General features: G+C 31.9%; 2 protein-coding genes and 1 long non-coding RNA gene across 6 annotated transcripts; 2 read left to right on the top strand and 1 right to left on the bottom strand.

The window, feature by feature from the left end:
- Positions 1-10,886: 10,886 nt before the first annotated feature.
- On the top strand, positions 10,887-18,102 carry LOC143047529 (uncharacterized). Of its 3 annotated transcripts, none has more exons than XM_076220584.1 (7): positions 10,887-10,998; positions 13,075-13,507; positions 14,258-14,562; positions 15,470-15,659; positions 16,105-16,299; positions 16,793-17,065; positions 17,505-18,102. In XM_076220584.1, exons 2-7 carry the CDS (start codon positions 13,090-13,092, stop codon positions 17,783-17,785), a joined length of 1,662 nt encoding a protein of 553 aa, XP_076076699.1. In that variant the 5' UTR covers positions 10,887-10,998; positions 13,075-13,089; the 3' UTR covers positions 17,786-18,102. The 3 variants fall into 3 exon arrangements, with proteins under 3 accessions (XP_076076699.1, XP_076076701.1, XP_076076700.1); XM_076220585.1 differs by lacking the exon at positions 10,887-10,998 and adding an exon at positions 12,466-12,504; XM_076220586.1 differs by lacking the exon at positions 16,793-17,065.
- A 5,942-nt stretch (positions 18,103-24,044) lies between these two features.
- On the bottom strand, positions 24,045-29,984 carry LOC143047528 (uncharacterized). The gene is made up of 2 exons (XR_012969593.1): positions 29,850-29,984; positions 24,045-24,569 (listed from the first exon to the last, which is right to left on the bottom strand). It is a non-coding gene; the product is annotated as an uncharacterized LOC143047528 (long non-coding RNA).
- Positions 29,985-46,038: 16,054 nt separating this feature from the next.
- LOC143047527 (peptidyl-prolyl cis-trans isomerase slr1251-like) lies at positions 46,039-57,045 on the top strand. 2 transcript variants are annotated; one of them, XM_076220582.1, is made up of 9 exons: positions 46,039-46,165; positions 48,711-48,806; positions 49,966-50,154; positions 52,259-52,321; positions 52,742-52,892; positions 53,850-53,876; positions 55,006-55,062; positions 55,595-55,730; positions 56,472-57,045. In XM_076220582.1, the coding sequence occupies exons 1-9, from the start codon at positions 46,082-46,084 to the stop codon at positions 56,587-56,589; spliced, it is 921 nt and encodes a 306-aa protein (XP_076076697.1). In that variant the 5' UTR covers positions 46,039-46,081; the 3' UTR covers positions 56,590-57,045. The 2 variants fall into 2 exon arrangements, with proteins under 2 accessions (XP_076076697.1, XP_076076698.1); XM_076220583.1 differs by lacking the exon at positions 53,850-53,876.
- Positions 57,046-60,999: the final 3,954 nt, after the last annotated feature.

The following is a 60,999-nucleotide window of genomic DNA, read 5'->3' as shown; positions in this document are numbered from 1 at the left end:
TTTCGAAATCTCTTAATTTGTTGATTGATATTTTATATTTTATTTGCAAATTTGTATTCAGTCAATTATAAGAGGTTATTTTTTTATATTTTTTTATGATATGCAATATTGCAATTTTGTCTTGTTTGTGCTTCTAGTAATCGTCGTTTATTTTATTTATAGCTATTATACTAGAATAAACTCCGCCTTTCAAATCATTAATAATAAGTATACAAATAATTTACTATGGTACTTGAATTGGGACTTAATAATTCTGCCGCAAATGTTCCTCAAACCTCTTTGCAACAAATAAATATATGTGATATATATATGCTTTCAATGCAATGCTTTATAGAAAATGAAATAACCTAGGATTATATGTAAGCTCAAGGAGGTTCTATTGGAATGAAACATATACCTATATATATTGGTTAGTTTGCCAAAATAAATGTTTTCTTTTCTTAGGTACTAGTATATACATTTTATATTGTTTCGAACATTATTCATGTTACGCTTCTTTGGTTTTTTTTCTTTACTTTAATATTATGAAAAGAATAAGATTTAACCATATGACTAAGAGAGATTTCTGATTTTACTTTTCGTGCTGTCAAAACGTGCCAATAAAAACAAATCTGCTCTCAATTAGTAGGACTTGATCACCTAAATATATTGCAATAATTAATGATCTATCAATATGATGGTTATTATTTACACTTTAGTACATGTGGTATTAATAATATGTATTTCAGAACCCGAGTAGTTGCTAAAAAAGGCATGCTGAACAATATTATCCAATTCTTGATGATTGAAATATACATGTATACATATTCGTTGCCGGATAAAAGATTAGTCTTTTAGGGGGAGAAAAAAATCCTGAGAATTATGAGGACCATATTTTGATAAAAAAAAATCTTTAATTTTCGATCTTTTAATTACATATTTTTTTATGGGATTGGTCGCGCGACGAATGCCGCTCTTTAGCATGCACAGATATCAAATAAAGTCAAAAATTATTGAAGGTTTTTGTCCATTTAGATCAGACTCACCAACGAAAACGTCGAACAACAAGTATTAGAAGGCATTTTTCACCCCCTCTTTATAAATTTGTGCAGATGTAGAGAAGATCACGTTTAAATCTAGACATATCTTTACCATCTAGACTTTGGAATTGCATTCAATTGCAGGATATTCATGTTTTCAAGTTCTAAAATCAGACGTAAGCTCAGTAGCTTATTTCGCATCGGCAATAACAAATGCAGCATAATAGCTTGTTTGAGCCAAGGCTCGTGGGAAAGACCATACTCTGACCTATAATGGTTACTTTTCCAAACTGTGACTTGGATGAAGAGTGTCTCACTGGCAAGCATACAACATCTTCTTATATCTATGAAAAGATGTGGTATATATTACTTTCCATAACTTACATAAAATTTAATAATTTTAAATATTTACATTGGCTGCCTGGAAATGTAAGTTTGTATCAACTGTTGTATGTTTGGAAATGTTCGAGACTACCATATATTGCATACCTTAATTACTTTTTATATGCTTTACAGCAGCAGTCACAATTTCCCCGACCTTCATTCCGAACGGATATTATTACAAGACCTAACTATTGTATTCATTGTTAATTTGTTCTCCGGTCATGAACATGTTTGAAATGTTTGCCACTAGACATTATGCAAATAATATGCAAGCAATCAAAGAAATGTATGTAAGAATTGCCAGTGGTGTGGATAGATTTGATAGACCATGGTTTTTGAACAATATACAACCACAGTAAATGCGGATTATTAAATCATGTTTCAGTTGAAAATATTTAAAACTTTCAGGCAGATGTTGCATCTTATTACAAATACTAAAATTGAGAATGAAAATGGGGAATGTGCCAGAGACAACAACCCGACCATAGAGCAGACAACAACCGAAGACCACCAATAGGTCTGCAATGCAGCGAGAAACTCCCGCATTAGAGTCAAATTTCGAATTTAAGATACCTCGGTTTATATGAATGGTTGATTTGGTGTTGGTTGCTTGACGTCCAGTGGCACATGTTTCAGGAATGCATTTTCAGGACGATCTATAAAAAATTTACTAAATAAATAGTGTCATGTGTGTTAGGAAATATGCATTGTATTTAACAATGCTTTCTTGCATAAATTGTTTATTTTGAACTTTTAAAAATGTTTTGATATTTTGCAACATTCAATATAAATGTATGTATAGAGTTATAAAAGTCGTTAAATGTGTGTGTTATATTAACAAACAATCGTCTATAATGTCATTATTATATGAAAATTTCTGCATTTTATATCCGAATACAGTGATATACATAAGCTTTATTTCGAAACATTGATATGTGCGAACATTTTTCCACCGTTTGGTATAGTTTCGTGATGTTTTTATACACTGTACAAGATCATACACATGTCGAGAGTTTCTACTTGGGAAAACGAACATCATTCAGTTATACTGTTATTTTTTTATGACAGATGTCGTAATGATCACATTTTTCATAGAGTTTTTTTTTCTCACTTTGTTGAAGGCTGTTTGTTGACATTTAATAGATGTCTTTTAAAAGTAGTATATGTACAAAAATTAAATGAACACTTTTAAGGGGGATAACTCAAAATATAGAAGCAGTGTCCACTGTCCAGTTCGTAAACTGGTCCGCTAATTCATCTAAATATCTCCACCGTTAGTGTTCAGCGATAAACCAACACAACAGGGGTCAAGTTTGTCCAGTTAACAGGACAAGACATCTCAGTTTGATACTAATTGTCTATGGATGTCGCGATGGTCTAAATGTGTTAATTGATTAATCAGTGGGAATCTTAACGGCAGGACCATATGGCAAGATTTGCGTAAAGCTTTAAAAACAAAGTCCGAATTATAAAAACAAGTTTTGAAAAAAAATTATAAAATTAAATAAAAGAAAATTCAAAATTGTCATATCATTTATTTCACCTTTTTTTCTTTTTTTTTACGGAGTTTTCTTTAAGATTGCTATGTTTTCTGTTAAAAACTTGAAAAGAACATACGATTGACACGATTTATTGTAATAAAAAGGAATATCACACACCGTATCAACCCTCAACCAGAGCTCTTGGGATTATAGTGGTGTCTCGGGTTGATACGGATGCGATATTGAAAAGCTATATGATATTCTCTATATATTTCTTGGCACTATAAAGCCAGTCAACTTACAACCCGCTTTCATCACATAAGACAGCAATCCGACATCGATAAAAAAATTAATGGTTAATTTACGGCTTTCAACCTCTACATTAAACAAAACCAATACTATATATATATATATATATATATATATAAAGTTTGATACAATATTCAAAAATTCAAAAGAGAAACGAACAACCTGGTATATTTTCAAACTTAGTTCAAATGTTTGTCTTTAAATGAAAGCTGATTAAATTCTTTTATTTCAAAGGAGTAGGTCCAGTAATACCCCTTTTTTGCCCCAAAATATAGCAGTTTTACAAAATTGTTAGATTTTTTAAGCTATTCATTGGAAAGTAGAATACGTCTGTTACATAAATGTGAGCTGTTTTTTGACAATACAATGCACATATATCGGGTACTAACATCATCATGTCATGCTAAATTACTGAACTCTTCGCAATTTTACCATTTGAGTTCAATGTTAGTCGATTCTGTCTTAAATGGAAGTGGCCGCATTTGTGTTCATTCTTAATAATCAAATGTAGGTTGTATTTGATTATGATATATAACATATATAAAGTTTGACAGTAAACACAAATGCTGCCACTTTCATTCTTGACAAAAAATATCGGAAAAGTGACTTATCATGTCATATTTGATATATTTGTCATTTTTGTCGAGCCTGCAACTTTGTTGCAGAAAGCTCGACATAGGGATAGTGATCCGGCGGCGGCTGCTACGGCGGCGGCGTTAGCTAACTTCTTAAGAGGTTTATATTTTAGAAGGTGAAAGACCTGGATGCTTCATACTTTGTATATAGATGCCTCATGTTACGAAGTTTCCGTCAGTCACATGTTCAATGTCCTTGACCTCATTTTCATGGTTCAGTGACCACTTGAAAAAAAAGTTCAGAATTTTTGTAATGTTGAATTCTCTCTTATTATAATTTATAAGTAATAGGATAACTATATTTGGTATGTGCGTACCTTACAAGGTCCTCATGCCCGTCAGACAGTTTTCACTTGACCTCGACCTCATTTCTTGGATCAGTGAACAAGGTTAAGTTTTGGTGGTCAAGTCCATATCTCAGATACTATAAGCAATAGGGCTAGTATATTTGGTGTATGGAAGGACTGGAAGGTGTACATGTCCAACTGGAGGTGTCATCTGACCTTGACCTCATTTTCATGGTTCAGTGGTTATAGTTAAGTTTTTGTGTTTTGGTCTGTTTTTCTCATACTTTATGCAATAGGTCTACTATATTTGTTGTATGAAATGATTGTAAGGTGTACATGTCAAGCGGGCAGATTTCATCTGACCTTGACCTCATTTTCATGGTTCAGTGGTCAAAGTTAAGTTTTTAAGTTTTGGTCTTTTTATCTAATATTATATGCCAAAGGTCAGCTATATTTGGTGTATGGAAATATATTATGATCTTTATGTCAGTCCCGCAGATTTATTTGACCATGACCTCAATTGCACGGTTCATTGCACAGTGTTAAGTTTTTGTGTTTTGGTCTATTTTTCTTAAACTATAAGTAATAGGTCAACTATATTTGTTGTATGGAAGCTTTGTTAGCTGGACATGTCTGCCTGGCATGGTTCATCTGACCTTGACCTCAATTTCATGGTTCATTGGTCTTTGTTTAGCTATCTTGGTTAATGTTAAGTTTATGCGACAGTTGTAATAAAGCTTTATATTTAGGACTATCAACATAATATCGATGATTAGTAAAGAAGGCGAGACATTTCAGTGTGTGCACTTTTGTTAAGCTTGAATTTAAGCGTCTTTAATGACAAAATCAGTACGAATCTTTCACATAATCTAAGTGAATTGACTGAAGACATTTAAGTGTTTAAAAAGTATCAAACATCTTTCATCAGATGAACATGAAATTTGAGGACATAATCGGCCCTTACCGGACGTACTTCTTTAAAAAATAGCTGTTTTCGGAAGGTCGAAATAATAGTTTTTGAAATTTGTTGACTAGTGTGTAATATTGTAAGCAATATTCTTCTATTTTTCGTACTATGCATTTACGTCATGCATGTCTTATGTTCATTACAACTTTTGGGATTTATTCATTGACAAAAGTGTATTCTTAACAATATCCCGTATAACATAGAAATGATGTGAGTTTTATGCCAAAAAATACAGCAATCCGTATTTTACTTCATTAATTGATCCATATTATGAAGGAGGTTATAGGATCCTATGTAACCTCCTCGATAATATGTTTATGCATTGGCATTTAATCTATCACATGTGCACTATCATTATTAGTATATTTATCGCAGAGGGTTCATTTGCTATATTATTGTTAACAAAATAATATAATATAGAACTCTACATGAAATTCATAGGTTTGTAAAACATACATGATATAGGTTACAATAAACTACATCTTTTTCTTCTTCTGACTATCATCGCTTGTGGTGTTTCTCCATCAATTTAAAAAAAAACAATTTATATTGATGAAGAGAACACATATACATGTGGGTATACTCGTATACATGAAGATTAACCGCAAAATCGGTAATTACTACAAAATTTCAATGAGATAGGCTTTTACCAATGACAATTTCCAATTTCAAGCCAAACGTATCATAAGCAAAATCATTTTTCAAAAATGTTTTAAACACTATTTTTTTTTAATGGGGGGGAGTGGGGGCAGGGTACTGTTTGTTCTTTTATGGACGTTATTTTAATCTACTGATCGTAATAAAAAAAAATGGTTGGGATCTCAAAGAGCTATAGTTTAATTTAGCCATATTTTCAAGTAGCTGTCCAAAGTCAGAAATCACTTAAGTTCTATAGTATGTCATATCTTATCCCCCCTTGTTTACGGAATATTTGTGTTTACGTCAAACCTTTGAATATTTCTAGACTGTTATTTACTCACAATGTATTGACTGTTGATGATTTGAAAATTGATATTGTTTTGCCTATTTTCTCCTTTTTGTATATTGGGTTTCTCTTTATTTTGCACGTTTTGTCCAGACCCTCTTGTATACTAGTATAGTATACAAATAAGGAGATATGGTAATACTATGTTTGCCAATGAGACAAATATATCCACCAAAAATTAAATAAAGTGGATGTAGGACTGTCTCAGTACTGAAGATTACATGTTGTGCTTCAGATGTATTTGTAGTTGGGGTGTTGTGTCATACCGTTAATCCAACATTTCCACCTTTGTAAATACATTTTATGTTTGGTATCATAGAAATGATTTCACTGCTGTTCAAAGGCAAAAGAATAATACCAAATCAAAACATATATGTCAAATAATGTGTCCAAATGATTGTGAACTTGTTATTAAAATAATTTTAACTTACTAATATTTTTAAACTGGGGTACGTGGGTATTTTTTTGTTTAAAAAAGTGTGTTTTTTATCATCTGCCTGCTGAATTTTTGAGATTCACAATTAACAACAATATCTAATATTAAGATTCAACATTGTGGGTTAATCTCTAGAGCAAACTAGATTGGACTACAGGGGACCCGCGAATAGTGTACATTAAGCATTACATACGGTTAAATAATATTTAGAATCAGCAGGAATTTTCCTCTTTCATTAATTAAATAGCTGGGTGATAGCACAGCTGGTGGTAACTGTTTCAATATTCACACGATTATATAATTAAAATCAGAACAGTCCTTTTTAATTTATTCAGATACAATATAATGATTATATATAATCTTTTCTGAAGTGTTATTGAGTGAAAAAAGTAAACACTAATTTTCCGGAATGCCCCATTTTATCATAAATGTTTTTTTCTTTTTGAGTTAATAGTCCCATTTTAAGGATTTCAAATTCAATCATATTGCAGATTTTGTCATTAGATGTGTACTGCAAATATGCTCATTATATTTTGTTGACAAATTACAGCTGTTTATAAATATTGCTATCTGAAGTTATAATCATTTGAAATGCGAATAAACTCGGAAATGAAAAAGACCCTAGAATTATAACAAAGACACTGCTTTCCTCAAAGCCCGATCATAATCCAACTACTATCTCGGGACGGGAAGATGCAATATCTAACAGAAAAAAAGTTTCATATTCATTTGTAACCCTTCTTCGCAGTTATTTTTCTATTTTGTTTTATAAATTGAACAGAATAATACATAATTTGGATTGATTTGTCCAAAGAATTTTACGTGGATGTCTATGGTGTGTTTTTGAGCACATTACTTAAACATTCCTGACCATGCGCATGCATTTACTTTTTTTCAGATTATGCTGTTTCAAGTCAAAGAATGTAATTTATTGATGATCTCGACTATGAACTGGCCCAACTTAAACATGTTAAAACATGCTTTCAAAAATGGGAAATATGTAGTCCTAGTACTTACTTGTTCTTATCTCGCTATGCCTAATAGATTTATTTATCCTACGATGTGAAGATATTACAAAAAAACATGTGCCAGGCAACAAAAGTGAGACCATTATTGATAATAAAATAACATAATTTCATAAAGTACATATACTTTAGTCGTTGATAGTTTTGTGTGAGATCTAAATTTTGGGTCATATGTAGTCACGGTAGTGTCCATTTCGCTGAACTAGACGTTCACACATTATTGTTTAGCCAATTGGAGTCCGTCTCCGGGTGCGGGCATTTCTCGACGAAGACCCATTGGTGTTTTGGGGCTCTTTTCTGCTCTTTTGTCAGGTTGTTGTCTCACACATTCTCCGTTTAAAATATTTCATTCTTTACTATAAAAAATGTGTATGAAAATTTTCAGGGAAAAATCTTGCAGTGACCTTGACAGAATGACACTTTATAAATTATGTGCTTTTCTGGATCCACATTCATTAACTCTCAAAATCAATTAAAAGTGAATTTACACATATAGTCGTGGATGCACATTATGTTTTAGTAAAAATCACCACAAAATTTAGATTTTCTGACTCTAAAGCGGTGGTGCTTTTTTTCTTAAATCTGTAACACTGGATGGTGAATACCATTTCATTTTTGAAAATAAAACTAATAAGACTTCATTAAGCTGGTTACCCGCTGACACAAACAAAAAAAAAACACCATTATAAACAAACCAAACATTAAAATGCTTAAATATTAATGGTTCATTTGTACAATAATTGAATTGATTATACATGTATTTGTACTGAGGACATGACCAACTAGATTTGAACAAAGAGAGATAACTCCACCTCTTTTTTACATTTCAGATCCGGGTGGTTTGATTTAGTAATATTAACTCTCAATGTGCTGTTAGATCTGATATCAAATTTAATATAAGTTTTTTTAACCCTTCTATCTTTGTTAACTTAGTCCTTCGCCATATAAAAAATATTCTCTAAAAAAAACTTGGTGAAATTGTTACAGATTTATAATTCATATCATTGGTGAATGACTTTATACAATTTTCATAATAAATATAGGAAGATGTGGTATGAGTGCCAATGAGACAACTCTACATCCAAGTTACAATTTATAAAAGCAAATCATTATAGGTCCAGTCACTGCCTTCAACACGGAACCTTGGCTCACACCGGACAGTAAGCTATAAAGGATCACAAAAAATTACTAGTGTAAAACCATCCAAACGGGAACCCCAACGGTCTAATCTATATAAAACACGAGAAGCTAGAAACACTTATGAACCACATCAACAAACGACAACTACTAAACATCAGATTCCTGACTTAGGATAGATGAAAACAATCGCAGCGAAATTTAACGTTTTAAATGTACCAAACCTTCACCCTTATCTGAAATAATAGTATAACATCATAATATAAGCTCATATACATAAATCACTTGATTTGCTGTATGTTCTTAACTTATTTCCAACTTTAGCTATGGTTTCATTATCATTATTTCTTTCTTTACACCAAATACATATAAATTAGATATAAAATGTAGACTTGAAATAGTTTACAGTTAACATTTTGTATATACACTTGTCTAGAGTGTTGTAAACAGTATGTTGACCTTTAGAGGCCCTTCTCGGATTTATTGTATCGTTGGATTGCTGTCTCATTGACGTATACTCATCATCCTTTTTCATATTGTTTTTTTTTTCTAAAGGTTCTTTATTCAAGCGTCAGGTCTATCAATTAAATACCCAATTCAAAAATAAACAAAAGCGGGCACGCTAAAATGTCTCGCCTGCCATACCGAACATTTTTTATGTTGATATTTCTAAATTTAAAGTTTTACTACAAGAAGTATCACATTAACATAAACATATAGCTGATTATGCCGTATGGGCTTTGCCAATTGTTGAAGTCCGTCCGGTGACCTATACTTTTTAATTTCTGTGTCATTTTGAAGAGTCAGTGTCTCATTATCATACCTCATTTTTTATATATGATCCAAGAAAATGAGAAGAAGATCAATTTAAATAGCCGGAAATGCATGCACATTTTACAATCACACCATACGACGAATATAACTTACCTATTGCTTAAAGTATAAAGGGCCAAACCAGGTAAGCTAAACATTGAGAAATGAACCGTGGAAATGAGGTCAAGGTCAAATAAAACTGCCAGACTGACATGATGCATGTCATAAAATATTTTCATACACCGAACAATAAAAAATAAGGTCTTTTTAAAAGAGGGCGAAAGATACAAGAGGGACAGTCAAACTCATAAATCGAAAAATAAACTGACAACGCCATGGCTAAAAATGAAAAAGACAAACAGACAAACAATTATAGTACATATGACACAACATAGAAAACTAAAGAATAAGCAACACGAACCCCACAAAAAACTAGGGGTGATCTCAGGTGCTCCGGAAGGGTAAGCAGATCCTGCTCCACATGTGGCAATCTGTCGTGTTGCTCATGTTGTAACAAATCCGGTAAATAGTCTAATTCGGTAGTTCACATTCATGCAAGGGAAGGGGATTGTAGTTACGATGTAAGGAACATATCCAATATCATCTGTCAAACGGTTATTCCATAACGGTCAACCAACTCGTGATGGCGTCCGTAAAATTTACGAAGGGATGATTTCAACTTCAACATTCGGAACTCTTGGTTTAATAGCTTCCTTGTGACGGCAGCAACCCTCTATCAAGAAAATCATGATAGGAAATACAAGCACGGGAATATCGTATCAATTGGGTGATATTTAAAAGTACTAGAAGTTTGTAGACGCAGTCGGATCACTATCCTAATGTTTCGCTTTCTGTTACAGATGTACAGACTTTACAAAAACCGTATCCTATTTAAAAAAGAAAAAACATGATTTACTATATATATATAATACAGATTCTTTTTTTTCTCTGGTAAACATTAATCGGGAAATGTAGGTATTGTTTCGCTATGGTAAGTCTATAAATAAGCGAAAAAATAAACCGATATATTGACATGTTGAGTAATAGAAAATTAAAAAAAATCGCCCCCCATAAAAACAGAGTATCAGCGATATCAATAAACTTTTCTTTCAGAAAATAAAATGAAATATTAAGTAAATAATTAAACTAACACAATAAAAAACATGAAGCTATGTCCCATTTATGTTATTGTATACCACTTATCAAAAGATGAAAACATACGAATAGGAAATAAGATAAGAAATGGAAGAAAGTGATTACAAATAAGTATTATTAGTTGCACAGTGTCCAAGTGAATTTAAAATACGATTTATTTGGGTCAGTAAATTCCATATGGGTGAGAGCAAACTATACTTATACAGTGACTCAACCAATCAATAAAGACATTTAAATTACTTTTTAGATATACAAAAAATCGGGTATTTCCACAGTCACCTAACCATAAACAAGCTTCCTGTTTATACCAGGCAGATGTAGAGCGTACACAAGTTTGATGTTGTTTAAAACGTAACCGGTATATGGTAAGTATAAAACTCACATGTATGTATAATTAAAAGTTTATATGTGGAGCAGGATAGGCATTCTGTCTACCCTTCCGGAGCACCTGAGATCATCCCCATTAGTTGGTGGGGTTCGTGTTGCTTAGTCTATAGTTTTCTATATTGAGTCTTGTGTATTATAATTTGTATGTTCGTCAGTATTGTCAGTTTATTTTTTATCTATCAGTTTGGATGTCCCTCTGGTATTTTTTAAAAGAACATGTAGAGTGTAGCTTTGAAAAGCAATATGATGGCTTCTGATATATCGATTGAAGATTAGAATCTTTCATATTACTATCATGGATTGATCCCTTAGACCCTGCTTGGCTCAGTGTATCAAAACTATAAACTAAAACAGATGCTGGTCTTTCCCTTCCCCTATATTATCACACTGTTAATATACAGAAAAAAGATGAGGTCATGGTGGTGTGATTCTCAAAGATACAACTCTTCACAAGTAACCAAATGACACAGATATTAACAACCATAGTTCACCGAAATCCCATACCGCATAGTCAGCTATAAACAGTTCGAAATGCCAATTATAAAACAATTCAAACGAGAAAAGTAAATGATTTATGTACAAAATAAATGAAGGAAAAACAAATATGCAACACAGCATAAAACGACAACCACTGGGTAACAGGCCAATAAACTTCCTGTGTCAAAACAATCAACACAAAAAATTCAACACCATTATATTCAAAGATGTCCTGTTTTTTTAACTTGTGGACAAAAGATGTATACAGAAGAAGATATAAAAGCCTTAAGGAAGTGATTACAAGAACCTATACTTATACATTGACCTACACCCGAATCAATTTAGACATTTAAATACTTTTATAGATATATAAAAATCAGGGTTTCCCAGTGTCATGTAAACATAAATACATACAAAAACTTCCTGTTTACATGGAGGTTGGAGATAAAATTGAGAAAGGAAATGGTTAATATGTCAAAGCGACAACCACCCGACCATAGAGCAAACAACAGCCGAAGGCAACCAATGGGTCTTCAATGTAGCGAGAATTCCCGCACCCGTAGGTGTCCTTCAGCTGGCCCCTAAAATATGCATAATAGTACAGTGATAATGGACGTCATACTAAACTCCGAATTATACACAAGAAACTAAAATTTAAAATCATACAAGACTAACAAAGGCCAGAGGCTCCTGACTTGGGACAGGCGCAAAATTGCGGCGGGGTTAAACATGTTTATGAGATCTCAACCCTCCCCCTATACCTCTAGCCAATGTAGAAAAGTAAAAGAATAACAATACGCACATTAAAATTCAGTTCAAGAGAAGTCCGAGTCTGATGTCAAAAGATGTAACAAAAGAAAATAAATAAAATGACAATAATACATAAATAACAACAGACTACTAGCAGTTAACTGACATGCCAGCTCCAGACCTCAATTAAACTGATTGAAAGATTATGGAGAGCCATTAATTTAATGAGATGCTGCTTAAAAGGTTATCGTCATAGGGTAAGCAGGAAAATCACAGAACAACTTTTTTTTCAATTTAAGATTGTGTAGTCTTGATACAAAATAAAACACACTGAAAGCTGTCAATATTCGATCGGAGCTTAAAAATTCGAAACGGTTCACAATAAATATAACTTCGAAAGGAAAATCTAGATTCGTACAGGTTTACGACACAAAACTTAGATAAAATACAATCCTACTTAACTTTTGTAACTCTTATATTAACTTTCAAAATTGCATCTTGTAAATGACCGTGTAATGTATGTGAACAAAATGTTTGTTTGTTTGTGTTTAAGCGTTATGTCATATATATTTACGGACTTTATAATTTGAGGAAGCCAGAGTACCTGATGGTAAAAAAGTGCGGCAAATAATTTGAGGAAGCCAGAGTACCTGATGGTAAAAAAGGGCGGCAAATTGCCAATGTTTTTCATTCAAGATAGAACTTCCAACCATAGAGTTGACAGTCTAATAAACCACCAAGACTAGTCAATATGTCGCTAAGGGTCGAAGAACAATTGCGCTTTGCTTATACATTAATTTAAAAGATATGTTCCCATTTCCTTTTAGATTAAATGACATTAAATGGTAATGGACGTAAGGGGTAACTTTACCATTTATTTGTCTGACGGTGGAGATGAAGATGATTTTGATAAATCGAAACGAATTATCGAACGCTTGGAAGATTCTAATATTGGAATTATATACGGAGACAGAGATTTTATACCCGGATGTATGATACTGGACAACAAACGAAATGCGGTTCTAAAGTCAGACTTAGTGGTGGTACTTTTGTCCGATAGCTATATCATAGACTCGACTCAATGTTTTTATGATGTTGCTTTGGCAATTTGTCTGGAAAGACACATTATCATAATAGACAACAGAAAAACAAGGAAGATGCCACCGTTATTAAATGAACTACCAAAGATAAATGGGCGTACAAACTTTGTCAAAGTGTTACAGAAGCTGAAACGAATGGTTGATGGGTATTGTGCAGAAGGTTAGTTCTGTTTTAGACTTGTACCTTCTCTTTTACAAAGACTGTTTCAATTCCGAAATGTTTTGTTTGGAAATTAAGCAGTTCTCGTCAAAAATATGTTGATGCTATTTTTTACGGAAAAAATTACACTTTTAGATTTTTATCTTTCCATAGTTTTGTGTATCCTTTTTATTGATTTTTAATCATTATATGCTACGATTTTGCTTGGACTTGTCTTGTTAAAAATAAAAAAAACTTTTTTTTTAATGGGTATAGAATACACCTAATCGCTATTTAGTACCATCCGAAAAAAGAAAAGAAAAAACAGTAGTTATACTATATGTAGTATAACGAAATCAGAGACCAATATTTTAATTAGATTGACAGTAACACTTCCTGTTTTGGTGAAACATTGCAGCTACATCAGCAATGAGCTGAGGGAGGAAAAGTTGAGAAAGTGGACATTTAAAAACTTTGATAGATTATGATCCACTTTAAATAAAATATAAAATAATATCAAAATCATAAAACATTTTTTTATAAATAAAAAAGTTTATGCGTAATACATTGTTTAAACTTGGCCCCAGATAGATGTCAACTGGATGTAAAAGTTGTGTAATTTCAGATCGTATTCGTATTGAAGTAAAAAGCGATATGATGTATTAGTTTAAATTATTCGTATATTTTAAATCGGATGAAATATTTGCCACTGAACGTTAAGTACTATAGTAACCAACAATCAATCATGTATTTTGTTCAAATTTTTAGCAGAAAAAAATCAATCAAGGAATAGGAAAGACGATGCACAGGTATATATCAGGGAAGTGGAACGAACAGCTACTTTAGAAAATGAGCAAGGATTTCAAAAACAGATTCTCAGACTCCAAGCTCAACTAATGCAAACCCAAAGAGACAAGAAAATAGCTAAACACATAGCAATTGTAGATGGAGATAAAGCCTTTGACAACTATCACCATGAACAAACAATAAGATACCAGTTGGAGAAAAGAATCAGAGAAATGGAGAAAATTATACAGACACTCAGAAGAGAAAACGTTCTGCTGAAGGAGACAGTGGTAAGTTCACAACAAAAGCATTGTCACAGAAAAAAATCTTGTATTTTATAATAATTTCTGAGACAAGTGCCTGATTCGCAAGTCTTCTCGTTCGTAATTTCTTATGTTAGACATGGAAATATGTCATAACTTTGTTTGCCTTCTTTTACATCAATTGCATGTAATATTCTCTGGGGCAGTATGGCGATAAAAAGAATGACAAATAAAAACAGCGTGTTCATTTGTGATCATTTGTATTCCATATGAAAAAGGATACAAAATAAAATATGGGGTTTACATAAATAAACTCATCATAGATACCAGGACTAAATTTAGTATATACGCCAGACGCGCGTTTCGTCTACAAAAGACTCATCAGTGACGCTCGAATCCAAAAAAGTTAAAAAGGCAAAATAAAGTATGAAGTTGAAGAGCATTAAGAACCAAAATTCCTAAAAGTTTTGCCAAATACAGCTAAGGTGATCTATGCCTGAGGTAGAAAAGCCTTAGTATTTCAAAAAAATACTATTAAATCATATCAGACTGATATTAAAGGGAAGTAACTCAACGAACGTACAAATCAAATCAAATCAAATATATTTTATTGTCAATTAAAGACGCCCATTACAGACAGAATAATCTCAAGTTAAATTTGGTACAAATGATTACAAAATGATTACAATTATTTGAATACAATTAAATCAATGATTACAATTATTTGAATACAATTAAATAAATGATTACAATTATTTGAATACAATTAAATCAATGATTACAACAACGAAGAGAAAGAAAGACACACTAATGTATATTTATAAAATGTGTCGTACATTTTGTAAATCAAAGTACGTAAAGTACTATACATATAAGAATACTGTTTAATACAAAAAGAAGACACTAGTTTAAAAGAATTTTATTTTACGTCAAGGTTTCTGTTAGTCCAATGGATGATAGAACTTCACATCAAACTCCATTTCAAGAAATTCAAAAACAGATAAACCAGGTTTTGATTGAAATATCAAATCTCAGTCATAAGAATGAAAACACCCTGGAAACTACAGGCTACAGAATGCCGTCTGAATTGAGATCATTTTGTCAAAAATATGAGGAAATGATTGGTAGGTATATAAATTTGATAACCGTTGATGGCCTGAGGGGACGACCATTTAATTTTCTTGGGAGGAAGGTAAGGGAGGCAGGATGATTTTGTAAATAAATATCTGGCCTGGTAAGAACTGAAATAGATTAAAATAGATCACCAATGGAAGATTTGGAAAAAAAGTCCAAATCACTTTCTTTTAGAAGTTTTATTTGAGATGTCATAGTGATGGTGTTTAAAACATGTTAAAAAATGTGAAATATGACTGTTTGAAATCTTTTAAAACAGGTGAAAATTTGTATAGAAAGCACGTAAAATCCTCGAAAAGAGTTCTTTGTTTTGTCTTTCAATCTGATTGAAAATGATCTGACACCAAATCTTCAATTTTAGATTCAATGATTTTTCTTAAAAAAAACTATAAATATCTTATAATAAATTTGATTTGAATGAACTTTGTCACCCAGGTCCAAATATTTGCCGACTTGGACGATTACTACATTTATCGAACCATCAGATCGAGAAAGTAGAAGAATGCAGGGAGTATGGTTATGTTGAAATGTTTTGGCAGACGATAAAGTTTTGGCAGTCAAATGAAAACTCAGACGAAAGCTTTGTGACGTTACTGAATGCATTAGAAGACATTGGTGTAGATATCGGAGGTAAACTTTAATACTCATATGAATTATTGAAGATGTACAAGAACGCAAAAAAGACTGCAACTACTTTTGCAGAAAAAGTCCAACAACAAACAATAAAGTTTATAGTGCTTTTAAATCAATCAACGATGAAAGAAAACTAAAAGAAATATAGTAAACTCTACAAAGTTAGAGATGAGTATCACAATTTCAAACACGTTTAATAATTTCTGATCATTACATGACATTTTTCATATCGCATGTATTATCAGCCCTATGTTCCGCATGGCTCCAGGGCTGATAATACATGCGATATGAAAAATGACATGTTATGATCTTTTTATCATATGCTTCAGCAATGGAGAAAAATAACAGATTCATATATTGATCCTTTTACGTCGTTCCAAAATAGAAGTTCAAAGATTGAAAAGTTCTCGGACGTCGGAACCTAGATTTAAAAGCTTAACAACTTTTTCAGAAACTAAATAATATACACGACTGTTTGATATATATTTAGGAAAGCCAATGTCAAAGACAGAAGTGAGAATACTCCATGAGAAGATTCCTTTTATCTTGAGCAATATTTACCAAGTAAATGATTTGATACCATACCTGATATCTCAGCACGTGTTGACGCACGTGACTGAGATGTTTATCAGAGAACCAAGGAATAAGGAGGAAAGACTATTGCGTTTAATCAATGTTCTCACAACAAAACACTATGGAATTAAGGCCCTCTGTAATGCCCTTACCCATACAAATCAGGAATTTATAGCAGACGAGATATCACGTGAGTATATATTGACACATGACAAAGTAGACAAAAACGTAGGTCTGCTTTTACTACCTCAGTTATACTTCGGAGTAAGCTGGTCCCCCGTTCCAATTAAACTCCGCACCGAAGCGTAGCAATAAGTGAATACAACAGGGGACCAGTATGCTTATGTGCTCTTACATTTAGGGATGGATCTAGGATTTTTCATAAGGGGGCGTAATTCCATTAAATCGGGACGAAGAAAAAAAAAACGACAAGCGTAGCGAGTTTAAATTTGTTTTGAAGATTTTATGCTGAAAAACATTGCGACCTCTTCCCCTTTGAATCATCTCTTAAACTGAGAATGTTTTCGATAAGATAATTTATAAGCTATTACCGTGATGAAATATTGATAACATTAATAATAATATTGCATGTGAGCTTAAAAGATCTTAAAGTTATCATTTTATTGTAGGTTCTATGCCAAATATACCGACAAGCCGTTTCCCTGTTGAATTAACTGATGAAAGCTGCGATTCTCAATGGAGTTCAGATGAATCTAGACTACAAGTAGCACGTGTTGCACCAATTACCGCTACAGTGAATTCAGTAAAAGCATATGCACACCTTGAAGAAAAACATCAGTGTCAGAATGAAGACTTAAATAACACATGTGTCGATGGAATTGAGCAATTAATTAAAAAGGACTCTAAGGAAAAAACTATAAAATCCCGTAGGGGTTGTAGTATTCAATAGTACAAGTACCAGCCACAAATATTGTACATAGTAGTCAGAGAGCTCATTGAGGTCTTGCATTTTAAAGGACAAATTTCAAACAGTTGAGAAATTGTTTAGCCTGCCAAAGCCAAAGATAACACAGAAAAAGTGAGAAAAAAAACTTTAGAAAACTTTTATGTTTTTCTTTTGCATAAATATGGAATAAGTTGACTTTAGGAGTGAAAGATTGCAAATTAATACAGTTAAATAATAAATACTTTTATATGAGTAGTCTTGAATACATGAAGCATTTGTTGTAAATGATATGTTTTTGTATAAATTATTATGTGCTCTTATTGTGATATTTACTTGAGTTTTTGCGGGTTACCGTGAATTAAGCCATGATAAAGTTATTGTATAAAAAAATAAAGTTTATTTATATTTTTATTGCAAGTATGAGTGTTTATGAATATTTTGGGATGCGGGATATATATAAAAAGTTGGATGTCGGTTATTAGAGTAAATAGAAAGAGGGATCTGGGAAAGAAAGGGAGAACGTGTGTAGTATACTGTTGTTTTTACTTTTTAACTGTTTTCTTTCATTTGCGTTGTAAGTTTAATTTATTTTCGACTTGAGTCACTGCCTAGCTTGTCTGGCAAAACAGTTGTTAGACGTCAGAACAAACGCGGACTACTTCGACTTGTGAGTTTGAAATAGTTATCAAAAGTACCAGGATGAAAGCCCGTTTATCTTCTTTCGGCTCCCCATGTAAGTTAGTCTACAGCGAAGAACTATTTTCGCCGGGTTGCTAATATTTATAAACATTTTTTTTCTGAAGAAAAATGTCACAATCACTATTTGTTTACTGACTATTTCAAGAAGTGTAATTTTTTACTGGCGTCTTATAGGTATTCAACAATTGACCCCAAATCTTAAAAAGATAACCTTGAAGAAGTGACAGTTGTGGGTACGATCGTAAACTTCATACACGATTCTATGGATTTATGATTATTGCCAATTTCACATAAGAAAATTACACTTTAAAAGAAATCATTGATCACTAAAACTGATATTACACCCTTGACTCGATTTCACTTCCCTTTTTAAAAAAAGTTCAAGTATTAAAAGTGAATCGAGTGTAAGTAAATATAGAATAACTCTGTCCTACCGTTTAAATTTTTATGATGTTGTATAATTTATAAAGTTGGTATACCTACTTTGATTTATATTTACGCTTCATGTGGGTGTCATAGAACAAATATTGGTATCTCCTGTTCGTTAATATAATAATAATAATTCACAAGGAAACTGAACGTATACTCCATGTCTATCGATACACACTAAATAATATTTGGTCCGTTTTAAATCATATTCCCAACTTATGGATCTTCCCTGAAATATTTGCCAATGGACGTTAGGCAACAAACAATCAGTCAATCATATTATATTTCTTATCCATATCGCGGCGTGTCATAACAAATTATGTTTTATTATATTGGTTTGTCTGTCTTTAAATGAAAGTTTCTATATTTAATACCAGCAATGAAAACCCCTCCTCTAAGTTAATGTGAAACTTCTTCACTCTAAGGACGGTGGGGATTAGATATAGGTACTAAGACTCGTTAGAGCTACATACAACATGTAAGGCCATCTCCTCGTAAAGCAAGTAAAATTTACAACAAAAGAAAAATTGATATTTCCTATCGTGAACTCACCATTTCTATCCAAAAATAAAATCAAACAATATCTTCTAATGGAGTAAAATATTCTAAATTGTATGTATCTTATCATGATTTCCTTAAAGGAAGGTTGTTGTTGTCCAGGAAGCCATTGAACCAATTTGGTTCTTGATGGTAAAGTCGAGGTCAGCTCTTCAAAAGTTAAACAGACGCCAACATGATTGGGTTGAAAATTATGGAATATCAGTGTCAAAGATGGCCCGCACATTTAAGGCTACTATTTTATCCTCTTTGTGTCGTTTATGACTCGAAAACAACTAGCTGATCTACGGATTTTTAATCGCCATGAGGAAATCTACAGGTGTCGCTCGTTAATCAGGAATTGTTTACCCTTCCGGAGAACTAAACTATACTGAGATGTTGTATTTAGTGGACTTTCGGATTTGTATGTTTTTCTTTGTCAGTGTCTGTCTTTTTCAACTTATCGTTTTGTATTTTCTTTTTGATGTCTTTACTCCTTTCATACGGATCATGCTAATTCTATTTTTAGTTGTTTGATACACGGTCTGGTCGTCAAAAGTCTGAGCAATCTCGCCTGACTATTATGCCGTTACAAAAAGAAATCCAAAATTCTTTATCCGCAACCTAGATTTTAACTTTCAATGGGATTACTGTGGCCTTTTTAACATTTTTATATTCGAGCGTCACTGATGAGTCTTTTGTAGACGAAACGCGCGTCTGGTGCAAATATAAAATTTCAATCCTGGTATCTATGATTCATCCCAAATTTTCTTAATATGTATTTTTATCACTTTACTTAAAGTTGCACGCATACAATAAATATAGAAATAAATTAGGAAAGCTTATGAAAATATACGCAAGTTATACACTGTCCACACTAGGGAATACATTTGTGTGTAGACAATGAAAGTCAAAGGACGATAACTGTGTACTCGGAATTCAGAATTTCTTCCGAGTTATGTCCCTTATGCCGTTCATACAAACATAATCCCGATCTAAAACGCCTTTAAAATAAATCGGAAAACTATCCAAATGGACTCGGTTACTGGACATTGTTTTTAACAATCGTTTATTATCTTATTTCCAGTCGATAAATTGTCATCAACAAACTACTGCTAGCACCAAGATTTATAAGTTTATATTTAGTATAAGATTCATTACGAGGCTTATGTATACTAGTACTGAAATATCCCATTCAGTATACGGATATAAATTACTCTCCAAACGAGGCTTTATTCAGTTTTGACCATTACAAATATGGATGTTTTCGATGCTTGCTATTATATACAAATGTGTGCATCTATAATTTACAACTATACTGAAAAGAAATGATAAAAGAAAACACGTCTTTACTTACTCAATATATATCTTAAATTCGTATATTAAGAATTTTGTGTACTGTGGATTATTTTATTTTTGTGGGTATCAATTTTCATGGATACCGATATATGATATTATTATATGATGTGCAACATATAAGACGAACTAGTCTTCGAACTGCTATGATATTGTTGTTGTCTTATTCATAGTATAACATGTAGCAAGTTGCCACGACCACACTATCCCCGAATGGTACAGTCACCGATGTATGTGTATCTGTAGAATCATTCCATAGACATCTACTTCCAACAGAAATTGTAGCATTTTCTTGAACAATAGTTACGTGTACAATTATTCTAAAACGACTGTTAAAATACTCCGCTTTGATTCGTTGTCTGATAGCATCACTCAGTCGCGTGCAGAGAAAACCACGCCCCTCTTTATCCAAGAAATCGTCCTCCTCTCCGGAAACCACCTCCAGTATTGTATTGTTCATGATACTGTTGACAATTTTGGTTGCGATAGTGTCATCTGGTGCTATCCTATATGTATTCTCATAACGAATTTTAGGTTCTTCGCTCGTTTCAGTTCGGCTGCTGTCATCGTCTCGCTTAAAGATGTGAGGAGACTTGATGACGTTTCTCACTAAATTAGAAAATCTACTAAGTCTTGGGAGACGCGTTTCCATTTTGTCTTGTTAAGATATACACACATATAATGTACTTGGGTTAAACGTACTAAGTACTTAACGATTAACAGGCAATTAAATCTTTTGTTTTGAGTGTGAAAGTTTAATGATTTAAGAGATAGAACAGTGACAAGTCAACCAATGAATTTAGTTTGTGTTTCGTTACTAAATAGAATATAATCAAAAATCGTATTTGACAATAGACCATGCATGAATGAACAGAAAACATCTGAAGTGGCAATATAAAAGACGTTTTTTTGTAATATTGTATGTTTGTGAACAAAAAGGGGGGTTCATACCTTAAGCGACTAAGCTAAATAATTCATGTCTTTTCTGACATAAACTTTTTGTTTGCTTGGTAACGTGGTAATGGCTTAATCCTTTTAATCTTATGAACTGCTGATGAAGCATGTTTTAATATTGACAAGAAGAGTGACACATTTAAATGAAAGATTTATTAACCAAATAACATGCCGATTGTATATAACATTACATGTTACAAACTATTTGGTAACTTAGTATCTATTTAGTTTATCCGGTTATATAATATGTTTATTTTAAAAAACCTGCACGCGGTCTTTGAATGAAATAAATGTTTTACCCCACAAAAAGGTTAATAAGGTCATCGTATAAATATTCAAGTTTAGCTATTATACAATTACGTGCAAAATGGACCAACTCACATTTTGAAAGCACTGTTGCACACTGGAGATTTTGATTCATCATATACATCTGAAGATGCTTCGATGAAAAACTTTGAAAAACTTCTGTTGACTGGTTAATTATTAATCAATGAAGTTACCACTCCATTTTTATGCAGTTTTCATAACGGTGGTCATGTTTTTTTCTCTCTCGATTTATACGAAATGCCGAAAGTAAATTCACATTACCCCTTTCTCAATACTTTATTTTCTGATGCGCGAAAGCATATCACTGAAGAGACATTAATTGTCGAAATCCGGATATGGCGTACACATTTTTGCACCTCATGTTTGTGGTATACCATCTTTCCTGCAAGTTTATTGTTTTCTCTTTGGTATCAAATTAATATATAGATCCATTTTTTTACCTCTTGTGATCAATTTATTTGGCAATCGTCAATGGCAGTCAGCAGGGTTTAAGAACATCATTTGTTCGACCTGTTAGTCAAATGGGTTTTGTAAAAATATGCTTTTTAACTTTTTTTATCTATTGGAAAATGTTGTTTGTGCTTTATTTAGACCCCTCTACCTCGTAATTTGTTTTACATGCACACGTATAAACGTTTTTATCCAACACAATCATAGGTTTGAACGTTGTTTTCAATTTAGACTTGTTTTATACATGTATGAAACGTTTGACAGTTTTATATATATATATATATATATATATATATATATATATATATATACATGTATAAAACTGTCAAACGTTTCCATCCCTCCCAATTGTGTCTGCATGCCTCGCTTTTACTTACAAAATAAACAAAAGTCTGAAGGACTTCTATGTCAAAGTCAGTGGTCCAGTTTTTACGTCAATAAACTCTTAATCAGTATAATTCTGAAACCATTTTTTTCTTTCATTTTTAAACTTTCTTGGAACCCCAGAATTCCATTCATAAATGTATTGCGTATGAATATATCACGGTGAAAATTTTACACATGTCCAAAAAAACTAGTTTCAGCAACAAAAAGTCATGATCTACCGAAATTAAATCAAAAGGAAAAATTTTAGCGAACCAATCACATTCAAGTATTTGTATATATGCATATAAAAAAGTTTTTCAAAAGGATTATTTCTTAAGTCTTTATGAGACATTTGTAGTATATGTGAACCAAGACAGTATCTAAGCTATTTGTGTTTGTAATGTTTGTCATGATGATACACGTAATCAAGTTCCGTTAAAATTGAATGAAAAGCAATTCTTCTCTCGTCCATTTTAACTTAAGTAATGCTAAATTAATTAGTTGTTAATTTCCAAACATTTCATATACAAAACAGAACGAACCCAAAACTAAGAGTCTAAAGATGTATAGTTTTCCCATTCGCATCCACTGAAAATAAAACTTAAGTTACAGACAAACTTTAAGTATCGTCATAGTCCAAGGAGTCTCCAGTAATCCATAAAAACTCACAAGACTAGAAAATATTCTAGATTTTTTCCAAGCCTTCAATACATATGCAGAAAGTCCCCTTATAGGAAAGGAAACAATCAAAACACCGATCGGGACAATCGTCATAGTCGAATAATCAATTTTCAAATAAATGTTAAATATATACATTCATAAAATAAAAAGAAGCTAACTTTCAAAAACTTATCTTATTATACCTATACTATTGAATTTGACATGACTGTCATTTTAGTAAGAGGTTTAGCTAGCTATAAAACCAGGTTCAATCCACCATTTTATACATAAGAAAATGCCTGTACCAAGTCAGGAATATGACAGTTGGTATCCATTCGTTCGATGTGTTTGAGCTCTTCAACTTGATTTTGCCATTTGATTAGTGACTTTCCGTTTGAATTTTCATCGGAGTTCAGTAAATTTGTGATTTTACTTTTTTTCAGAATAGTATTCAGAATATGACTACCAAATAAGAACACAATAGTGGTTTTATGATTCACTTATTCAAAATAAACAGCATAACAAGTTGAAACAATATAACTGTCACCAAAAGGTATAGAAACAGTCATGTGATTGTCTGTGTTGTCGTTCCATAAACATCTACTTCCGATGGAAAAAGTTGCAAAATCTTGAACAATAGTTACATGAATTATAAATCTGTACCTAGAACTAGCATATTCCGTTTTTATTCTGTGCTTGATGTCGTCTGTTAGTTTCGCACACAAATGACCCCTGCCCTCTGACTCGAGAAAATCGTCGTCTTCACCGGCAATGAGTTCTTTAATTGCCTGTCGCATAGTGCCTTGAATTGTATTTTCCGAGAGTAAATTGTCAGGATCCATTTTGTATGTATTTTCCCACTTGAATTTATTAAGTTCGTCTGTAGTTTCAGATCGACAGTTGCTTTCATCGTCTCGACGTCCTGACGGTGTTTGACTTTTGGTGGCAGCACGAAGCTGAGCTGCTCTAGCTGTTGGTCTCTGTAGATATGCTTTATCCATTGCTTTCGCTGTAAAATCCACAAATTTCTATTTACAATGTCTCTTAACAAGAATATTACAGAATGGTATATCAAGTCAAAAATGAATTTGCAAGTTTTGAATTAATGGAACCAGTGAATCGAATTAAAGATTTTCTAAAATGACTTTGATTTTTCTATTGTTTAATTAAACTTGCTTGACAACCAATGCATGACAGTTGAATGAACACAATTGCTTATAGTGAATTAAATCTTGTTCAATGCTATAAATACTTAAATTATAATGGCGGATGTATCATTGACTAATGTCTGCATTTAATTCAATTGTATTATTAATAGTGAGAAGATCCACAGTCTCGATTAATTTTCAATAAAATGCATATTATGTTTTGTTATCACTGCCAAGTTGCAATTATCCTTAGTTATAATGGAATCATTATTTTCAGTGCTTATTGAAATTATTTACATTTTTATTAATTATATTTTGTGCCATTTATTTTGAAGCGAAAGTTCTTCTTGTTCGTGAAATTGATTTAACTGTTGGAATAATTAAAATCGATTTTTAATTGCTTTTAATAAAGTCAAATGTCTGTACCTAATTTAACTAACTGCATTGTTGATGTACTTTTTACTGGCACTATAAAGTTGCTGCGAACACAAATCAGGCCTTGAAGGCATAAATCTTTGCTCTGAGCACAAAAATCATGCTCGAAACATGAAATCCAGCAATTTGATTGGTTGATTTTCGAGTCTGAGTACAAAAATCATGCTCGAAAGTTTTATGACCGTGAGGCCTGACGTTACCGACGAAGCGTGCATGTAAGCTGGTTCTCGGCTGACTACTTGATTAAAACAATCTAAAATTAAACAAACAATCTCAACAGTGTTTATATTTATAAAGCAAAGTAATTTGCCTTATGGACTGGAATGTGCCTTGTGGCACCGTTAAAGTCCAAAATTCCTCTAAAGTCCACAACACCGCTAAAGTCCATAAGAAATCTCCGCTAAAGTCCACAACGCCGCTAAAGTCCAAAAACTTTCCGCTAAAGTCCACAAAATGACCTCCGCTAAAGTCCACAAGAAAACACCGTTATAGTCTACAATAACAAGTTCCTCTAAAGTCCTCAAAAAAGCACCGTTAAAGTCAATACATTTTTTGTTTATTATCAAGGAGATTTGTTGTGGACTTTAGCGGTGTTGTGGACTTTAGAGGAATTGTGGACTTTAACGGTGCCACAGTGCCTTATTGTCATTCAAGCATTGTAAAAAAAAGTAATATTGAAATGAAAAACAAAATTGGGAATGTGTAGACCAATGTCATAATAAGTGGCATTTTACCTTGGATTGACCCAAAACCAACAAAAAATGTTATTTACAACTTTTGTCGCAGAAAGATTGACATAGGGATAGTGATCCAGCGACGGAGTTAGTGAACTTCTTTTAAAAAAGCTTTATATTTTAGATGGTGGAAGACCTGGATGTTTTATACTTTGTATATAGATTTCTAATGTTATGAAGTTTCCGTCTGTCCCATGTCCATTGTCCTTGACCTCCTTTTCATGGTTCAGTAACTACTGAAAAAAGTTCCGATTTTTTGTAATGTTAATTTCTCTCTTATTATGAGTAATAGGATAACTATAATTCGTATGTTCGTACCTAGTGCCTGTCAGACAGTTTTTACTTGACATCGACCTCATATCAGTGAACAAGGTTAAATTTTAGTGGTCAAGTTCAAAACTCAGATAATATAAGCAATAGGTCTAGTATATTTGGTGAATGAAAGGATTGTAAGGTGTACATGTTCAACTGGCAGATGTCGTCTGACCTTGACCTCATTTTCATGGTTCTGTGGTTATAGTTCAGTTTTTTGTGTTTTGATCTGTTTTTCTTATTACTGTTAGCAATATAGGTCAACTTTATTTGGTTTATGGAATGATTGTAATTTGTACATGTCCAACTGATAGGTGTCATCTGACCTTGGCATCATTTTCATGGTTCAGAGGTTATAGTTAAGTTTTTGAGTTTTTGGTGGGTTTTTTTTCTAATACATTATGCAATTGGTCAACTATATTTGGTGTATGAAAATATTTTATGATGTTCATGTCAGTCTCACAGGTTTATTTGACCTTCACCTCATTTTTACGATTCATTGCTCAGTATTAAGTATTATGTTTTAGTTGGTTTTCTTAAACTATGAGCAAAAGGTCAACTATATGTGTTGAATAGCAGGATTGCAAGCGGTGCATGTTTGCCTGGCATGGTTCATCTGACCTTGATCTCATTTTCATTGTTCATTGGTCAATGTTTAGTTTTCTTGGTAAAGTTTGATTCTTACAAAATATAAGCAATAGGTCAAGTACATTTATTGTATTAAATGCTGGTAAGGTGCACATGTATTTCTCGTTTTGTATGTATGACCTTGACCTAATTTTCTTGGATCATATTAAGTTTATGTGGTAGTTGTAGTAAAGCTTTATATTAAGGAATATCAACATAATATCAAAGGTAAGTAAAGAAGGCGAGACATTTCAATGTGTGGACTCTTGTCCTTTGAAGTTCGATGATCTTCTTCGGGTACGCCGATCTCCTCAACAAAAAGAGTTGACAAAAAGGATATATAATAGTAGCAAGAAAAGAAGTGATTTAGAAATTGTAAATTCTTGGAAAAGTTGTTTGGGACTCACAAAAGCAAAGTAAAAAACAGAAACGCAATCGCGTGACAAACATTGCTTGGGTTGCTTTGATAAAGATTCAGAAAATTTTGTATTGCTGAATCATCACTATGCGAAAAAAATCAATTTTCGGTGTAAGGGTAGAAGGTTAAGATATCAATGTTTGTTATTTGATAAGCCGATGAATACAAGTATATCATTGTTCTTTTAACTGATTGTTAAAACTATCAAGTAATTTTTCATCTAAAATAGGAGACCAATTCGGAAGTCAAATCAAATTAAAACGGTGTTTATACTTTTTTATGAGTCTTCTTTTTTATATAATTAAGTTTGCAATGTATAAGAGGTTCGAGGTTCGAGATGACGGAGTCGCTGCATAAAACATACACAAAAAAAATCATAAAATCAAGAGGATTATATGATCTTACATAACTCTCTCAAGAAGGAAAAAACCTTCAGTTCCAATTTTTATGATACAAAAATACCAGCAGTTAAAATTATATAACTTTTGAAAACGATTTATTACTGTTAATAAAAATACTTTAAAATTTTAAAATTTGTAAGACATCCAAATAGAATATAGACATAAATATACAGTTAATATACACTTGGGGCCCTTTATAGCTTTGCTGTTCGGTGCGAGCCGAGGCTCCGTGTTGAAGACCGTACTTTGACCTATAATGGTTTACTTTTACAAATTGGGACTTGGATGGAGAGTTGTTTCATTGGCACTTATACCACATCTTCTTATATCTACTTTTAAATAGTATAGACATAAATGTACGGAATATGTTTGTCGTCAAAGGGACTCAGTGCCCCTATCCTTATTGCGATCCTCTGTCAGGGAGCTACCATTTGATTTTTAGGGGGGGGGGGGGGCTAGGATGAAAAATTTTGTCCTGCATTTTTTTTTTAGCTGTAATCTCTGTCCTGCATTTTTATTTTTCACTCTGTTTGGTCCTGCCTTTTTTTGTTTTTAGTTTATCCTGACTTTTTTTTACCTAAATTGTCGTCCTGACTTTTTTTTTTTGCAAGTGTCTCATCCTGCCTTTTTCTTTTACTCAAAACTCCTGTCCTGCCTATTTTTTTCAAATTTCACCCCCCCCCCCCCCCCCCATAAAAATCAAATGGTAGCTCCCTTATGTCATTTTTTTACACGTAACCACAGGAGGTGAAAATGCATATTATACTGTTTGCCTTTTATCACACTTACATTTTTCCATCGCTAAGCAAATTGATTCATTTTTTCAACATGGTTTTTGTATTATCATTTATATTATAGAATAACTTGAATATGTACAGTAAACTTAATTCATTTGTCAATCTGCATGCATATGAAAACTTGTCATATCAATAGAAATAATTTAACTACTAGGCAAGAAGTTCATAACACAAACATACATGTAATACCAACGTTTGTCTTGTATAAAAGATTCATTATATATGAAGATTTTAACTGTCAGACGAATTTTAGTTCAAAGAAATAAAAACATGTCAATAATGTTAAATACAAAGTTTATTTCATGTTTCATTTCTTTGGATAAAAGATTTAGAACGCAGCAAAAAAAGTGCAAAGAATTGGTGGCCTTCGGCTATTCTATGCTCTTTGGTCGCGGGTTGTTGTCTCTTTGACATATTCCCAATATCCATTCTCAATTTTAATTTGAATTAAAGCATTCAACAACTTATATATTTTTTTATATACATTGTAGGTATACATGCTTTTCCCCTACCGTGAACATGGTGAATGACAGTTGTATATTTTTAATTAAATCAACTTTTATTTGTATTACTTAATAATGAAAAGAAACAACAACTTGAACAGTCTTTAAGAAACCCACTTAAAAATTCGTTTAAATGTTAGTTCTATTATATATTAACAACACCATAGACAAAGGCAATTGTAAAACAAAACATTGGGTTTATAAATCATATTGTTCCTTGCGGTTCAAAGGTATCTGTAATTTCAAAAATCCATAAAATTTATCAAAGAAAACAAAGACAACACTACAAAAGGGCAATATAAATTTCATTACGACAATTATTTACCATGAATTCTTTAATTTTCTCTTTGTATCTGTTATGTTTAAAATTTGCCATGGACACATCAAACAATAATAAAGTAACACGGTTTCGTATATTTGTACATGCAATCTATGAACAATTTAAATAAATCTGCATATAATTATCTATTTCATGAATTGAATTTATATTGTTTTATAGACCATGCGAAACAAAGATTTATATTTGCATGGGAAAAATTCTTTCACTCGCTCAATATATTATATTAATACCATAAAACTGATGATTTAAATCAATTATTTGTATCAACATTAAAAACGTTATTTAAATTGTTTACAAAAAGATAAATACATTTTAAATTTAAATTGTTCCTAGATTCAGTCATCGATTTTAAGTACTAACAATTAACTTTCATTAATTGGTCTACTCGTCTCACTCTGTATCTGCCAACTACTCTAGACATAAAATGAATGAATTTTAAATCTGAAGTTTTTCGTCCGAATTAAAGTATAATTGTAAAATTGCTTGAAGTCAACTAGCTAACTACCAAATGAAACTGACAAATAATCGAAGACGTTCAGAATACAATATTCAACAAAATCAGGTGTATAGTCACTATATTCTATCTGTCAGGCCCGAAATCGCCCGGGGTCTAGAACAGTTGCAGGGGCGGATCCAGCCATTCTAAAAGTGGATTCCAATCATATGTCCCCATTCAAAAGCATTGATCGTTAAAATTACCTAGCCCCCCCCCCCCCCCGGGATCCGCTACCGGTGGATCCGCTACTGAGTTGGAAATGAATTTTACAGAGAATTTAAAAGATATTCTATTAAAACCAAAATAACAAATTAACAAAAATCAAAGACACATGATAAAAACAACCATTGAAAAGGTTCTTTCCACACATACACACATATAATACATTTGTGCGTCATACATGTTCTCTGCAATATGTTCTTAAAATAAGACCTTGAGGATGCAACGTTTGGCTTTTCGGGGGAGGGGGATTATATGTCCTGTATTCCCTATTTCTGCTTGCTGTTTGAAAGGTTGAATAAAATCAAAAGAAAAGAAAAACGTACGTTTTCACCATCTTGAATAAGAATTTAAAATTAAATTAAAGATCTGAAACATGAAACTGTGTATATTTGATAAGAGTTTCGTTACAGAAAATATAAACAAACCGTTTCCATAGAAACTGAAAATACTGCAAACTTTTAAATCCCGTAGAATCCTTTATTACTAATAATAACAAATTAACAAATGTTCCGAAATGAAATCATTCTAAATAAATCCCATAACATGCAGCTACGGCAAACACAGTTTTATTTTTAAAAGTAACACATGCAAAATTATCGTTCTTTTCATCCCATATACAGCGGCTACCTATCTGTACTGCTTGCTCAGAATTCTCTCCAACTACAACTTGTACAACATATCTGTACCGTTTCCATGGAAACTCCTTAGCTCGTTCTTTTATTAAGGATGACAAGTTTGCGGCAACTGTCGGGCATATTTTCCCGTTATAGTCCGTCTCGGTTAACTGTTTGTCTAATATTTCTTTCATTGCTCTTTCCATCTGTTTGCTAGAAAACTTATAATCCTCACATGGATTCAGTTGGAATGTATTTTCAAGTCTGACATGTTCATGAAAATATTTCCCTCTGTCATGATCAGAGCTTTCAGATTTACTATCGTTTCCTTTGTGATCCCTTAAAGTATGCCCATGGGCTTTTGTAAGCCTGCCCGGCACAGTCAGGTTCTGTCCATGCCCAGGTATATGACCACCGCCATGTCCGTGTGTTCTCCGTATCCTCCTAGAATCCATCGCCATGCTTTTCCGCAATAAACAAATACTTAGTCAATATTCACTTTATAACGGAAACCAGAATGAACTTCACAATTAGATAATTTTATCTAAAAGCGTGTCAAACATTGATTAAATCCATCCATTCACCGTACCTACGTTATAAATATCTGTGGATTACTGAGAATTCTACCCGATAAATATCCTATGGAAAAGCTGGCGTACAATCATCGATTCTGATCCTCAATTCGTGATCACAGCCTTCTATTTGACGATACAAATGGGTTTTATGAAGTATTTATGAATGACAGCCTTAATTATATTGACTTAGTTGAAATGTATACATTATCTTATTTTACAGATTGTTTCTTACTGTTAAATCTCATTTTCTACTCAGGTAAAGAGATAATTATAAGAATATAGATTTTTTTCTTGTGTGTACAATGACAATTGTTATTTTCTGAATTGGCTAGTAATTAATAAACACGACTTTTTCTGCTTTTTTTTCATTGCAATACGTCATTCAACTACATTTGTATTAAAGTTTCATAAATATGTGGGTTTTGTTGATTAAATGGTTCAATAATGCACATTTCCGTTTATAGTGTGTAATGGTTCGCTTGAAGCTGCATGCATGCCTGAAACAAATACTTTGAACTTATTGCAGACTAAGGTCTCTTATCATTGCACAAAAAATGATACCAAGGTCTTCTCTCTTTTCTTCCAGTTTTCTATGCACTGATGCATTTAGACTTATTTCCAGGTTTGTACTGACATGAGCAACACCGGATGGTGCCCCATATGGAGCAGGATCTGTCTACCCTTCCGGAACGCCTAGCTGAGATCACCTCCCGTTTTGGCGGGATTCGTGTTGCTTAGTATTTAATTTTGTATGTTGTGTTTTATGTTCTTCTGTTTGTCTGTTTCTTTTTTAAACAATTGCGTTGTCAGTTTGCTTTCTCGACTTTTGCTTTTGAATGTCCCTCTGGTATCTTCGTCTCTCTTTTATAAATAATATCATACTTCTTCAATACTGTCACGTGATGTAGCCAGATCAGTTTGATGAATCGACACGTATTTAATAGGTGTTCAACAGGGGTGAATCTAATAACTTCAAATTTTGACAGAAGGGATCTAGGAGCTTAGAGAGTTTATCCTTTTTTATCGATCATCATTTTATTAATATTTTACGTTATTAAAGTAGCTTAAAGAAAAATGGATGTGTTGCGACAACCACTAGTACACGGCCTTTAATCTACCACTGTCGAAACTGCAACATCATGCTGCTTCTGTCATACGATTGGACCATTGAACCAGACTACGGAAGCGTATTAGGGACATAGAAAAAATAAAAGTAGTAGTGAACTTTTTTTTCAAAGTCGAAATTTTGACATTTCAAATCTTAAAATTTCGACTTTAACTCGAAATTTTAACTTTTCTTATCTTGAAATTTTGACTTTCTCAAATCTTGAAATTTCGACTTTTCAAAGAGTCGAAATTTTGACTTTTTTAGAATTCGAAATTTTACCTTTATAAAAAGTCGAAATTTCGACTTAAACTCAAAATTTCGACTTTTTTAAAACTGGAAATTTCGGTTTTTTCTAAACTCGAAATTTCGACTTCTTTTTATCTCAAAATTTCGACTTGTTTTAAACTCAAAATTTCGACTTGTTTTAAACTCAAAATTTCGACTTGTTTTAAACACAAAATTTCGAATTTTCCTTAAGTATTTATACGTTTACGATTACCACATTCACAGTCATTTATATCAGCAAGCGGAGAGCCATATACATCATAAACTTAATAAGCACATTTTAATAAACTAAACCATTTTAAAGAGGTTATTTTAGATAGAAAATCTTGCTCTTGCCGAAGAATAAATAAAATATGTTTCACGTTCAAATACATATTTCAAATCTGGACTTCCGATATGTGTATCAAGACAACCCCGTTATTCCGATACACCCATGTTACGACATACTTTTATTCAACAGTCTGATATATGAAGACAAGGGTTAATAGTTGTGTCATAAGAATGTCAACTTGTAGAGTTTAATCAATATTCCAGAAAAAAGAACCATTTATTTATTTCAAAATTCAAAACTAGAAAACCGAGCAGCTCATTTGTCGTCCTGAATATGCATGGCATTTTTTGGCTACTTGATTTACCATTGTTTAAACAAGGCAAAGTCAGTGACTTGCTATTGGGAAACAAAACAGGCCTTTGAAACTGCGATGCTATATGTTCTCAGATATGACGATTCTATGACAGTGTCGAGGGAACTAAAACATGGAACAGAACCTATTTCAAAATATAAATTGCCAAAATGTGTTGATGACGCTTTGATAATTTGCGTCCATGTCTACTCCTTCTAAAATTGTGATAACTGTGTTTGAATACTAACATCAAAGTTTTAAAAGAGATCAAAGTCGAAATTTCGATTGTGAAAAAAAAATTAAAATTTTGAGTTTACAAAAAGTCGAAATTTCGAGTTTAAAATAAGTCAAAATTTCGAGTTTTAAAAAAGTCGAAATTTTGAGTTTACAAAAAGTCGAAATTTTGAATTTAAAATAAGTTGAAATTTCGAGTTTAAAATAAGTCGAAATTTTGAGTTTTATTAAAGTCGAAATTTTGAGTTTAAAAAAGTCGAAATTTCGAGTTTAAAGCGAAAATTTCGACTTTTTGTAAGTCGAAATTTCAAGTTTCAAAAAAATTCAATATTTCGACTTTTCAAAAAGTCGAAATTTTGAGTTTTATAAAAGTCGAAATTTTGAGTTTAAAAAAGTCGAAATTTCGAGTTTAAAGCGAAAATTTCGACTTTTTGTAAGTCGAAATTTCGAGTTTCAAAAAGGTCAATATTTCGACTATTCAAAAAGTCGAAATTTCAAGATTTTTGAAAGTCAAAATTTCAAGTTTATGTCAAAATTTCGGGATTTGAAAAGTCAAAATTTCAAGTTAAAGTCAAAATTTCGAGATTTGAAAAGTCAAAATTTCGACTTTGAAAAAAAAGTTCACTGCCAATTTTATTTTTTCTATGTCCCTAATACGCTTCCGTACCAGACAGTGATATCTTAACACAAATAATCGAAGAAATGCATGTATATGCAACAACAGTGGCGGATCAAGAATTTTTCATAAGACGTGGCCTACTGACTGTCTAAGAGAGGTCTCGCCCCAGTCATGCTCCAGTGAATCCCTATATAATCAACCATTTTTCCCTGAAAAGGGGACTCGGGCCCCGAGCCTCTTACGACATAAAGATCAGGCAGGGCGTGTATGTGTACATTAACACATATTAATTGTTAGTGAACAAAATCCTATTTTGGGGTTTATATCAGTAAACTAATTCTGCCATCTGGATAAAAAATATGTAATCCCTAATTCTTGATAAAACACATCTTAATTATCCTTACATAGTTGTTTCATCGAATCCATACATGACGCATTTTTGCGTCTGTCCCAAGTCAGGAATCTCTGGCCTTTGTTAGTATGATTTCTTAATTTTAGTTTCTTTGATTTCGGATTTTAGTATGATGTTCATTATCACTTCTCTAGTACATATTTTTGTGGTTATTTTTGTTAAGGGGCCAGGTGAAGCATGCCTCCGGTGTGGGATTTTCTTGGTGTATTGAAGACCTATTGGTGGACTTCGGCTGTTTTCTGCTCTTTGGTCTGGTTGTTGTCTCTTTGACACATTCCCCATTCCCATTCTCAATTTTATGAATATGACTATTTTTGTATCTCGAGGAAATTCATCTAGACCAAAATTCATTAAAACATTAAAATCATTGACCAATTATGCCTATTAATTATTTCTATTTTAGGTAAATTAGATTTTTAAAATTGTTTTGTAATACTGTGTCTATATTAATGAATTCTGAATGTATTCAAATAACAATGATCATAGTCTCTATAGTGAAATTCGTCTCTATAGTGAAATTGATTTTTACCCCCTGCTTCGAACTTTTGATTTGAGATTCCTCTATTCCGTAGTTATTATTAATTAAGTTTTATTTCATGCCTCAAATATTATTGACAGGTTAAATGCAGTATTGTCCTCGGGTATAATAACAAAATACGTCTAAGGACTATAACGGATGACGTCGTTAAACATTGTATAAATATACCATTGAAAGCAGATTATTTAGATCAAACAATGATGTACTTTTCCTTATTCGTTCAAATGATAAGAATGAGTAAAAAGAAAAAAGCTTTTTTTTGTGCGGATCCAGCCATTTTGTAAGGGGGTTCCAAACCCAAGATAAAGGGGGGGGGTATATCCCCATTCAAATGCATGGATCGTCAAAATAAATTCTCAACCCAAGACCCCCTCCCCCCTCCCTTGATCTGCCATTGGAATAGGAAATTTCATGACCATAAAAGAGGGTCTGAATGGGGTCTAAAGAATAGAGAATATTGAGTCAATACTAAATAAAAACGGGATCACAAAATAAAGAATAAAGGGAATAGCATATATAGAATAGAGGATAATGAACAGAACAGAACATAGCATATATAGAATAGAGGATAATGAACAGAACAGAACATAGCATATATAGAATAGAGGATAATGAACAGAACAGAACATAGCATATATAGAATAGAGGATAATGAACAGAACAGAACATAGCATATATAGAATAGAGGATAATGAACAGAACAGAACATAGCATATATAGAATAGAGGATAATGAACAGAACAGAACATAGCATATATAGAATAGAGGATAATGAACAGAACAGAACATAGCATAAGGAATACAGAAAAATGACATAAAATGAAGAACCTTTTATCAAGAACACCATGAGAGTGTTTTTAAATTATATTGGTTGCATCAAGTTGGTGTAGTGATTTGGTAGTGATTTGGTTTGATTGGTTTATACGCAGATGATAGTCAGTAACTGTGAATTGCAAATGATTATGTTATATGACATAAGTCAGAGTAGTAGAGTAGTAGAGTGTGCTATTTCAGTGAAGAACTAACTGTATCTATAGTATCTATATATAGCAAGCCGTGTCAAGGTCGCAATATAAGGCCATTACTTTGGTCATTGACATAAGATTGTGTTGTATGGCATAAGTGCATAAGTCAGCAGACTGATTATTTTAAGTAGTAAGTAGACGGTTATTTCAGTGAAGAACTGACTGTATATAGAAAGTCGTGGCAAGGTCAAATATAAGGCCATTACTTTGACAATTGACATATGATTTTAAATGTCCGAAAGTTACGCTTTAAATGTCAGTATTATGAATATGAGATTACTGATAAAATGTTGACCACACATTCAAAAGTACTATAATAAAAGTAAAGGTCTAATAATGACTATAACAACAATGATACTGCTAAACGTCCAAGAACAGATCTCGTGAACGTCTTATTTCAATCTCTCTCATCGTTCCCGTTTTCTGATATGTCGCGTGGCGCAGCGTACGCGGCATATCAGAATACAGTAGCGATTAGAGTTCGGTTTTTTATTTAGATTTGTCTTATTTGAATACATGTGTAATATAAACAGTTAGAAGGAATTTTAAAATAATGTTTTATAAAGGTATAGAACATTCAAATTGAAATTTCTGAACGGTTGAAGAGAATGGTTCAGTCACCCACCATTTTCGTATGAAATTTTTAAAAACATATTCAAAGCTGCAATGTTTAGTATAATTTAACAACATACAATTCTCTAATCTGTTTGCCAACTGTCGATTTGCAAATAATCTAAAAAACGAACTGAGAAGACAAATTTATGTCTTTTTAAATGTAATGGATAATCTGAATATTTGTTTGATTGTTAGTTCAGTGGCATATATTTGAGCCTGCATATTCATCCCTTTTGTTGACACTTTTATTTTTTAACCGACTATAAAAAAAAATTAATTAAATAAATCTATTAATGAGGGGGAATAGAAGGGGTCTTGATCCCGAAATCCCGGACTTAAAAAAACGAAATCCCGATGTCCCGAATTTAGATAAGGCGAATCCCGACATCCCGAAATCCGAAAAAAAAAGGATTCCCGGATCCCGAAATCCCGAGCTTAAAAACACCCGATCCCGGAGTCCAAATAAAGATCCTATCCCCCCTCATTAATAACAAATTTGTGATTCATTTTGACTGACCAATATCGAATGTAACTCTCAGTCTTAGATGTGTGGGGTCACTTCAACACCACACAATTGTGTATTCATTTTATAACTTTATAAAGTATGCTTATGACAGTTCTAAGCTCATAACAATAACATTATATTTACATGTATCAAAACATACATGTATAATGTGTTCAGTTTTCCAATAACGTTAAGCGTACGGGTCGTCTTGTTTCGGCATTTTTTTCTCTCTTTCTTCAGTTTTAGTTTTGTTTTAAGCAATTGTTACAAAAATGGTCTATCAATCTGATGTAAACATCATTCAAGACCCCGTACACTTTTTAAAACGATGATTAAATTCTCCTATTTAAAGAAAATTCGATACATCTCTGTTTTTTACATATTTATTAATACAATCAGAGACATGTGAACGAATACCGCACTGTCCGGTATGTCTCTGATGCTACCATAGTCTACAGTCGAGGTACTATTTTTTGTCAAAGGTATAACACGAGGGAACATCTGAAATAATCAATCCAAATAAACGGCAAATTCAAGTCGCGGTGCCATTTTTTGTCAAAGTAACACATGGAAAAAAATAAAATGCTCAATCCAAATACACTGCAAAGCATGTTGCCATGGCAAATATTGTTTTGTTCTCATATGAAGCAGTAGCAAAAGTGTCACGATGTTCATCCCATATACATCTGCTGCCAACCTTTATTGATGTATTCGTGTTCTGTCCTAAGATAACATGAACTATAAACCTATACCGTTTCCATGGGAATATTTTGGCTCTATCTTTGATCTGATTGGATACGGTATGAACTAGAGTATTGCACGTGACGGAGTCGTAAGGTGCGTCGCCGATTACTTCTTCCATAATCTCTTGCATTGCTTTTTCCATCTTAGAACATGAGAATAATTCGTCATCCTTTGGTTCTAGACGGAAAGTATTTTCGTACTTAACTCCACGCTTGATTGACCTCAGCATATCCATACTATCTAGGTCAGACGACATTGACCTTTCTCTTGTCTGCGCATGGATACTCAGTTTGCTTCCTGTCCCTCTTGCTCTTGAGTTTTTACCAGACTTTTTCCAGTCTGATTTTGCTACAGATTTTGATCCTCTCCGTTCTAACACGGTATCCATTATATTGTCTAGTACTTTGTGATTCGACATTTTTTCACTATTATATAAAACACTTACTAGTATGTGGAATTATGAGACTAAATCCTAGTAAAATCTCCACAAAAGGAGAAAATTCAGTGCTATCTAAGATATAACAAATACTATCTACACTTAGACGAACATGTTTATAATGACGCACAAAATCGCAGATAAAAATTTCACCAAAAGTGTTTATTTGTTGTCTAAACAATATTACAAGAATATGCATTGATCCATTCCAGTAAGTTTGACTTGTATTTTAAATTAGTTACCAATACAGATGTAATCTGAAACCCTGCCATTTTGTTTTTTCCTGTAAACAATTTTAAGATCTTTTTATAGTAATCAATTTCTCAAGCAGAATTACTTGTAATAGAGCATCATCGAGTTCATATTTGATTATATAATTGTATCATGAAAAACAAAACAATATGGACTGTTCAATAACCAACAAGTATTTTCAGGAACGCAAGATGTTCTTGGGAAACATATCTGATAAAAAGAAACATTTGCGAATTCGATCGATTTTAGTATCAAAGAGGTAACAATGAGGGTCTGGATGGGGGTCTGTTATTCTGTAAACATTTAATTTTCACCCCTTTTTTTCTCTAATCTTCTAAAAAATTAACCCCTTTTTTCTCTAATCTTCGTTTTGTTGCACGTAATTCTCTAATCTTCATTTTAAAGGGCATTATTCTTTAATCATTTAACCCCATCCAAACCCTCAACAATGAGCCATTAAATTTTGTTTCAAATTTTAGAACTGTAAGAATTCATCAGTTCTGGTTACGTTAACCTTGAAATGATCCACGTCTGCATGCGATCAAACCTTAATATGTCTCCAAAAGTTTGTCACACACAATGCATCGTTTTTGTAACTGATAGGGCCATTATCCGTGCTTACGGTACTCATTACTTTGAATAATTATTGTCACATTGCTGTCAATTTTTCACAACGGTAGAGGTAGGGATGAAGGTAGTCTATTTTACATAACAACACACATCTTTTTTTTTTCTAAAAGCAGTTTCTCCCGAGACTCGGATTTGGTCAAACATTTTGTATTCAAGCAGCTCCTAAAATATTTCAGCACCTTCAAAATTATAATTTTGCATGGAAATCTATGACTCATTGAGAACCTCCTCAAATATGTTTTATCCTCCACATTTCACTTAAGGATAGATATTCTTTAAGATCAATCAAATTGTGGAGTTCCTGAAATAACATCAATAAACATTTAAGGATATTTTGAAATTGAATTATATAGGTCTTGGTCTGAGTATAAATGATTGTGGAGCTCCATTAATATTATGAAAATCCTAATAAATTTAAGTACCTCCTGAAATTAAACGACGAAGGCCCCAACATATTAGGATATGCTGCCGAAATCAAATTATTGAGGTCCTGAAATAGTCAGGATAATTATATAAAACAGAATTATTAAGGTCTTGAAATCAAAATTTGGGCCCCTATTCAGTTCTCAGTTTAATCTTTCTAGCCTACATTGCATATTAAATCATCCATATTTCACCATGACAAATCAGTTATCTTGTTTTATTACTATAGTATTAATGAATGGGTGTTTTTATAATGGCCCTGTTATATGCCCAAGGTCTGTTCTAATGGTCGAGGAAGTCTGTAATGGCCCGAGGCAACGCCGAGGGCCATTACAGACATCCGAGGCCATTATTACTGACCCGAGGACATATAACAGAGCCATTATAAAAACACCCATTTCTTAATACATTTATTAACCAACTGAATAAAAGTGTATGTGTTAATATATCAAATATCCAAGATATTAAGTTGACAGAAGTTATGTGTTGAAAAACAGGAGGAACAGTGATCCCTATATATGGTTCTTTAATGTTGGTTGCTGGTTACTAAATTAAATAAAATACAAAAAAGTATTATACTCTTTACAACTTAATTTTATTAACTTTATTAAAAACCCTAACTGTGCTTTATACAGACAAACCGGGCATTAATACAGGGCCATTACAGAAAAACAGGGCCATTACAGAAAAACAGGGCCATTACAGAAAAAAACAGGGCCATTACAGAAAAACAGGGCCATTACAGAAAATATGTTATTTTTAATAACCAGTCATTTTTGACAATAATGTACTTAGTTGGTTAATAAATACTAGTCTACATTCATCTCTACCTCAAGCAACTTTAAAAAGCCATTTTAAAACCGGTTGATAACGATATTACCCGTACACTGTGAATATAGTCAATTATTTAAATAAAAAAAAAAAAAAAATACCGGGGTTAAATTTGTAATTGCTCAAAACAAAGGTTTCACCTTATAAATTATTATAATATTCTAAATACTATCATCGTGACAATCCATTTACTATTTAATTAAGAAAGTTAACAGATGGTGAAGAAAAGGTCAATGGTCGAAGCGTCTTAAAGTGGTCTATTATCTACAACAAAAATTCTAAACAAATTCTTGCTCTGAATAAACAAATATCATATTAGTTGTCAATAATCCGCAAATAAGAGTAATCTCGGACTATAAACATAAATATGTCTTTGAGTTTAGTTACTGAGTCAAAAACTAACGTTTTATGAAATTTAGAAAACAGACGAATAAAATTCACTGTAATACTACATAAATTGCTCAAAAAGGGAATAGGTGGGAAATTTTATGACTTGTTAAAACATATGTATAGTAATACATTATATTGTTGTAAAACAGATGGATTTATTAGTGAATCATTCCATGCTAATTTAGGGGTGAAACAGGGGGACAGTCTTAGCCCCACCCTTTTTAATATTTTTGTTGATGACATCGATTCCTATTTCAACCCCGTTTTGTCTGATCCAGTTAATTTAAATCAGAATAACTTTAGTCATCTTCTTTATGCAGATGATTTAATCTTAATTTCAGAAACACCTAATGGCTTGCAGCACTGTGTGGATGCCTTACAATCTTTTTGTATTGATTGGGGCCTAAATGTGAACACCAAGAAAACCCAAACTATGATTTTATCAAATTGTAAAAATAGATCTTTATTAGATAAACATTATTTTTATTTTGGTCCCCAACCATTAGAATCTGCTAAAGAATATAAATACTTAGGTATAGTCAGGGGCGGATCCAGGATTTTGGAAAGGGGGGGCGAAGATTTTAAATTTCGCCGAGCGGAGCGAGGCGAAAAATTTTTGGGACCCTTTTTGGGCTAAAAAACATAAAATAAGTGTAATATGCACTATTCAAACGTTCACAACCAGCAGGCATGTTACAGTCTGGTCTTGAAAAAGTTTTTAATATATATAAGTCCGGCGAAACAGACATTCCAGTAAGACATGCAAACCTCGGCCACAAAAAACTACGCCCGTTTTTATTGATCATGTTCATTTCATGCTAAATAATTTTTTGGAAATTTTCGTTTTTAAAAGCAAAAAAGTGGACAAGACTATTGTTTTCAATCCAGATATGACCAGAATTTTTGTTTTAGGCAAGAATCGGAGTCAATTTCTTCTCTCTCAAATATCTCAGAATGCCTCCTCAAATCAAATGGTTTCGTACCTGAGACTTGAAATTTTTCTAGAGCTTAGTATGAAATTCAAAACAGTGTAGCTGTGGCCATTGATTGACCCATCAAAATCATCCATTGACTGCAAGGCCGTAACTACCCTTGAGGCAAGTGAGGCAATTGCCTCACTAAAATTTCCACACTGATTATTTTTTCTATACATGATCAATATAAGAGTCATTTGTTGTTCTGTCTCAACCTTAATTTCTATATAACTTGTCATCATTCCTTTTAAACTATTCTTCCTGGATATAACTCAGCATCTCAACGGGTGATGTTTCTCGATAACATTAACCTAGTGACGATAGTCATCATGGATCTCTAGTTAAACACAGGTTCTTGCAGAAAAGGAAAAGCGACACCGAAGGTAAAGAAGGAATAATTCTAGTAAACTAGTATTTTTGTGAACAGAGTCTGAGTATTGCATATAACTTCATTAGAACAATCCAAAAACGATAAGTAGACTGACAAATCAAGTACTGGTCTTCGGAAGGGGACAGTCCTGTCTGCGTATTCATTTCTCCGTTTAACCAACTTTTGACAAATCAAGTCATCGCAAGGGGGCAGTCCTGTCTGCGTATTCATTTCACGAACTTTAATCTTTCTCTTTACAGATAAATAAAATATAAATAATATGAAACATGCATGGATTAGTTTCTATCCATGTTTCTTTAACCTTAAAAATTGAAAGAATATCCCATATTCCAATTTGATATTATTGAGGAATGGTAGAACCTTTAACACAGGATTGTGTCTTTACTTATTCGGGACTACGGAATTTCGTTTATTTATATTCAGGGTTTCGGAATCGGACACCCCATACCCCTAACCCCTAAATTTATAGATTCTGGAACTAAAATACCACCAACTATTTCCAGAAATAATTTGAAATTATGGACCTACATGTAAACGTCAAAAACTCCATTCCAATCCCCCTGTACCCATAGCATATATGATCACTCTATAGATAGAATCATATACTACATTTATCTTATCTCATTCTATCCCTAGTTTGTCTACTCTTTGTCAGCATAAAAGCGAGTTTAATATTTTGTAACTGCAACTGTTTGATATTGCTTACAAGAAAGCTTAATTCCCTTTTGCAAACAAAAATGTTACTACCGATGGTGCTACCGAATTGCTGATGGAAGGAATTGGAAGAAGACATTGATCATTGCGTTGATGATAATGTGCTACCTTTAGAAACACAGACTGCCCTGAAACGACTGAAAACTTGGAAAAAGAGCATGTATGAGTGGCGAGAGATTGTGCGGGCTTGCCATGTTCATCGCGATATGGATATCAGCAGACCAAGTTGTGATTCTGAAACAATTTGACTGAACCGGCCATAGAAAAATTTGGCAAACTCTACTGAATCGATGTTTGTTCTATGTTCTGGCAGCAGACTCAAATCAGTGATATTTGAATGATTATCTTACATATAAATTTAAATAAAGTTTTTAAAAATTTGGTGTTAGTAAAAGTCTTAGAATATGAAAAATTTATATAAAAAGTGTCCAAATTCAAAACATTATCAAACTCTCTAAAAATGCCTAGAATGCAGGATTTTGCACCATTCATTTCATACCCTCCAAAAAAATTTTTCGCCTCGCTTCGCTCGGCTCAATTATTTTGCCTCACTAAAATAAGATGCCTAGTTACGGCCTTGGACTGGGACAATTTACGCGAACGTTTGTCTGTAACGACCACTGTTCACGACGTACCTACGATAGACATTTTAACTGTGGGGTAACCAAAGGTTTCTTAACGGCTTTAATTATAAAATAATTCGAAAAATTAATCAGGAATAACCTTTGTGTTTTGATTTATATAATTGATATAAATCAAAATATCGTGTTATTTCTGATTAATTTTTCGAATTACTTTATTTAGGTGTTGAGAACCTTTGGTGACCCCATAGTTTAAGTGTCTTTAAAAAGTACATAGTGAGCATTGGTCGTTACATACAAACGTTCACCTAAATTGTCCCAGTCAATGAATGATTTTAATGTGTCAATCAATGGCCACAGCTACACTGTTTTGAATTTCATACTATACTAAAATTGAGAATGGAAATTGGGAATTTGTCAAAGAGACAACAACCCGACCATAGGAAAAACAACAGCAGAAGGTCACGAACAGGTCTTTAGTGAAGCGAGAAATTCCCGCACCCGGAGTCGTCCTTCAGTGGCTCCTAAACAAATATATACTAGTTCAGTGATAATGAACGCCATGCTAATTTCCAAATTTTACACAAGAAACTAAAAATAAAATATTACAGGAGTAACAAAGGCCAGAGGCTCCTGACTTGGAACAGGCGCAAAAATGCGGCGCGGTGACTGGGGATCATTATTCAACTTTTTTATTTATAAAATAAATAAGTTGGGGCATTTAGCTTAGGGTTAAACATGTTTTCGTAGGTAAATAATATTGTGGAACTTTTTTTCATGAAAGTATAATAGTCTATAGAGTATTTTCTATTACTTTCTGTTTGGTGGAATAGTGAAACAGAAGTCAATACGTTCTTGCTCAATCCTGTGTCGCTTTGAAGACTTCCTGATTGTCATTACATCCTCAGCCTAAGCAATGTATATAACTGTAATTTGAATTTCAAAATGACCGTGTGCCGTTTTTTCAACGCATTGGTCAACTCTACCATAGCAAATCACATGACTTTGACAATCAGTAAATACAAGCGAAAAATATATTTATAAGTAAAGAATTGTGGTATATAAATTAAATTCTCGGGAAATGGAAAAGTTCACGAAGTCTAGACTGATTAATAATTTTACAAAAAAAAAAAAAAAAGTCCGAGCAAAGGGGGGGCGTACGCCCTCTACGCCCCCCTCTGAATCCGCCACTGATAGTCTTCAACAATAGAGGTAAACTTAATATAGCAGCTGAAAATCTTGCTGATAAAGCACGTAAGGCATATTTCGCCTTGAAATCAAAATTACCATATTCTAATTATATTGCAGTGGAAAAATGGGTAAGACTTTTCAACTCATTAATTTCACCAATTATGACTTATGGATCTGAAATTTGGATCTCAGATTTTAATATAAATCTTGACACTGCTGATAAACTGCCATTTGAAAAGGTTCAGAATATGATTATGAAAAATATTCTTGGTGTTCATGGTAAGGCTTCCAATTTAGCTTTACGTACAGAACTTGAGCTATATCCAGTGTGTTTTATATCATATAATAAACTAATGTTTAAATACTATGTTAGATTAACTGACATTGAAGTTGGAAACAACCCAAAATTTGATTTATTAAAATCTGCATTCATTGAAGATAAAAAATTGTATACACAAAAGAGCTCTTGCTGGGTACAATCATTACATAAACTAAAAAAGTTAATCAACTTTGATTCACTTCAAATATCACATAATGTGTTTGAGGACTCACTAAAAAACTTTTATAAATGCAAGATTTTGGGTCAACTTGAGCATATCAAATCTAATAACACAGGTAAACTAAGATTTTATAGTAAAATGTGCTCATCTTTTGACTTAAAAGCTTACTTAAGATTTGATATTAAGAAATATGATAGATCACTGCTTACAAAAATTAGAATAAGTGCACATTCACTTGCAATTGAAACTGGGAGATATAGCAAATCAAAAATTGTAGCAAGTGAAAGATACTGCAAACTTTGTAAAGATAAAGTGGAAGATGAAGTTCATTTTCTTTTATATTGTCCTCTATATAAAGACCTTCGAGAGAAGTTTGATATTTTCAATAACCTTAATAATGATGATGATATTAAATCAACGATTTATTTACTTAACCCAGTAAATCTGGTTGACACCAGACAAATATGTAATTATTTAAGTCAAGCTTTTGAACTTCGTAATAAAAATCTAATGTCAGTTGGTCTACCATAAGTATAATACTGTGTAATACTGTGATATTATATATATAATTAGTACTTGAAATGTTTCTTTATGTTGTATTTGCATAAATTGTCATGTTTAATGTGTTTGTATCTTGGAATACGCATTGTATCATATGTGCTTTGTCCAATAAAATATTTGAATTTGAATTTGTAATAGACGAATAAATTTAAGTTAAATTCATTTTTATACTTTTTTAACAAAAGCGGCAGCAGAGACATATAAATACATGTCTCTGGCGGCAGATCAAACATTTAGAGCAAAAATTTTATGGCGGGAGAAAGGAGTTATCTATCTTATATTTGTACCGGAAGTTGTAATCTCCAAGGAAAACAGTCATGGCGGGCATAGTACCTCAAAAATTAGAAGTTTATGGTTTAATCAACGATGTTAACTTTCAAAGAGCACGTTATTGTGCAGAGGTGTGTATTTATCATGAGTTTAAAAACTGCATTAACAAAACATACACAAAATGTTGGTGTCGAGAAAAATTCAACGAAAATCTACCGTTTGTTTACCATGTTTATCGAAAAATTATGAAAACACATAAACAGTGTAAGATACTTGTCATAAAATAAAGGTTTGCTGGACGGTCTTAAAGACCTGAGATTGATTTGGATCTCCTGTAATTGGTGATCGCAATACTGGTATACCAGTATTGTCCACAATACTGGTATTAAAATTTTGTACCAGTATTGTAACTTTAAAAAAAACAAAAAAAACAGCAATACTGGTACATTGCTGATATACCAGTATTGTAGTTGTATTGTTGACTATACTTTCAGGTGTATAATGAAAACTGAATTTTAAGCAAAATTATATATATTGAAGATCAAAGGGACATTAAATGAACTCAAAAAGATTATAGAGGATAATTGTGAAATCAATTAACAACCAGTTAAATAACTAAATAAACAAAATATTACTGTAAAATAAAAGCTTATTATTATCTGAGTTAGTTTTTAATAAATTCTAACAAATTATTACACTATAACACTGTAAATTCAGCATTTACATGTATGCCATCATATATTTAAAAAAAAAAACAATACTGGTACAAAATTTTTATACCAGTATTGTGGACAATACTGGTATACCAGTATTGCGATCACCAACTACAGGAGATCTATTGATTTTACAAGACATACATGATAATAACTGGAATTGACAATCACTGTAATGAATTGTTTGATTTTATCTTAGTTTTTTTTTATACTTTTGACAGTCGTTGTTTTTTTCTCACAGACCTGTTTATCATTTGAAAGTTATGCATAGAAGTACTGTTGCAAGTTACTTTTCAAGAAAGTTGAAAGTGGGCTTATATGTAGGTAGTGTCATGGAATATAAGTTCCAAAAGGAAAAAATATTCTGAAATATTATTTCCACAGGAATAAATATTACAGTGAGTATATGTTCCTAACGGAATAAATATTATAGAATATTTGTTCCAACAGAAATAGGTATTATGACATTGTTTATAACAAACTTTCCAGTGGAACTTCTGTTACATTGTAGGTGGAACAAATATATGTTGACAGTTGAACCCGCATTTCCCAGTGACAGTCAAAATTCCCAACCTTTCATCATGGTATTCAGTAGTCCAATTTCCTAAATGTTCCTTAATTGAGAGTATTTTGTATACTGCAGGTGTACAAAAAATGTAGCTGTTGACACTGGATTGTGTCTCTCATGATTTCCCTGGGTTGATATTTTTTTTTTGCTACCTCCTTCGTCAAAACAAAGTATTTTTCCCCACTTTCTATTTTATCTATTGAACTACATGTAACAACTAACATAAACATATTTTCTTTCTTTCTAACAAAAAAAGAATTAGTTCGCCCAATAGACCACTTTCGAGTTCATCCGTCACTGGAAAAAACTCGTCAATTATACACGCCTTTATGACGTCATTTACCAGATAGAGAAGGTCGCCTGTATCCCTGCACTATTAATGTTCATCATGCGTCTTAGTGATCGGGATAAACTAGAAATAATGGTTGTTCTGTAGGTACTTAATGACAATTCCCTAATGACAGCAATGCTGATTGTCAATTTTGAGAATTCAATTTGCCGAATAATTGAATAATTCGTACAATATAGAATTATAGTTTTCCAACCACTCGCTCAACATTGGAATGGAAGTGACGACACCCCTAAACGCACAAATGACGTTCACCAAAACCAGACTTTTTGACGGAATTGCATCAAACTCGAAAGTTGTCTATTGTTTGTATATGATTGATTATTCTACAAATCTTTTTTTAAAATCTAAATTGTAATGAATACATGTATATATATATACACTGAAGATTTACTTTTCAAAAGATACATGTACTGTAAAATTGAAATTTACATGTCATGCATGTAGATCCTGAAATCATAATTTTTTACTTCTGGGAATACAAGATATATACATGTACTTACCTGTCCAGTTTGCCAGTGGAAAACCTGGTCTCTCGTGCATATGAGAGTTGACATATATATAAAAATCTCTTATGGACTATTCAATTAATAAGAGGAAGAATAATACCTGTCTAGTTGAAGGACAAATGCTAAAGTCAGAGATTTTTCTTAGGATTTAATTTATTTCTTCATACATAAGAGCAAAAATATAAGCTACCAAAAGTTTTTTTTAAATGTCTTTATACATGTACATATACTACAAGTATATGTGGGCTGTGGATCAGTTATTTAGCATTTTGTGGGATATGAGTTCTGACTTTATATATGAACCAAACTGAAGTTTGTTCATGAATGAGTTTCACCTGTTGACCCATATAGTCAAACAGCATAAAATACAATGTATAGAATATAAGTACATGTGTTGTTACATGCATGAATTTTAAAACACTTTGTTCTCTTCTTATACATGTTATACTGGCCATTTCTTTACGAGTCATATCATTATGAGTGAAAACAAGAAATTTAATTTTGTTACAAGCTACATGCATGTTGTTTGTATTTCAGGACTTGTGGAAGAAAGATCCAAATACTTTCCCAGATCCAGTGGTCAATGGAATGTTGGAATTTGAATGGGATTTATTCATTGATGCTAAAAGAAAGGTATTTTTTTTTTATCCCTGAACTTAGTTCAAATTTCTTTTGTTCATGTATGTTCAACTATGTGATTAACACTTTATTTTTAATACAAATTTGTTTGAATCTAGATACATGTATATGATATATTAGCAAGTATTATAAACCACTAAGTGTTATAGCTTTACTTTATTATCACAATGGAGTCGACAGTCATATGTTCTGAGAATTGTATTGTAATGGAAATAAATGTTTAAGGCAACACACATATGTAATCTAAATATAACTTTTTGAAACAAGCTGCATATAATTTACTGATGTTAAGTTGGAAAATTGGTGTATAAACAAAGTTGAACAATAGTTGCACAAGAAATACAGTAGGGTGGAAGTTAATAATTGATGCTCAGCCTTCACAATAAACTTTTGAGTGCACAAGCCTGAAGCTCAATTTTTTTCGAAAAATTTAGTTGGTTTCAGTTGGCATGAAGAAAAGAATTTTACAAGCCATGGCCGTATGACTTGTTAAGTGTGAAGACTGAATTGATGCCAGACCCATACCATTGATGCTGAATCAAAATGAATAAAAAACATGTTTCATTTTGGTCTCTTGTGGAGAGTTGTCTTATAGGCAATCATACCACATCTTCTTTTATATGAATGAATATTATACTTGGATATCACAACAGCTTAATTTTCAAGGTTGGAATACACTGGAGTTTATAACTTTAAATAAACATTAAAAAATAGAAGCTTACATTTAAGATAGCTACTGAAGATCAAGGAACTTGCTGGAAAGTGTAAGGATGGACAAACACCATCCTTGAAAGCCTGGTGGGATCCCTTAAAAATTTCCATATCAATTCTTTGAAAAAAATCATTCATCAGTCTTGACATATTGTGATAATACTACTGTAAATTCAGAAATTATTGCGTGCATTTATTATTGCGAATTTGTCATTATATACTTAAATGCAATTTTAATTTTAACGATTTTGAGAACAATCCAGTTTAATTCATATAAAATATTTCAATATGCGAGTTTTAATTATTGGGTTTACAACTCTGTCGCATTTTTCGCAATAATGAAAACCTGAACTTACAGTAATTTGTTCAATTGGCTAATTAGAGCTACCAACTAATTATTTTTTTCTCAATGATTTCTGATTCTATATTTTTTATTTAATAGGATCTAAGAGGTGAAACCTGGTCATTTGAAGAGAAAGCCATTTGTTTTACCAATGGTCAGCTGATAGGTGGACCAGACAACTTTGTAGTATGGGCTGAAGATAATTATGGATTTGAAGAGTTTAGACCATTACCATTATATTTAACTTTAACAGATGAAGCTTATATATCACATTTAAATTCCAAAAATGTAAGTGTTTTTTCAACTTAATATGTTATTGGCTAATCCATAGAAACATCAATTAAAGTTTTTAAACCAAAATTTTATGCAGAATATTTATGTGCAAGTATGGAATTCAAAATTTTAAATTACAAAAGTACAATAAGATATGTGTTTTGTTGGCAAAGTATGACAATAAATTATTTTATTTGATATGAAATCATTTTAATGTATTACAGTGACTTGACTGATAGTGTTGCTATCCAACAATTGCAATTCATTCAAAATTTTGACCAAATTGCAATTTGTTTTATTAAACCAAATTGTTCAACTGGTCAGAAATTTGAACAAATTGTTCAGTCAAAATGTGAAAGTGCAAGGTGATAAATAAATCATACTTACAATCCTATAAGACTTTAACTCCACTGTGTTGATGTTATTTTTAAATTAGTTTATCAATCTGTATAAGTATATATAGCTATTACCATACTAAAGGTGAACTGTTTTATTTGTAATTGCTATAAAAATGTCCAAACTAAGCTTTTATATAGTTTTTCTTTCAAAATGTATTCTATATTCATAAGAATCACACAGTATATGAATAAAAACATCATATTCAGTAAAATAATTTGTAAAATTGCAATATATTTGTAGGAAGGGGAGATAATCTTTTTTGGTTTCAAAAAGTCTTTATTCAAAAGAATAGTATTTTAGGTTATTTCCCCAAGGAAACTTATCAATAGCATATTGTTATTTCACATATAGTTTACTGAATATATGATGTATTATTTTAAATGATATATGATTCTTATAAATATAAAATCCTTTTCGAAAGAAAAACTATATAAAAGCTTAGTTTGGACATTTTTATAGCAATTCAAAATAAAATAGTTGACCTTTAGTATGGTAATGGCTATAATATAACATATATGATATAATATATCAATACAGTGGAGTTAAAGGCTTATAGGACTGTAAGTATATTTTATTTTATCACCTTGCACTTTCACATTTTGACTGAACAATTTGTTCAAATTTTTGACCAGCTGAACAATTTGGATTAATAAAACAAATTGCAATTTGGTCAAAATTTTGAATGAGTTGCAATTGGTATAATTATATTATATCATATATATTATATTATAGCCATTACCATACTAAAGGTCAACTATTTTATTTTGAATTGCTATAAAAATGTCCAAACTAAGCTTTTATATAGTTTTTCTTTCGAAAAGGATTTTATATTTATAAGAATCATATATCATTTAAAATAATACATCATATATTCAGTAAACTATATGTGAAATAACAATATGCTATTGATAAGTTTCCTTTGGGAAATAACCTAAAATACTATTCTTTTGAATAAAGACTTTTTGAAACCAAAAAAGATTATCTCCCCTTCCTACAAATATATTGCAATTTTACAAATTATTTTACTGAATATGATGTTTTTATTCATATACTGTGTGATTCTTATGAATATAGAATACATTTTGAAAGAAAAACTATATAAAAGCTTAGTTTGGACATTTTTATAGCAATTACAAATAAAACAGTTCACCTTTAGTATGGTAATAGCTATATATAACTATACAGATTGATAAACTAATTTAAAAATAACATCAACACAGTGGAGTTAAAGTCTTATAGGATTGTAAGTATGATTTATTTTATCACCTTGCACTTTCACATTTTGACTGAACAATTTGTTCAAACTTCTGACCAGTTGAACAATTTGGTTTAATAAAACAAATTGCAATTTGGTCAAAATTTTGAATGAATTGCAATTGTTGGATAGCAACACTATCAGTCAAGTCACTGTAATGAAAATGTATACAGCAAAGGTGTAACCAAATATGATAGAAGCACCACGTATCTAACATCTTTTAGCAACATGAGTTAATTTAAGTTTTTAAATTACTTTATACGCTGCATGTATCTATGTACTCCCAAATTTCATGCTTGATTTTGATATAATTTTTTTCATTGTAATTAGCATCTTACAAATGTAATTCACAATGCTTTTGTATGTTGAAACAGAAAGATGACTAACTATTTCAGATTAAACAAAATCTGTAATATTTTTAATATGAATAAATGAAAATAATTGTAAAATCAATTTTATTTACAGCATCAGTATGTATTCATGGATGTTTCTATTGGTGGTGAATCAGCAGGTCGTTTAGTAATAGAGGTATTTATTTATTTGAATACTACATTTACTCAATTTTGTTGTTTTACACTATATTTTGTTGGGTTTGAAGGTTCAAAGATCAAAGCTTATCATAAAATACTTGTAAAAGCTTGGTTCAATGATAAATTGAGACCCGAGTTTTATGCTCAAGGCTAAAATTTGAAAGTTCTTTGCAGTGTTAGAAAACATGAAAATTAACAAACATATATGTATAAAAATAGTGACATTTCTGTATCACTTTTTAGTGTGAGACTAATTATTGCAATTTCAGAATGTGAGTTCTTATATTGTGATACTCACACATTCACATTATTTGCAATATGAAAAACCTTGCAATAATTTCTGAATTTACAGTATTGTCTATTGACTAGAGTTATTTCCCATTTGTTAAACTGTTTTATCTTTTTATGTTTATTTCAGCTTTTTTCAGACGTGGTACCCAGAACATGTGAAAACTTCAAAGCTTTATGTACTGGAAGTATGGGGAAATCTAAAGAAACAGATTATAACCTACATTATAAAAACTCAATGTTTCACAGAATAGTAAGAAATGGATGGATACAAGGGGGAGGTAATTCTAAATTTCCTTTAAAAAAAATTCAATCACATTTTAAAGTTATACCTCCCATTCATAACTGTTATCAGTGTTTCACAATAATAAATGCACACATGAATTTCTGAATATACAGTTTTAAACATGAGTAGAAGTATGTGATAACTTCAGGGGCGGATCCAGCCATTTTGAAAAGGGGGGGTTCCTAACCCAGGACAAAGGAGGGGTTCCAATTACACGTCCCCATTCAAATGCATTGATTGTCCAAAAAAAAGGGGGGTTCCAACCCCCGGAACCCCCCTCTGGATCCGCGCCTGAACTTATATGTTATCTGATGCTTTACTTATAGAGATACAATTGTACAAGAAATATAGTATTCTGAGTAGTTGACTTTGACATTTGATTTATTTTACAAATTTAAGATATTGAACATTCATAATATATCATATACAATTATGTTAAATTGAGTCCAAGAAAGTTTGTATTTTTTAAGAGGTAGAAAATCTAAGATTGCCTGAAATTGGAGAGATGCTCTTAATAATTCTTCCTTCTGTATTTTTTATATACAGTTCAGTTGCCTTCTTTAATGACCAGCCAACCTGCAGAATAATTTGAATCCCAATTCATTTTGAAGTACTTATTTTCCTTTTTATCAGACTATTAATCTTCACAAAGATGCACTTTAAACTGAGTTTTTTTTATTTAACAGTGTTCTCCCCAGACATTTCATTAAGCATCCTAATCAATAGGGAAATTTGAAAAACCCTCTTGCTTCTAAAAATTATAGCATCACATCAATAACAAAATCTATAAGAAAACTAATACAGATATCATCACATTCAGAAATATAGCATAACATTAACATGATGCTAAAATGCCCTGGGGAGAACATTGAGTCTTACTTTTCATTTGCCTTCATTGATCATCCATTTTATATTTAGAGTTGACATTATTGAGCACCATATACATTTGTAGATATATTTTTCACTGGTAGTGGTCAGGGTAAGTTGTCCATTATTGGGTATATTTTGAATGACATTTTTGTGCATGCTAATTGTTTGAAGAAAATTACTACTGTTGATTCATTTATTTTCGTAAGTACCAATTTTAGTGGTTAATTTCATGATTTTGCCAAAGTCTGCATACAAGCCTATAGAAAATTTGTCATTTGTTGAACAATTAATTTTGTGGTTCACCTGTACCCACTAAATGCACGAAAATTGGTATCCAATGAATAATAGTGAATCCACAGTATTGCATACATTAATATTTGTATTGTTTTTAAAAAGGCTTTACTCACAAGAACTAAAGGAATGTATTTGATATGTACTGGAGTATTATAGAGTGGATCTAGTTTTAACAAATTTAAATCTGATAGGAGAAATTATATATTTTTTTCTAAGGTGTTTCTTAAATTTACATTTTATAATTCTTTTTTTAAAACAACACCAACATTTATTTTGATTTGGGCATAATTATAAATCAGCTTTTTACAAAACTCTGAATTGTCCGAAGTTACTCGGTTTTACTTTTGTACCTAAGCTGTATTTGACAAAACCCTTGGAATTTTTAGGTCATTGGTGCCCTTTAACCTTATACTTGATTTTGCCTGTTTCCTTTCTTGATTGAGAAATTGAGAAATGAAAAGAAATTAAACTTTCTATACTAGAACATATTAGGACCATTTAAAGTGAATTATAGTTATTAAATGCATGCTGTTTCTTAAACTTGATTGTTTTTGGTTTTCATTTTACAAGAAACATGTCTTACTATTGAAGGATAAAAGTCTAGCAATGTTTATCTTCGGCTAAGAATTCTACAACATTTACATTTAAGTTAAAAAATAGTTGAAAATTATAAATATGTATCAGAATTAGACAGAGAATGATTTTTTTGTTAGAAAAATATTTGTTCTTCAAGTAAAAAATTAAATATATAAGTGAAATCCAATTTGTATAAAGTCTCTGTCATGTCTGTCCGAAGTGTCAAAAACCATTTTTTTTGCATCCTTAGCATATAGGACAAAGAAAGTCAATGGGATTTAAAAGACATTTTAGAAACTACGATATTGGTATAAATTTTTACCCAAAACTTCATATGCAATGAATAAATAAATGTTCACCTTTTACAGATATTTACCATAGCAGAGGAAATGGTGGAGAATCAATTTATGGGGCAGCATTTGAAGGTAAGTTCTTAAAATTTAGTTCCAAGCATGTTTCACAGCATAGAAAGAGTGGCCTGTAGAAAATATCTGCTGAAATTGATATTGAGATTTTCTAAATAAAATGACATCCAGTTTTGGAGAAATAAATTAGGGATGAACATGCTTGAAAAATATCCTATGTAAATATAGGAAATAACTATTAAATCAAAGGCAGGGTGGTTTTATTGCTGTTCTTCCTTTTGAAAGTTACTGGAAGGTTATCAATGGTGAGCTCAAAATTCTATACCCCTCAAGTGAAATTCAGATGGGCTGTAGCCTGTAGGAGTCTTTAACCATGTTTTCTATTTGCATCTTCAAAATGTAAAAGAGGGGCGAAAGATACCAGAGGGATAGTCAAACTCATAAATCGAAAATAAACTGACAACAACATGGCTAAAAATGAAAAAGACAAACATACAAACAATAGTACACATGACACAACATGTAACCTTCTTATTAATTAGGTTATGTATAAATAAAAATTACTAAAGAATATTAATATTTTTGTCTTCAGATGAGAATTTTGCGGTATCGCATGACAGACGTGGAATAGTTGGAATGGCAAACAAAGATCGTCATACAAATGGTTCACAATTCTACATCACATTACAGCCTGCTAAGTGGATGGATACAAAATATGTTGCATTTGGGTAGATATATTAAATTTAATCATGTTAATGTCAATGATTAAAATGGATGGTTTCACTTGCTTTCAACAGTAAATAAATATTGAAGAAATAGTTTGTAGAGGAAAAATTCACATAAATCTATTCCAATCCTGTATTATGGCTTGTTGATATTCAACATAGCATTTTTTTCTTTTTTTTTTACTTTAAATAAATAATAAATAGCATATATTAAATTATGGATGGCCCATGTGCTTCCTCTTTTTCAGCATTTTTCAACAATAAACTTGTCTTTTGATTTTCACATGATGCAATCATCATACATATATCTCAGTATTTGATAGCATTTAAAAGCGATAAGAAAACAAATTAAATTAGTTTGGAAGTGTAGTTGTTGTTTGTTGGTGTGGTTCTTAAGTATTTCTCAATTGTTTTTTTTCATAGATGAGACTGTTGGTTTTCCCTATTGAATGGTTTTACACTAGTCATTTTTGGGGCCATGTATAGCTTGCTGTTCAGGGAGAGCCAAGGTTCCCTGTTGAAGACCTTACTTTGACCTATAATAGTTTGCTTTTATAATGGAGAGTTGTCTCATCGGCACTCATACCATATCTTCTCATATCTATAAAGTAGCTGCCAAAGTCACAAAGTATTCATACCCAATACTTCTTTCAATCTTAAACATTGTCAATTGGTAAAATAACTATAATAGCTGAAAAAATAAAACAAGCAAACCAAAGTAAAATCTTTTTCTTTTCATTTCAGACAAGTCATAGAAGGTACAAAGACACTGAAAATGATGGAAGAACAAGAGACAATGAATCAAAGACCAATGAAAGAAATCAGAATTTTGGACTGTGGTGTGTGCAAATACGAATTCTAAATGTTTTTCAATAATATACATTTGTTGTTACTTAAATGCAGGCTGGTAAAATCCCTGTATAAAAAGAAATCTAAGGGTTAATTTTTATCTGTAATATTTAATATTTAAAATACAGATTGCCTTAAATGGGTTCAAAATTTATTTCAGGACCCAAAGATAAATGCATTTTCTGTGAAATTTACAGTTTGCCTTAGGATTCATGTATCAGGGTTATAGATAAATGCATTTTACTTAAAACTGCTGAGGCTTATAAAATATGACAAAATATTTTTTTTCACTTTTGTCAATTTTAACTTTTACTTCATGTATATTGTTGAATACATATTTATATTATATATTTCAAGAAAGATGAAGCAAACTTTGTGTAAGTCTTCAAATCTGCCTTAAATCCAGCCACTTTTACTTGAACATGGCCTTGTATTTTGTCTTATTTTATACACAATTTTAAAGCAATGTACATGCTTATTGTCTGTGATATCTAAATGCTACTTTGTTGACTATATGTACTTATATGACTTTAAATATTTAATTTACTATTTTGAAAAACCAAAAGATTTTTTCATTTATATATGTTAAAAGTGATATAATTTTGAAGAAAAAGTTATCAATTTTATAGTGTGCCTTTAATGGTGACAAAATATGTAGATATGAATTTTTATTTATCAGATTTATTATAACAAGGTTAATATCTGTTTAATAAAATCTAAAAAGTTTTCATAGAAATAAAACTTTTTGAATATATTATAAGTATTTGTCTGTTATCTATAACAAAGCTTTCACTTGACAAATCTACAGGGAGTTGTAAAAAGATGGATTATGCAATTACTAATACTAAAGTGATGCAATTTATTGTTGCTGTTCAATACTTGGTACATTTCTATGGAATGATAGTAATTTGAGTTATCTTCTCTTGACTTGATTTACAATAATTGCATTATTCTGTGTGTTTTGAAGAGCTTTTCTGAAATAAACTTCATGAAAGTGGTGCAAAAGATACCAGAGGAACATTCAAACTGATAGATCAAAAGTAAACTGATGTCATGGCTACAAAAGAAAGAGACAAACAGACAAACAGACAAACAATATTACACAAAACACAACATAAAAATAAAGACTATTAGCAACACAAACCCCACAAGAACTGGATGTGACCTCAGGTGCTCAGGAAGGGTAAGCAGATCCTGCTCCACACATGGCAACCTTCATAACACTCAGTCCTAAACATTTTAAAACCGTATTTATTCTGTATGATTTCCTTCACAAATGAAAAATAAAATTGACATATTTCTGCAAGTCACACCAGATCATGAATTCAGTTTATTAAAATATTTTTTGCAGGTCGATTGAGAAATTCAAAATAGCAAAAATGTTAAGCTAAATCAGAAATACAAATTAGTAAGCGAAAAAAAGCAGGACATACTAAGGTATGATATTTTCAAAGGCGATGTCAACAATGTATTAGTTTATGTTAGGTCTAGTTTCTGGTTAACCTTTAGTGGTAAATACAGACTATTAGCAACACAAACTCCACCAAAAATTGGAGATGATCTCAGGTGCTCAAGAAGGGTAAGCAGATCCTGCTCCACATGTGGCACCCTTCATAACACTCAGTCCTAAACATTTTAAATCAGTATTTATTCTGTATGATTTCTTTGAGAAATGAAATATAAAATTGACATATTTCTGCAAGTCACACCAGATTATGAATTCAGTTTATTAAAATATTTTTTGAAGGTAGATTGAGAAATTAGCAAAAATGTTAAGCCAAATCAGAAATACAAATTAGTAAGCGAAAAAAAAGCTTGATATACATATGATATTTTCGGAGGCGGTGTCAACAATGTATTAGTTAATGTTTATGTCTAGTTTCTGGTTAACCACTAGTGGTTAATCAAAGATAATTTGGTAGGCAGTTTTATTAGCATTGGCAAATCTTATTATTTTACAATGAAGATTATTTGACCCCAACCCTTCAGTTATGATCTATTGTCAGACTTTGAAACTTTTGCTTAGTTTTCATGTATTATTTTGTGATTAGGTCAGTTTACGGAGAACAACTACTGGAGTCGGTTTCACAAAACAACTTACGACTAAGATTGATCGTAAGTCATGAATAATACAGTATACTTACGATCAATCTTAGTCTTAAGTTTGTTTGTGAAACCGACTCCTGGGAATTTAAAGATAATTGGTATGCAGTTGAATAAGCATTGGCATATCTCATTTCCATTGAAATTATTTGGTCCCCACCCCTCAGTCATGGTCTATTGACTTTGAAAATTTTGCTTAGATTTCATATATCAGTTAATGTTTAGATCAGTTTATTGGGAACCACTACTGGTAAGTTAATGATAATTGGTACGCAGGTGCATAAGCATAGGCAAATCTCATTTCCATGGAGATTATTTGGGCTTGCCCCCTCAGTCATAGTCTATTGACTTAGAAAATTTTGCTTATTTTTCATGTTTTAGTTTGTGATTCGGTCGGTTTATTGGGAACCACTAGTGGTAGGTCAATGACATTTGGTATGCAGTTGTATAAGCATTGGCACATCTCATTACAATAGAGATTATTTGACCCTCCCCCAATAAGTATTGGTTTATTGACTTTGAAATTTTGCTTAGTTTACATGTATTAGTTTGTGTTTAGGTTTGTTTGAAGGGAACTTCTTATGATAAGTCAATTGTTTTGGTATGCAGTTGCATTAGCAGTGGCATATGATATCTGATTGCCAAGGAGATTGTTTACCCATGTACCTAGTAAAATCAATAGGACAAGCTCTGACATCACAGCAATAGTACTGGACTTTCAGTTAACACCAAGAAATTGTCATGATCTTTTTCAGAAGAATCCTCACCAAAAACTTAACTTTTTTTTAACGTTTAACTTTAAATAAAAGGAGATGCTGGATAAACGTCAATACAGCACTCAACGACTCAATTAACCAAAAAGACGTCTTTTAAAAGACATTAACTTAGGATTTCAACAGTAGACAGTATAAGCAACTAGTTATAGTCTCTAATTCGCACGAGTTTGAAATAGTGAATGAATTTATCAAGACATCAAATATTACAAAGGTTAAATAAAAAATAACTGCATTATAATATAAACAATTTGTACAGGGAAATCACTTTACTTTATTTAGAAATATTGGCGGTCACGTGAGAAAAATCAGCTGAAAAAAGAAAATAACGATGATCAATATCCGACAAAAGTACATAGAGTATTCTTCACATCCTCCGCATTTCAACGAAAATCTCAATTAAAGTCACGATGCCTCCCAGTAGATCTTTTTCGCCTTTTATACGGATAAACTTTCCTGCACGTTCGTTTTAACTTACGTCTAGTGTTCGCTGTGAAGATTTTTTTAATATAAAAGTATAATCACACCTTTTCAAAATAAGCTTATAGGTGTCACATGTTTAGCAGGAACTGCTGATCTTTCCAGAGCACATGAATGCAATCTTTTATGCAGTATCTTCCGCACCAAAATTAATGTTGTTATCAAGAATTATTTTATCGGCACTCTAGCATGTTACATTCCCTCCAATTTGAAATATTTGGGCCAAAACAAAGTTTTCATATGCACCAAGAAATCTCATTGCGGCATTTTCAGGAAGAGTACAAAGATAAACATTGTGCAACTGGAAAATGTGATTGGCATCTAATAAAAAGTGTATTGCTTTGTGTATTCAATACCCAAGTGAATATTTAAAACAGTTCCTTGGTCTATATTTTCACTTGGAGATGTCTCACCTACAATATAAGGCTTTCCTAAACAAAAAAAAATGTCAGCAATGATTTGTGTATTCCCTGTGTATTCCATTTTAATTTTGGGTGAACTATAAATGATTTCCGATGATTCTATAATGATTGTTAAACCATTTGATTCATTATGGTATATTATGAGTTTGGTAGGACAGACATTCTCCTAAATCATATTTAACTTGGGGTAGTTAGTGATAATTATGAAAAATGATAGCACATACAAAATCAAACGTTTCCCTTATTATTGCCTTTATTTTCTTTTATTGATTGCAAAAGTATTTTGCAGTGATGATTAGATTCCTAACATCTAAAAATTTCAATACGAAATTAAAGACGGCTGCCATCGGTGGAAATTATAATTCCTAGCCCTGAGAATAATTCCTCAAAATGTATTTTACTTAATTGGTATGTTTTTCTATATAAATAATTAATTTACTATGTTTCTTCAAAACACTTGTGATCTGTTAAGTAGAATATATGTACGTCTCATAATAACATACAGTAACGAGCCTCCTCATGGGGTTTTTGATCATGTGATTTCTTTGCCATATTTATAGTGATTATTTGATTTTAAGACCCATCGTTTCATATGATTATTTGATAATTCAGGAGTGGTTTTTTTTTTTTTTTATTATTGGATTA

Source organism: Mytilus galloprovincialis, chromosome 10, assembly GCF_965363235.1.
Source record: "Mytilus galloprovincialis chromosome 10, xbMytGall1.hap1.1, whole genome shotgun sequence".
NCBI classification, from domain to species: Eukaryota; Metazoa; Mollusca; class Bivalvia; order Mytilida; family Mytilidae; genus Mytilus; species Mytilus galloprovincialis.
Note: the sequence above shows the minus strand (reverse complement) of the source record. Positions and strands in the feature narration are given on the sequence as shown.

What these genes read in the sequence shown, in the direction of transcription:
- LOC143047529 (XM_076220584.1), top strand. Translation starts at nt 13,090, where the DNA reads ATGGTAATGGACGTAAGGGGTAACTTTACCATTTATTTGTCTGACGGT. An exon ending in TTCTGCTGAAGGAGACAGTG is followed by an intron (nt 14,563 to 15,469) that starts GTAAGTTCACAA and finishes TTTTACGTCAAG; the next exon opens with GTTTCTGTTAGTCCAATGGA. An exon ending in TATAGCAGACGAGATATCAC is followed by an intron (nt 17,066 to 17,504) that starts GTGAGTATATAT and finishes ATTTTATTGTAG; the next exon opens with GTTCTATGCCAAATATACCG.
- LOC143047527 (XM_076220582.1), top strand. Translation starts at nt 46,082, where the DNA reads ATGGCGGGCATAGTACCTCAAAAATTAGAAGTTTATGGTTTAATCAAC. An exon ending in TTTCACTGGTAGTGGTCAGG is followed by an intron (nt 53,877 to 55,005) that starts GTAAGTTGTCCA and finishes CACCTTTTACAG; the next exon opens with ATATTTACCATAGCAGAGGA. An exon ending in TTATGGGGCAGCATTTGAAG is followed by an intron (nt 55,063 to 55,594) that starts GTAAGTTCTTAA and finishes TTTTGTCTTCAG; the next exon opens with ATGAGAATTTTGCGGTATCG.